Source organism: Chanos chanos, chromosome 11 (assembly GCF_902362185.1).
Source record: "Chanos chanos chromosome 11, fChaCha1.1, whole genome shotgun sequence".
NCBI lineage: Eukaryota > Metazoa > Chordata > Actinopteri > Gonorynchiformes > Chanidae > Chanos > Chanos chanos.
The window spans coordinates 18354300-18425071 of record NC_044505.1 but is presented as its reverse complement, the minus strand read 5'-3'; the positions used below and the strand labels follow the sequence as shown (position 1 = coordinate 18425071).

The following is a 70772-nucleotide window of genomic DNA, read 5'->3' as shown; positions in this document are numbered from 1 at the left end:
TTTTCTATAATGTAACGCTTTCTGATTACTTTTGTTTTAATTCTGCTGTGCAGGTATTTTGTTTAATGTAGCACTTTCTGATTACCTGTTTTAATTCTGCTGTGGTTAGCAGAGACGGTCATTTTAAAGAAAACACAGACGTGATCAGAAATGGTAACATAAGTTACCATGACCTCAGAAATGTATAGACCTTTGGAAATGATTAGATCTAAAGTGTTATGTCCCTTGTTATGTTATTGAATCTGTTGCATGCTGGGAAAGTCCAAAGTTGTCCAGAATGTATAAAGGTTCTTTAGTACTGCCATCTTTAGGATTATCAGTATTAATATTAAAATCACCCACTATAACCACACACTTAAAATCAATACACATGGCAGACAGTAGATTAACAAAGTCATCAAAAAGTGCACGCGATATTCTGGGGGCCTGTGGATGGTTACTAATACTGCTTCGCAGGAGGATCTCAACTGAAGCGCAACATATTCAAAAGAGCCAAACTTCCCATATGACAGCTGTTTGCGCTGGTGGACATTATTAAATAAAGTCGCAGGGATTTGGTTATGTGAAAACAGAAGGCAGGCTCATTATCACTTTTTCCTCATTTCTGAAACAGACAGATGAAAAGCGGAAACTAGCTCGGATTTTGGATGATCAACATGCAAATGGTGAAACGGGCGATAGAGTGGTAGAAAGACACATTGAGGAGCTAATACGATACAGGGGTAATTAAAGAGTAATTAAAACATTTCAATAAAAATACAGGTCCAAAAGTGGCAACGGGATCACTCATTTACCCAGTTCTCCTCCGGGTCTCTTGTAACTTATAGGTTCTTCATGCTTGAATTTACCGGACAGGTGTTTGTACAGTCTGACTAATAAAGGCTACAGTACGAGTGATGAAAATATGTTGCATCCTGTTTTCAGAGGTGTGAAATTTGGTCTAGAAAGAGGACCATCATGATGAACCAGAGGCTCAGAGACAGGGACATGGCTGGTCCCACTCCAGCCACCACAGAGAGATGCAGAACTGCATAATTGAAGTCTGAGGCACCAGGATCTGTAGCCACAATGGTCAGTGTGACATCAGTACCAGAGGGAGTGTCTGAGGGAGCGGTGAGGGTTACTGTACCATTGGCCCTGCCCCCGTTACCAATGACCAATGAGCTGGGGAAAGTCATATTGTACAAACGGTTATTCCTGACTGTGATGCTGAAGCTGCCTCCTGATTGGCTGGTTTCAACTGTGAAGGGCAGGCTGAAGGTCATTCCAGGTGTCCATATTCCATTTGCCACAGCCTGGAAACATTCAGAGAGAATTAAAAGACAGTAGAGTTCTGTCATTTAAGTGGAATACAGGGCTCATCAGTCATGCTTTGAAATTCTGGGGAAGAGCTGAGCATTCAAACCATCGTTGGTAAATTAAAGAACTCTGAAAAAGGTTCCTCTCTCTTTCTTTTCTCAAATGGAAACATTCAAATGTAAACTATGCCTCGAACATGGACTAGATGTATGTACAGTTGCTTTATTATTAAGGCAAACTATATGCGGTCTTTGATAAGATGAGTGACACAGTGAGCAAATTCTGTTTTAGAATACTGAGTATGAGGTGTAATCTTTCATTCACCACTAATAAATGCCCTTCAGGTATACTATAACAAAATCAGTGAAAATTCCAGATGGGACACTAATGTTTGTAACATGGCCTATATGCTTACCGTGACTGACACATTGGAGGTTCTGAGTTGGGCAGAGGAATATCTCTGGAAGCTAATTTGGGAGGATCCAGTGTTATCCTGGCCTGTCACATGAATACCAAAGGAGCCACGTGGAGCAGTGCCAAAGGTCACTAGGTATTCCCCATTACCCAGTTCTTCAAGGCTCCCAACTATGGTTTCTGTACCCATCGTCTCAACAGCAGCCGCCTCTGTCAGCTTTACAGAGTCACCTCCAGTTACTGACAACACCACTGATACATTCCCACCCGCAGCTGGAGGGAGGGAGAATAACAATTAGTTTAAGTTTCTATGAAGGGAGGGTGAGAAACAGAAAATAGCTAAAACCTTAATAAATGAGTAAAACAGTAATTCTATAAATCAATTAAAAATTCTGAATGAGGGATAAATGCCATCTTACTGGTTTGCGGCCTACTGGCTAACACTGTGTATCCTCGATGAGGCACCAGGAAAACCTCCACTACGTCAAAAAAGAAGTCAATCGTGCTCTGTCCTGGAAGCAAGTAATAAACAAGAATTCAAACACTGACAATAAGAATAAAGTTTTTACATGTGTATTTTATTTATTTATTTTGCTAGGGAAAAAACAGTCATAAATTTATATTTGTTTTACCAGTGACTTTCACGCTGTATGGTTGAGTGGAGTTGACACTGATTTGCCACAGTCCTGTTTGATTCTGGTTGTTTGGTCTCATTGTATGGAAATTCCCCACAGTCTGAATTGTTCCTAGACTTCCATTTGCCTCAGTACTAGACTGGGACAGTCCTGTAATAGTTAGATAGTAAGGTTTAACTTTGTGATTTATGATTCATCCAAATATGCAGACTCAAGTCTTATCAGACAGTTGTCATTGGTAACATAACTAATTACTACATAACTACTTTTACTTTGACACACAATGTTCTGGAGGGTTTATTTACATAATTTAAGTCTCCAGCATATCTACCTGAAGGGCTTGTGACAGTGAAAGTTGGTGAGATGCCCGTGATGTAGATGGTCAGGTTTGTAACTGATGAATCTACAAGAATGGAGAAATGTTCCGCCTTTGGCGGGCTCCGCACAACAAAAAACAGTGTGACCTGTTTGCACAGACAAATAATTGTACTAATAATTGATTGTGAGACACATAAATTTCTCAGCTAAGATACACAATTATGTGGTTTCCTCCTTACTTAAAGCAATTACCCATTTGGCAAAAAGCACACTTCTAAGTTTGTACTTCCTCCTAAAGCGCAAAAGGATTTCCAGTGATCATATACCGGGAATAATTTTCCCTCATGTTAGTAAAAGTATGAATCATTCCACAAGTGAGACCTGGCTGGTTACTACAGGCAGTGAACGGCTCACTCCGCTTCTCTGCAATAGGCTCCTGCTTTGTGGCGGTAATCTACAACATTTATGGGTAGTTAGATCCTTTTTTATGGACCTCCTCAGTGACGAAGAAAACAATAATTCATCTGCTTCCTGAAATCCTTTCCAATATACAACTTCCTATGAATCCATATCTAGTTAGATGTACTTAACACCCTTTTGGTTCCAAAGTATGTCCTTTTTTATGGATCTTCTCAGTGACGAAGAAAACAATAATTCATCTGCTTCCTGAAATCCTTTCCAATATACAACTTCCTATGAATCCATATCCATCAACTGAAAAGGACCTATTCAAAGGATGACTTTTGAAAACGAAATAACTGAGAGAAATGAAACCATGTCATTACCAGTGCTGAGCTGGAGGTGTCCTCAATAATGCTGGTGGCCTGAGACAGCGTATCCTTGGTAACCTCAATGGCCTGCCCACCTGAAGCTTCAGCGAGTTCCTGATAAATCTGATTCAAGGAGTTGGACAGACGTCGTCGTGTAGAGCGAGCGTTGGTTAGCAGAAAATTCACCTGCACGTTGAGAGGAAATACAGCAGCTGAATGTATCTCATTACAGAGTGTTTCTGAAACCCAGGCCTGGTTGTATGTATACTCTTCCTCTGTACTATGTGCTTGTACCATTGAGAGGAGATCACATTCAGACTGCAAATCACCACGGAGATGAATAAATATTTCATTTGACATTATTCCTTACTGTAAAACTCACTGCAAAATTGTGCAGCTCTCAGAAATTTTGAGCAAACAGGACTGATCTCTAACTCTGAGACCATACGTAATATATAACCTCTGAAGGAAGAGGAACAGGAGCAGGAGCCATCATGGAAGGATAAGCCCCTGAGCGGCATGTACCACCGTCAGATAGAGGAAGTGGCTGACATCGAGAAATCCTACCAGTGGCTGGACAAGGCTGGATTGAGGGACAGCGCAGAGGCACTGATCATGGCAACACAGGTACAGACCCTAAGTACAAAATCAGTAGAGGCTGAGGTCTACCACACCAGGCAGGACCCCAGGTGCAGGCTGTGCAAAGATACCCCTGAGACAATCCAGCTCACAACAGCAGGGTGTAAGAGACTAACAGGCAGGGCATACAAGGAACTCCATAACCAAGTAGGTGGCATAGTACACAGAAACATCTGTGTCGAATATGAACTGGAAGTCCCAAGGTCAAAATGGGACCCCCCCCCCCCCCCCCCGAAGGTTGTTGAGAATGACCGGGCTAAGATCCTGTAGGACTTCCAGAAACAGACTGACAAGCTGGTTATGGCTAATCAACCAGACATAGTAGTGGTGGACAAGCAGAGGAAGAAAGCTGTAGTGATAGACATAGCAGTCCCAAGCGACAGCAACATCAGGAAGAAGGAACACGAGAAGCTCAAGAAATACCAAGGGCTGAAAGAAGAGCTAGAAAAGATGTGGAAGGTGAAGGTAGCAGTGGTCCCCATGGTAACTGGAACACTCGGAGCTGTGACCCCAAAGCTGGGAGAGTGGCTCCAGCAGATCCCAGGAAGAACATCCGAGATCTCTGTCCAGAAGAGTGCAGTCCTAGGAACAGCTAAGCTACTGCGTAGGACCCTCAAGCTCCCAGGCCTCTGGTAGAGGACCCAAGCGTGGAGCAGAGAGAAGATTGCCCACCCAAAAAAAAAGTCGCCGTTTGGATTTTGGAGCTTCTGGAGGCAGTGTTATAATCTGGGGTTGCTTCAGTTGGTCAGGTCTAGGCTCAGTCACGTTATGTGACAATAAAATGAAGTCAGCTGAGTACCTGAATGCACTGAATGACCTGGTCACCCCATCAATGGATTTCTTCCTGATGTCAGGGGCATATTCCAGGACGACAATGCCAAGATTCATCAGGTTTAAACTGAAAGAGTGGATCAGGGAGCATGAAGAATCATTTTTACATATGAATTTGCCATGACAGAGTCCTGACCTTAACCCCAGTGAAAGTCTTTGGGATGTGTTGTCTTTACAGAGTGGTTAGATTCTCCCGTCGTCAACAAGATCTCAGTCAAAAATTAAGGCAACCCTGGGTGGAAATAAATGTTGTGCCGTTGTTTAAGGTTATTGAAACAATGTCACAGTGAATGCACGCCATAATTAAAGCTAAAGGCGGCTGAACAAAATATTAGAGTGTATGACTTTTTTTTGGCCAGGCAGTATATGTATGTGTGTATATATATATATATATTTGGATTTAGTATTTGAACGAGAAAAAGTGGTTAAATTTACTGTATATATATAAGTATATTTAACCACCTTTTATAGTTCAAATACCATATAAATGGCCCATGGCACTTTCTCCAAGGAAGGAGTGATCTCACTTCGAAACTCGCTTTTAGCGGAATTTCTAGAGAAAAACTCTAAGTCCCTTTATGAATACTGACCCAGGGCATTATGAATGGAAGTACACATGTGGTTTAAACAATATGTGGAAGGAGTTTGTAGTTGAACCTGTCTTATCTCCCAATGCTACTGAGAAAGACAAATGAGTAAGTCAGCCTGGGTCAGTTTCAGTTTTTAAATCTAAATTATATTACACCTGGAGGACAATCTAATGGGATTCTCATGAAAAGTAAACTCATGTGATGGATCTGTGATGCATCTAGGTTTAAAACATAAAAATTAACTGTTATCCTCTGATAGACTGTGTGGCTGTATTAGAGAGACACCATGTGAGACAGAGCACATAACATGACTACAGATCATTTTGAGCAAACTCTTTGTCAGGACTTTGTTGTTTGACAAACCATGGTTCAGGCAGTTACTCGGATACTCACTGTTGATTTTGTGCTTTCAATAAGTGCCAACACTGTGCTTTTCAGTTCAGCGTCTTTCGGTTCAGCATCGGTGAAAAGAAATATTTGAGATCTGAGTGGGGCTCCTGCCAGCGCCAGCTGAGAGGGACAAAGAGAGTTACGATAAGAGATTAAATATGTGCTGGTGGTGGAGGAACGAAGAGGAAATATGCTGACTGTCCTGAATCTGAAAGGTTTCTTATGAGTAGGTGGATTATCTCTAGTTGGACCATATTTTTGTGTCTCTGGAGAACACTTTTGAGTATGTGACATAAATCAGCTTTCCAACTGTGGTAAAATTTACAATTAACACAGTTTCACTGAAGCAAATTTACATTAAGTGCATACCTGCTTTTCATAGCATTCTAGTTACATGTACAGACTGATTAACACAGTAGTAACATTGTTACAAACAGGAGAGTGATCCATCAAATGACTGTTCTGTTTCGTGACGCTCAGTGCACTTACACAGACAATACACGCAGATAGTACACATTCATACAGCACTAACATTCAGATATTTGAATTTTTGGTAGTACTCCACAAACATTGTGGTAATGCAACATAAATTGTGAAAAGAAAGTGGCATCACTGCTAGCTGGAAATAAGTAATCATTGTTCTGTAATTTATCTGTTCTTCACGCTTATTTCTTAAGTCCACGCTTGTATATTCCTAAGCATCCAGGATGGTCACGTGGAAACTAATCTTATAGGATTCAACTTCATGCTCATGCGAATGGGAGAGTATGTTTTTTTCCATCGTTCGTCAATGCCTCTGAGGTTTCTAAATACTTTTTTTAATAGTGTAATGGTAAGTTGAATCTGTCTTGGAAGTTGCTCTGGTTCCATCTTGGATGCTGCTTTGGATGAAAGCCTCTGAAAACACATAAAAATATAAATTATACCCAAAGACCAGACAGGCTCATCTCAGCAGTATCTGTGCCTCCTCCAGCAGGGGAAATTGCATTTATCAGTCTTTTGAACTCTTCAGCATCTGTGGTCCTTGTCAATGGCCCAAATTCTAGAGTAGTAAGTAAGAGACAAACAAGGTGTTTCACAAAAGTGTGTTGTGAGTTTTTAGGTCAATCTCATTTATGTTTTTCTTTCTTTCTTTTTCTTTTTTCTTTTAAAGGTTCCACAGAACATTCTGGAAGATTTTATCAAGAAAAGTCCCAGAAAATAATACATTAATTGCTCTCGAGAATTTACTCATGAGATATGAGTGAATCCTAGTTTTCATACTTTATTATTTTACAGTTTTTATTTTATGCTGCTATGTTTGTCCAAAACCCTGAGCTCCCTCATCAACCATCAGCTTCTTTACTTCATTTAAATTATTTGCTTCAATTACTTTTAAAGAAGTGAAACCTATGATTTTTAATTGCTGTTAAATGTCTCACCAGGGTCATTGAACGGGACCAGGATGTAGTCAGAGGGTTCATCGGTGGTGCCTTTTGTGCTGTCAATTATGAATGAGGTGATACGTCTCACTTCCGCAATATCATCTGCCATACTCTCAGAGGTGTCAATCACGATACACAGAACGTTAAATGTCTGAGAGATACCCATCAATCTGAGACGGAAGAAAGAAAGAAACAAACAAACAACAATCAAACAAAGACAGAGCAAGAATGAACAACAAAACGGAAAATGCTTGGTAAACCTTGCCCTTTTGTTCCAAACCCCGACATGTCCTTACAGTATCCATCTCCTCTGCTTTCTCTTTTTCTATTACACACTGAGACGTCCTTGTCTATTACCTCAGGAAGTCATTGTTGCCGACTGAGGCCCTTAAGTCCTCTAACAGTTCACTGGTGGCGGATATGGCTGCATTTGCAGCCTGGAGGTGCAAGCTCCCGTGCTCAGAGCCAAAACCATCTTTGTTGATCCCTCCAGTGGGCTCAGTTCTACTCGTAAGATCGAATGTCCCTCCATGACTACACTTTCCTGCATTCATCAAGATAAACGAATGAATATGGTAGACTATTCTGGGTTTTCTTAAAACAGTGAAAGACTCAGTAATAAGGGTTCAGTCCAGCTCTAATATGGCCGATGGTAGAGGTATCATTGGTGCGCCAATAAAAGACATGTCATTTGCAGAAAAAACAACAAAGCATTGAAAATTGACATGAAAGGAAACATTATGATAGGCTAATATGATGTGTCGTGAAATCCTGTATTTCATCAGTCTAATCCTATCATGGTGTCATTAACGGAAGATATTTATGTGTGACTCCAATTTTGAATGAGGATTCAAAAGATTACTGTATACCACTGGGTTTGGAAAATGAAGTGAGGCTGAAGTATCCGGAGGTCAACTTCTTCTCAGCGATGATGGTATCTAGGATATTGTTGTCACAGTTATCACCAACACAGCTCCTACATGTTGGGGTGTTCCTGTCTGGATGAGAAATTATGGATTTCTCACATTTTCATGTGCACACACACACACACACACATACATATATGGACAATTTGTTGTGTTTTATACCTGCAATGTTGTTAATTGGGAGGTTTGGTCTGATAAGGGTAGTATATGGGGACTGGTTTCCCAACTCTATCCAGTTACTGTGACTGTAGAAGTCCTGTGAAGATATTGTACTGTAATGTTAATTACCAAAAGACTAAAGGAGTTGTATCACATGAATATCACAATGCTTTTCATTTGTATTCATTATTCAATGGGCTAGACAGACAAGCCCAAAGAGGACACTGGTCCTCAGAGGTCTCTGAATGAAATAATGATTTATCAGAAAGTTTTCCTTTAGCCTACTTCTTCGTTCATGTGTCTAGTATCACCTGTAAGGTATGCATCGTTTCTCCGAGTCTTTCTCTCGCGGTCTCAAAATTTTGCTGCTCAGTATTAGCTTTGACAGTGTCCACTCCACTCGTAATGACATCACGCCCTCGCAAAAAACTCTCATCGTCGAAGTGGTATTCTTCGTCGAAAACGTGTCGTCCGTCCACCCATGCGTTTCTGTTGGCGACGTCGTTGATGACGCTTCGAAAATTGTTAGCCGATTGTGGAGATGAGCAGGCCGCAGCTAGTGATTCTGCGGTCAGCAGATCTGGCTGTGAAAAGATAAAGCAGTTCATTCTCTTGATCCCAACACTCGTTCTTGTAGGCCTGTTTGTTAATGTAGTTGCATAGCCTACTCACACTCAAGACACAACTCGTTCGCAGCACCTGTATTTGTCACATAATTACACTTTTCTCAGCCGAAAGGGAAATATTACAGAACTAGCCTACTCAGTGGAGAAAACATTCTATAAAACAGAAGAATTAAGTTTAAGATTTATGCCTACCTTTAAATTTTTACTTTACTTATTACTGAAACACACTTATTATCTTTGCCACGAGATGCGTTTTATGCGGACAATTGTCAGATTATAACTAGGTCATTACTCAAGACCAGGAAATTGCCATCAGTGTGAGTGAGCAGACTTTACCATCACGAAGTTCTGTCCCTGTTGTTCAGCGCGTGCCTTGCACACCTCAGCAGTCGTTTGTAGAATAGCCGACTTCGTTATTTGTTGGTGAGTGAGTGATGTACGGGAGATTACCTGGAACGCCAGAGCTCCAGGTTGAACGAGGAGAAGGACAGCGGCGAAAATGAGCAGATTTGCGATCATCATTGCTTAGTGACAGGAAAGAAATATCGACAAATCGAGAAGAACGGTTTTGCCTTCTTTGGCTCTCCTGCAGAATGGATAACCAGATGATGCATGAAAACACTTTATAGTATAGGCTACACTCTTGAAGGCCAATTTACGGGAATAAAACTTGACTGAGTCTCGCATTGTTCAAATCGGAGGACTGATGACTGTTCCTTCATCAGAATTTTATAAAGAGTTTCTCTGACTGGAACTTCCTTTAACTGACTAACGTTCAACCATAACACTTTGAGACAGTTATTCACGTAAACCTATCTATGCAACTTTTTACTTTCGTAGTGCTATGGAATATCATACTCTTGCCGTATATATTTCCAGTCTTTGGGTGACTAAAATCTCACAACATCTCCAACTCGGCTGGAAATTTTCTTTGTCTTGGCATTACCGGACATCCTACCTTGTTTAAGTGTTCAACCAGGTGAAGTTTGCCCTCCTGTAACTAGAAGTCATAAAACTTCAATCATCCGCCCATCGTGTTGTTACTGGAGTTAAATGATAAAACTATTTATTAAAGAGCGCAGCTTATATTGGAAAGCGAACAACCTGCATGCACAGGTATATGACCTGCATATGACAGGTATGACAAGTTGACCCATTATATATGCTTGTGGGCAGTCAGTAATGAGTTTAACGGCTGCCCCTTGGAACTGTCAGAGTGCGCAACCACACCTCAAATTGTCGTGTAGCGGTGCTGAAAGACCCATTTTTCTTTTGAGACAACATTGTGACCTGTATATGACTCATCGCTATTGTTTTCCAGGACCGACAGGTTTATTTGTATGGAAAACCCAAATCATCTGTAATTTTTAAAATTTCAGAACGCTGAAATAAGTTCACGGCTTTTGCGTCTTGAACACGAACGCGTTTTATCTTTCATCGGATCAATGAATGGCCCAGTTGCGAATGTTTTAGTTGCCGCAATAGCTAAACCTTTTTGACATTGCGCTATGCGGTAGTTCCTTACTATACCGATGTTGGAAGCTAGCGGCCACTGTGTTTATCGGCTGTGGCAATCAGGATCTACAGAAAAAAAACAGGTCGGCAATCACTACTGGCCAGCATTATACTATATTTTTTGGACATGCTTGTAACAAAGTGTAGTCGATCAGTACTTTTTATAATGGGTCACAAAGTATTTCCGCCTAAAACAGACGTATTACAAGGCGAAAGCTAAACTGCGCAACTACGCATCCTGAATCCACTGTCGGATTATCAGATCCATTAGCTAAACAATCGAGAATATGCGGAATATTTTAGATGAATTTCCTGAGAGACAGCCTAATCCCCGTTCCAGCCGAATCTGGATGAACTAGCACGTGTTGGACTTTCATTTTAAGTGCTATATTATCGGTTCCCGGCGACATGTGCAATATCACGGAAGAATACTTCCCGTACAGATAACACCACAAACACGCAAGTGGTTTAAAATAAATGCGATTGGCAGAGAATACTTCGGCGATTCCACAAGAAATTTATTCGTGGTGAATCCCACAATATTACATTCCCGTTCTGTTTGAAATCTAAGGCGGGAACCTGTTGTGATTGTTGCAGTTCTCCCCGTCAGGAGTATTCAACATAACTGTCAGTAACAGATCTAAAAGCGTAAGAAATGTGTTATACAATGGCAAATGAATGAATGAGTGAATGCGTGACCGGGCGAGAAGGAGAAAGGTAGATGAAAAGGGCACCCCCTGGGACAACGTATGTACCGACAACGCCACTTTGGGAATTTCGCCCAAAGAAATAGTTTTATTCCTAACCCTTTGATACAATAAAGGACCTGTACAATACTTACTGTAAAGAAAGAGCGGAGATGTGGTTAAGTATCAGAGTCAGTTTATTTCAAATTGTTGTAACGGAAGAAAGAGCGGCAAGAGAGTTCATGCAAGGAGAAGCAACTTTATTCAAATAATTTAAATTTAGTTACTGTTTAATAAACCAATAAAAAGTTTCAAAGTGTTTGCCTACAACTAAGGTTACCAGAAGGTTATACAAGAGGGGCACCAAAAACAGGCTAAGCCAGCTGCTGAGGGGACTAATGGTGAGATTACCTGGTTGGAAAAGGATCTATTTACCACCGCCACACGTGATCGAGGACATGCACACTCATATACACGGTGCACACACCCCCACACTGCAAAGAGGGTGCAAGAAAAGCACATCAATTAAGCATGCAGAGGCAAGGGTTAATAGTGGGGGACCCAATGATAAACTTCCCCTCAGCACGACCGCCAGACACGGAACACTTGCATCAGTCGAAAAAAAAACAAAACGAACTAAGTACTAGAGAGCAGTTGGTTTACAAAATAATAATAATAAAAAAAACCCACACTCCACCAAGCAAACGGTAACTCATGTCTAACACAGTAGAGCAGGCAAAACAATGAATTAGTAAAACAAACAAAAGAAATAAATCCAAACAAGCAAAACAAGAAACCATAAAGCAAGCGAACAAAACAGTGAAGCCAGCGACACAAATACAAAAGACAAAACGGTAAATAAAGCAATAAGGCAAAATAAACCAATAAAGGCAAAACGGCAGTGGCTGTAAACCTTGGTGCCGCAGGGTAATGCTACGCCGTCGTGAGCAACCGCTCTATAAAACTAGGTCGGCTAAGATGAAAGCATGGTAAGTAACAAGTTGCCGAACGTGAGGAACTCAATTAACCTTAAAACGTACCTCGTCTAACGGGACTACCAGCGAGCCATGAGGTGAGCAGAATCAGGGATCCTGCAAAACATTGGTCGTTAGCTAACGCAATGAACCTCATTCAGATGATCAAATGGCTACACAGCATTTACCTATGATAAAACTTGCTCTACCAAAGCCGCGACGTTATGTAAAACTTCTGGCAACCCGACTGTTCATAAAAACAACCATCCGCAGCACCGGAAACGCAAGAAAATGTTTTCTCAACTGGATGAGGTGTGGCTATTTATAAAATGGAATTAAAATTGGGTAATTGAGTGGGCGTAATTGAGTGGGCGTTCCCAAGGTAAAAGTATGACACAGAGCTTGCCATTAGGGGGAAACCTTCTCCCCATTACAATCGCATTACCCCTTGCCCAAATTCGTTCCAGTTAAACGTGTGACACACAACCACGCCACATTTAATCAAACAAATGCAACTAGCCTAATGCTGAAATCGGATGGGGAGCCATAAGAAGCAACTGTGTGATACATTTGTCTACGTCTGACAAATGTCGGCTGTATGAATGTCTGCGTAAAGGGCTAATAGTGGTCGGCGTTTCAAGTCATATCTTGAAATGCTGAACAGTGTAAGGGAAAATGAAGCGACTAACTTCTGTGATCCCCGGTCAACCTCCTTATCGCTGAACATATAAGCACGTGAAAATAATATATATATATATATATATAAAACCGTCCTTGATCTACACAAGACGGGATGCCTAAACAATAACTGCCATCTCATTTGAAAACTGGGTCATACAAAGTGTGTCGTACTTAAAAGTTGATATTACGGTTATGAGGGATGGTGTTACAGTCAAGTGTGCAGTTTTATTGTCAGGGTTTTCTGCTGTCTCCTGAGGTGTTACTGAACGTCCAGAGTATAAATACTGACTTTGCACATTCAGTGTTAGAGCACTTCGGCGGTGAACAAGGAGCTTACACTTTACAAATTGCCCACAGTGTGCGGCAGTCCTCCTGGTAAGGTACGATGCCTGCGGTGGCAGTTTGTCTCACATGTGTCTCCGAAATTCAAATTTGCCAAAGACAACACGAAGACAGAGAGGTTCTGCCTAATTGATTTAAAGTGATTTAAAACTTCAGTTGCAGTCTTTAAACCTTCTATGCTACATGATCAATGGTATTGGGCTGCTCCCTCCCACTCATCAAGAACATTGTCTAAGAGCAAAGTTGAGTTTTGTTCTTGCATACTAAATATCATGTCATGTATGTCTGCTTGGTGACATAAAAATGTGAAAACAAATATATTCCCCACTCTGCATTTATGACTTTGTTGAGTGCTGTTTCTCAAAATAACGATCTCCATTATCCTTTCTAATCGATAACTGACACAGTATGTAGGCATCTTTGACACCTACAACTTAACTTACCTTCCTCATAACATCTCTATAGACAGAGTCAAGGAAGTCTGGACTGGATTGAATCAGAGTTTCTACTTATCAGCTTAATGCTATAATGCTCTTCCTGAACTGTGTACGTACAAACTGGCATGATGTTTCATATCTGCAATGCAAAACTTTCACCAGTAGAGAGCACATTAGAGCATATTTTTTCCCCTCCAAGCATGCCTGTGACTCAACTGTTTTGTTCTTTGCTCAAAATCTGTGCATCTGTTGCATTTGATAATAGCTCTCTATGATGTAAATCTGAAATAACACACTATTTCATTTTTTTTCAGACAATTGTATTTCCTTTTCGCACATTAATAAAAATAAAACAATGAAGTTGCATCCGTCAAATAAATTTAAAATTTAAAATGCAAAATAGTGTGAAATAGAGAAATAGAAAAGGCACAAAAATATTTACAATATACCGGATAAAGATGACCTGCAGCTGATCAAATAATGGGCAGTATTGGGATTCTTAGAGAACAGCTTCATGGGTTGGGTATAAAAAAAACACAGTGCTGGCTCATTGTTGCATTTGCCTGAGCTCTGATATTGTCACGCCTTGTGGAGTGGTGCAGGACCCAAGCGCAAGACGCGAAGATTGTAGTGACAAAAAAAGGAGGACTTTACTGACAAAATGAAGATAAACATACAGGTGCAAACAGGAACAAAAACTGGTAACCAAAGGTGCAGCAAAACAGTGTGTACAAACACAAACAACAATAGATCAAGGACAAGGCAAACACAAGAGCTTAAATACAGAGGGAGAACTAAACAGGGCAAAACAGGATTGGTCCACATTAACGAGGTTAATAAATGGGACAAACAGGGACAGGTGAGGGGCGGAGACAGACACAGAACAGGAGCACAAAGACAGAACAGAACAAGAGTCCAAAATGGAGGTGCAGGCTGTGACAGATATAAACAAAGGAAAAACCTTAAATCAGCTTGGACTTTGGATGATAAACATATAAACTGTGGATATGCTTTTGAGGGTGAACATACAGCACATGAAAGACAAGGGATAAAGTCTCTTAAACAACAACGATAAAAAAAGACCAGTTGCAATAAAGTGTTAATTAAAATATTTCAGTACAAATACAGTGCACATGGGCATCCATTTTTTAATTTTTAATTTATAGTTCTCCTCCAGGTCTCTTGTATAAGTTCTTAACGCTGGGCTTTTCCAGACAGGTGGCTACACTGTCTGACTTGTAAAAGTGATGTTACAGTATGGACAATGAAAGTGTTTGGCATCCTGTTTTTAGAGGTGTAAAATCTGGTTTAGAAAGGAGACAATCATGATGAACCAGAGGCTCAGAGACAGGGACATGGCTGGTCCCACTCCAGCCACCACAGAGAGACGCAGTACAGCATAGTTGAAGTCTGAGGCACCAGGATCTGTAGCCACAATTGTCATTGTGACATCAGTACACGAGGGAGTGTCTGAGGGAGCAGTGAGGGTTACTGTACCATTGGCCCTGCCCCCGTTACCAATGACCAATGAGCTGGGGAAAGTCATATTGTACAAACGGTTATTCCTGACTGTGATGCTGAAGCTGCCTCCTGATTGGCTGGTTTCAACAGTGAAGGGCACGTTGAAAGTCGATCCAGGTGTCCATGTTCCATTTGCCACAGCCTGGAAACATTCAGAGAGAATAAAAAGACAGTAGTATTGTGTCATTAAAGTGGAATAGTGTGGGTGAACTGTTGAAAACTCTGGGGAAGTGCTGAGCATTCAAAGCATGGTTATTACTGTAATGAACTCTGAAACTCTCTCCCTTTCTTTTCTCAGATGGAAACATTCCAATGTAAACAATGCCCTGAATATAGACAAGATGGATTTAAATGAGCTTACAGTCACTCTGTTAAGGCTATATACATGCCGTCACTGATAAGATGAGTGAAAATTCAGTATGGGACACAGTGAAGCAAAGTTATTTCAGAGTGCAGAACATGAACTGAAATCTTTAAATCGCCACTAACAAATGGACTTCAGGTATACTAATGCTTTTCACATGGTCTGTGCACTCACCGTTACTGACACATTGGAGGCTCTGATTTGAGTAGAGGAGTATCTCTGGAAACTAGTTTGGGAGGATCGAGTGGAGTTATCCTGGCCTGTCACACGAATACCAAAGGAGCCTCGTGGGGCAGTAGTAAAAGTAGCCAGGTATTCCCCATTACCCAGTTCTTCAAGGCTCCCATCTATGGTTTCTGTACCCATCGTCTCGACAGCAGCTACTTCTGTCAGTTTTACAGAGTCACCTCCAGTTACTGACAGCAGCAATGTTACATTCCCACCTATGAGTAAAGGGATGGAAAATGACATTCAGTAAAGCATCTGTGACCACAGAGTGAGAGAGAGAGAGTAAGTTAAATCTTAATAGATGAACACTCTTTTAATGGATAAATGCCGCCTTACTGGTTCGGGGCCTGCTGGCTAACACCATATATGCTGGATGAGGCACCTGGACAACCTCCACTACGTCAAAAGAGAAGTCAGTCAAACTCTGTCCTGGAGGCAAATAATAAAGAAAAGTTTAAACACTGAAAATAAGCATAAAGCAATAAGTAAAATGGACGATTATTCATTTGTTTTGATATGTATATTTTATGGGGGTTTTTTTGTACGCTGGGGGAGAGAAACAATCATAAATGTATTGTTTCTTTACCAGTGACTTTCACGCTGTATGGTTGAGTAGAACCAACAGTGATTTGCCACAGTCCTGTTGGATTCTGGTTGTTTGGTCTCATTGTCTGGAAATTCCCCACAGTCTGAATTGTTCCTACAGCTCCATTTGCCTCAGTACTAGACTGGGACAGTCCTGTAATGGTTAGATAGTAAGGTGTAACATTGTGATTTATGATTCATCCAAATATGCAGACTCAAGTCTTATCAGACAGTCGTCATTGGTAACATAACTAATTACTTCCTTTTAACTTGACACACAATGTTCTGGAGGGTTTATTTACATAATTTAGATCTCCAGCATATCTACCTGAAGGGCTTGTGATAGTGAAAGTTGGTGAGATGCCCGTGATGTAGATATTCAGTTTTGTAACCGACGAATCTACAATAATGGAGAAATGTTCTGCCTTTGGTGGGCTCCGCACAGCAAAAAACAGTGTGACCTGTTAGCACAGATAAATAATTTTACTAACAATTAGTTCTGAGACAGATTGACTTCTCAGAGAAGCACATTTACACAATTTCCTCCTTACTGAAAGCATTACCCATTTGGCAAAAAGCACACTTTTAAGATTGTACTTTCTCCTAAAGCCCCAAAGCAATTCCAGTGATTATTTACCAGAAATGATTTTCCTAAGTGTTAGTAATATGAAGCATTTCACAAGCGAAACCAGGTTGGTTACTATGGGCAGTGAATGGTTCATTTTGTCTTAATTCACTCCTCTGGAATGGGTCTCTATTTTCTGGCAGTAAGCTACAAAATTTATGGGTAGTTAAATGTATTTAACACTCTTTTGGTGCCAAAGTATGTCCTCTCTTCTGGCTGTAGATTCTTCATCTCCTCAGTGACAAAGAAACCAATAATTTGTCTGTTTTCTGAAATCCTCTTCAACTACAAATCCATATCTGTACACGGAAAAGGAATTGTTTGACAAATGAATGACAAAACTCTGGACAGCTAAGTGAAACAAAACCATAGTCACATGTCATTACCAGTGCTGGGTTGGAGGAGTCCTCAATAATGCTGGTGGCCTGAGGCAAAGTATCCTTGGTAACCTCAATGGTCTGCCCACCTGAAGCGTCAGCAAGGTCCTGATAAATCTGATTCAAGGGGTTGGACAGACGGCGTCGTTTAGAGCGAGCGTTGGTTAGCAGAAAATTCACCTGCACAATGAGATGAAATACAACAGATAAATGTCGTTTATGCGGCATTGAACAGTATTTCTGAAACCCAGGCCTGGTTATCTTGTATGTATACTCTTCCCCTGTACTACCTAATGTGCTTGTACCATTGAAAGGAGATCACATTCAGACTGCAAATCACCACGAACGCCTCAGAGTATAGATCAAGCTTCGTAGCGACTCCATGAAAACATGCTACAGGCGATTTTATGTCAAGTCGACACTTAACCTAACGATCTATATGTATATAGGATCTGTGAAGCAACCATACAGAAAAAAAAGAGTAGAAAAATGTTCTTAGAACATTGACTGCTCTTTGTCAACATACTGCCGGCTTAGACACACAGTAATACAAAACCTGGCATGAATCAGTTACTTTAGAATACCTGTAGAATGCTGTGCTCCAGGGTTGCTATTCAGAAAGCATCTTACAGTTGTAAACTGGGATACCTTGTGTTGTAAATGACACTGGGGGGCACGCTTGAAAGTAAATTTGACCACTTTTTATGGTAACAATACTATATGAGTTGCCACTGTATCTTTCTCTGAGGAAGGAGGGGTTTCACTACGATTTTAGTTTCACTATGAATATCGACCCACGGTGTTATGAATGGAAGCACACATGTGGTTTAAACAATATGTGGCAGTGTATGTAGTTGAACGTGTCTTATCTCTAAACACGACTGAGAAAGACATATGAATAAGTCGGCCTAGTTCAGTTTCAGTTCTGAAAGTAAATTATATTACACATCGAAGACAACCTAAAGGATTTCTTTTGAAAATTAAACTCATATGAAGGATCTGTGATGCATCTAGGTTTAAAATAGTAATAGAAATTCATTGCTATCCTCTGATATCGACTGTGTGGTTCATATTGTCAGAGACACCATGTGAGACAGAGCACATACATAACTGCAGATCACTTTGAGCAAACTCTTTGTCAGGACCCTGTTGTGAGACAAACCATGGTTCAGGCAGTTACTCGGATACTCACTGTTGATTTTGTGCTTTCGATAAGTGCCAACACTGTGCTTTTCAGCTCAGCGTCTTTCGGTTCAGCATCAGTGAAAACAAATATTCCAGATCTGAGTGGGGCTCCTGCCAGCGCCAGCTGAGAGGGACAAAGAGAGTTAAGATAAGAGATTAAATATTTGACTGTCCTGAATCTGAAATGTTTCCTATGAGCAGGTGCATAATCTCTAGTTGGACAAAATTTTTGTGCCTTTGGTGACTCATTCCCAAACACTTTCCCAAGCATTAACATTCCCAAGCATTAACTTTAAAAAGTTACAAACAGGAGAGTGAACTATCAAATGACTGTTCTGTTTCGTGGCTCTCAGTGCACTTACACAGACAGTGCACATTCATAAAGCAGTGCACATACAGTCAGCTGAGTTTTTCACTAATACTCCACGTGCTCATGCCAATAAGACAGTATGTTTTTGTGCATCATTTGTCACTGCCTCTGAGGTTTCTCAACACCTTTTAACAGTGTAGCAGTAAAATGAATCTGGCTTGGAAGCCGCTTTGGATCTGTCTTGGCATTTGCTTTGGATAAATGTATTGGATGTATAAATGTATAAATTATACCCAAAGCCCTGATAGGCTCATCTCAGCATTATCTGTGCCTCCTCCAGCAAGGGAAATTGCATTTATTAGTCTTTTGAACTCTTCAGCATCTGTGGTCCTTGTTAGTGGCCCAAAGTCTGTGAGAGGGAGTAAGAGAAAAAAAACAGTTTCACACCAGTGTGTTGAGAGTCTTTAAACAATTTCATGTTTCATTTTTTTTTACATAAGGTTCCAAAGAACATTCTGAAAAACTTTAAAAAGAAATTAAAATGGTAATCTCTTGTTGTGAATTCTTCATGTTTAGAGACCTTTTATTCGAAACTAGGACTGTTATTTTGAAATAGCGCTTTTCTGCCGCATCCTCTTTATTTCGTTCTGATATGTCTCAGTTGTCGCTACTGGTGCATGAGTCACTAATGATGTAGGTTGCAATATTACTGCTGTAAGTTTATGTAGCATAATTACTTGATTCCTTCACTGTATTTCAGGATGTTGCATCGTTTAGTTGATGTGAAATGTATTCATTGTGTTGCTGTCATGCTGGCAAAGACTCGTTTCAGTAATTAGCATGTTCCGAATTAGCCCTGTATCACTGTGAATATAGTGTACGTATTTTCAGTGTGTTATAATATTAATAGTGCTCACTGTAACAAATTCTGTTCAGTACTCATTCAGAGAAGATGCAGACTTCATTTACAGTCCTTAAATGCCTTAGTTAATATCGCATCAGTATCACTGTGAATATAGTGTACGTATTTTCAGTGTGTTATAATATTAATAGTGCTCACTGTAACAAATTCTGTTCAGTACTCATTCAGAGAAGATGCAGATTTCATTTACAGTCCTTAAATGCCTTAGTTAATATCGCATCAGTAACAAATGAGAGATGCATGTTTTGTTATATTTGTGTTTAATTTCAGAGAGTGTAATGCACCACGTAATACGACTCGGCCTGCAGTCCCTCTATCATTAAAAGGCTTAATGAAACGGATGACTCTATGCTCTCTGACCGGAGCCCTGTAGCGGTCAGTTATCCAAGAAACCAGTTCTAAGGGTCCAAACCCCAACAAAGGTCCTTCGAGCCGGACATATTGGCTGCTGCAGAAGATGTCATCGGAAGATAAATCAGCTTCTCTGCCTCATCCTGATGCTCAACAGTGCCATGCGAAGCGTCATCGCACCCCCAGTCATCTTGAAGACTACATCCTTGCCTACAATCCTCAGCAACCTGCCCTTTCCTCCCGCCCCACCAAGAGAGAGCCAGAGGAGCAGAGAGGAGCAGCGGGCGCAGCTGACGGTAGCCAAGCGGATGTAGCCTCCTATCTGGACAGATGCGTAGCTTCACACAGCCTAAGCTCAGGTGACCTGTTGAGCAAATCCGAAATCCGGCAGCGTCGCCGACAGGAGCTGTTGGAACACATCACATCCTTTCTAATGGAAGAAGACGGGGAAGGGAATCATCCCAGCTGGAAGAGTGCTACACCCCCACCAGCACGATCACCCTCAGTGCTTCGCCCACATACATCTCTCGTCTTCCCCAGCCATTCTCCTCCTTCACCAGTGAAGCAGACACACAACATGGAGCCCCAGGCTGGCGGACACACAACAGTGTGCGTATCTTTGAGACCAGAGAGTGGGATTAAGGTGAGAGACAACACTCCTGTATCGGGAAGCGAGAGAGCAAGCTCTGCATTCACACCAATACACCCAGCATCTTCGAAGTGCCCATGCTCCCCCTATTCTAACATCTCGTCTGGCATGGTAACACCAACACTGGGCCGGCAACACCCCACTAAGCCAGACCCTCTGCAACTGCAGGCCACCGGGATACCTCGCCACTATGATCATCCTGGACAAGACCTCCAGCTTCAGGTACAACAGCAGTTAGCTGCTGCAGCCTCTGCCTATGAGCCCATGGCTGCATCTTACAGCTATCCTGCCGCACCGCCCTATCATTTACCACAAGTAACGCCTCAGGCCACATCAAATTATGGCCCACCTTACTGTACTCCTGTGCCTTCATCAATGCCGCCGCCTCAGTATCCATTATCTGCTCCAGTAGGGAGTGATTTACCTCCAGCTGCTCAGTTACAGCCACCATCAAACCAGAAGGTGGCCCCATTCGGCTTTGGCCTGCCACATTGCTCGGTATACGGTTTGCCGAAACCCCAAATCCCAGACTTCTCCACCGATAGTGAAAGGGAGTTTGCTAACTTGAAGCTGGCTTTAGACAATCTGCTTGAGCCTCACCCGGAGCTGACCGAGAAATACAAATATCATGTGTTACTCGAACACCTCAAGCTGCCTGAAGCTCAGATGATTGGACAGTCCTGCCGCCACCACCCATACCCATACTCAGCAGCCATGCAAGCTCTGCAGTTCCAGTATGGTGCAAAGTGAAATCGCAGCCATCCTAACTACACCCGACGTGAAGCCTGGTGATGCCCGTACCTTCCAGAGCTTCGCCCTAGGGGTCCACCTCTTGGTGAGTATGCTGCTCTCCTTAGAGGGAGCCCGAGGTATGGAACTCAACTGCTGCTCCCATGTTGACCGTCTACTCAGTAAGATACCCAAGTATCACCAAGATGGGTTTATCGAATATCTGCAGTTGCAGGGCAAGCTGAACAGCACAAGCCTTAACCTTTACAATCTACAGGATTTTAATGGATGGCTTCAAGTTAAAGCCCAGCAGCAGCGCCTCTCCAACCTCCCAATAATGGGAAAGAGAAGACCCTGTCTAAAGGCAAAGGTCAGGGTGTAGCTGTATATCATGGTGCAGAGGCCACACCACCGAGTGCGTCCAGTAATCCCCCACCATCCAAGAGTAAGAAACCATTCAAAATAAATTGCCTCTTCTGCGACAGCAAAGAGCACTACATCAGCTGCTGCGGCAATATTAAGGAGCAGTCAGCAGCAGACCTGGAGAAGTGGATAGCAGAAAGAAGGCGCTGCTGGAAGTGTGCACGTGCGCACGCGCCTGAGTCATGCAACCTCAAGAAACCCTGCGACGACTGTGGTGGCATTCACCTCCAAGTCCTCCATGATGTAGCCCAACGTCACTCCATCGACCCACAGTCAAGGCCCTCAAGAAGTCGAGTGTACCTGACACCCAGCATTGCATCAAGCAAAGTGCTCCTGAAGGTGGTCCCAGTCCTGCTGCATAACAATTCTAAGTCAATGGAGACTTTCGCTGTTTTGGATGACGGAGCACAACGGACGATGATTCTACCAGCTGCTGCCCAGCAGCTCCAGCTGAATGGGGAGTGTGAGATTCTTGCTCTACGCACTGTGCGGAGAGACCTAACACACCTCCGGGAGTCAAAGGTCAGCTTTGAAATCTCTCCCAAAGGTAACCCACGGAAGCGCTACAAAGTGCAGAGAGCATTTATGGCTCCAGGTCTAGACCTGGTGGAGCAGACTTACCCAGTGCAGATGCTCCAAAGATGGCACACTCACTTACGAGGGGTCCCGCTGCAGCCATTCTTCAATGCACGTCCCCTTGTGTTGCTTGGGTCAGATCATGTACACCTTATCACTGCCACTAAGCCAATTCGCAGAGGTGCAAACGGTGGACCCATAGCAATCCACACTGCCCTTGGATGGGCTTTGCAAAGTGCCAAAGGGTGTTCTTCAGAACCAGCCTCAGTGCAGCAGTGTCTCTTCTCCTCAGTTGCTAGCCCTGACGACCTCCTGTGCTGAAATGTTGAAAGGTTATGGCAACTCGACGTCCTGCCCTTTCGAAATGAGAAAATGGTTGTTCGCCCTCAGGAAGCCATGAACATTCTGGAAACAAAAACCTGACGAGTCAACACTGAGGGAGTCCAGCATTACGTGACCCCCCTCTTGAGGAAGACAGGTGCACCTAAGCTCAGTAGTTCCACACAATCTGTCAAGGCTCACCTGAGGGCCACAGAGAAGCGGCTCAAGAAATCCGGACAAGGCAGCTATCTACTCAACTGAGATTGGTAAGCTCATCAAGGCAGGGTATGTCAAGAAACTTCTGAATGAGGAGGTGGAACAGTCTGCTGAGGCGTGGTATCTCCCCCATCACCTTGTGTACCACAACAATAAATCACGACTGGTCTTCAACTGTTCATTCAGGCACCAGAGGGTCTCAATGAATGACCAATTCATACCAAGTTGCTGTGAGTGGAGACATCCGCTCAATGTTTCATCAGGTCCGTCTTCTGCCTGAGGACAGACCGCTACTTCGGTTCATCTGGAGAGACCTGCGCTGTGATGACCCACCTGATGTGTATAAATGGCAAGTGCTGCCATTTGGCAAAACAAGTAGCCCATGCTGTGCTATCTATGCTTTGCAGCACCACGCTTGTAATCACCAAGACAGCCATCTGGATACGCTACAGTCAGTCCAGTGGAGCTTTTACGTGGACAACTACCTCGAGAGCTTTCCCACCATACCTGCAGCCACACAAAGAGTAAACCAACTGCGTACCTTGCTGGCTTAAGGAGGATTCGATCTCCGACAGTGGGCAAGTAATCAACCAACTGTGGTAGCCCATCTTCCCGCTGATGCAAGATCTTCAGCTACAGAGCAGTGGCTAAGTCAGAACCGGACTGATCCACTGGAGCCTGCCCTAGGCCTTAGATGGAACTGTGCTGCTGACACCCTTGGCTACCAGTACCAGCCCATCAAGCATGCAGCACTGACAATGAGAAGCATATCAAGTACTGGCAAGTCAGTACGACCCTTTGGGGTTCCTCATGCCATTCACAACACGCACCAAGGTGCTCATCCAGCAGCTCTGGTCCAAACAGAGGGGCTGGGATGATCCCAACCTACCTGCAGCCCTCCGACATGCCTGGGAAAGCTGAGAAAGTGAGCTTCAACACCTCAACAGAGTATCCATTCCCCGCTGCTACTTACCAATCTCTGTAGAAGGCACAGACTCAGAGTACGAACTCCATGTCTTTTGCGACGCCTCCAAACGGGCATATGGAGTGGTAGCCTACCTCACCATATCCTTAGGAGATGCCACTCATACCTCGTTTGTTATGGCTAGGTCAAGAGTTGCTCCCAAAAGACAACAATCTATGCCCCGCCTGGAGCTCTGCGCCGCATTGGCTGGAGCTCAACTTGCCAAGCTTGTAGAGACCGAGCTGACACTTACCATCCAGCAGACAACCCTGTGGTCTGACTCCACCACAGTACTGGAGTGGGTCCAGTCAGACTCTTGCAGATATAAAGTGTTTGTTGGAACCCGCGTGTCAGAAATACAGGAGCTGACTGACCGACAGGCTTGGCGGTACGTGGACACCCACAACAATTCAGCCGACGACATAACAAGGGGTAAGCCACTTCTGGCTCTTGCGGATCATAGCCGTTGGAGTCAAGGGCCCCCGTTCCTCCAGCAGAGTGCCGAACACTTGCCAACGAAGCCTGAGCATGCGGCAGCAGTGGGCTCATCAGAATTGAAAGGCATCACCTTTTGCTGCTTCACGGCAGTAGAGCTCAACATCAGTATCTCTGATGCCTCACAATTCAGTACGTGGAAAGAGTTGGTGGAAGTACGACAAGTACGTCAGGGTGCTCAAGGGGTGGCAGTAGACCTGGTACACAAGCCATTAGTCACCGAGATGCGGAGATCTTATTATTGAGGGGGTGTCAAGCCCATAGTTTCCCCGAAGAAGTTACTGCCCTCAAAGCGCAGAAACCTGTGCCAAACCACAGTCGCCTGGCCAGCCTTGCTCCAGAGTGGGACTGCTTTACTTGCTTGGTCCAAGTGGGAGAGAGGCCGCGAACACTGCAGAATCCAAACATGGGAGAGATCCATCCAATTGTGCTAGACCCAAGGCACCCAGCCACGAAGCTCCTCATCAAAGACATAGACGAACGCCTGCTGCACCCAGGCACAGAGCGGGTGTATGCAGAAATACGGAGGCAGTGTTGGATCTTGCGAGGATGGCAGGCCATCAGACATCACCAGCTCAACTGCCCATCATGCCAGCGATGGAGAGCTCAACCATAGGTCCTGCGGATGGTGGACCTGCCACTGTAGGGACTCAGCCTTCTCTGTCCACCCTTCTATTCAGCAGGTGTTGATTGCTTTGGACCTTACCTGGTCAAGATGGGCAGGAGGACAGAGAAGCGCTGGGGTGCTATCTTCAAGTGCCTCATGACCCATGCCGTTCACATCGAGCTCCTCAACTCTATGGATGTGGACCCCTTCCTCCTCGCTCTTCGTCGGTTCATCTCAAGATGAGGCCGACCAAAGGAGATATCGGACTGTAGTACCAACTTCCGTGGTGCTGAGCGGGGACTCCGCGAAGCTTTTGCAGCTATTGAACCACAACTGAAAGAGCAGGTGACGGAGTATCAAATACAGTTCAAGTTTAACCCACCGAATGCTCCTCACTTCGGTGGAGCATGGGAGAGGGAAGTTCGTTCTATTAAGGCTGGTCTTCAAGTCGCAGTGGGGAGCCAAGCAGTGTCTGAAGATGTCCTATACACAACCTTAGTAGAAGTAGAGGGGATTTTGAACTCGAAACCACTAGGGTATGTGTCAGCTGACATCGCCGACCCTGACCCCATCACGCCTAACATACTTCTCATGGGGCGGCGGGATGCGGTGCTGCCTCAATTGTCCTACGTCCCAGTGGGCATAGGGCGGCAGAGATGGCACCACTGTCAGACTCTTGTGGACCAGTTTTGGGCCCAGTTCACACGGAATTACTTGCCTGCTCTTCAAACATGGCATAAGTAGCAGAAGTCCTCAGGTAACATAGCTGTGGGGTCAGTCGTACTGATCATTGACTCATCGCTCCCGAGAGCTCAGTGGCCTGTCGGGAGGGTTGTTAAGACAATCAAGAGTCAGGACGGATGCGTCAGGACGGATGCATCAGGACCGCAGAAGTTCTGGAAAAAGGTAAAGTCTACATAAGACCAGTTGCTCGCCTGATCCGGCTCCCTGCCCTTGAGGACTTTACCAGAGACACCTGAAGAATTCCTGTTATTGCACATTTGCTGCTCAAATGTGGGGGCGGCTATTGTGAATTCTTCATGTTTAGAGACCTTTTATTCGAAACTAGGACTTTTATTTTGAAATAGTGCTTTTCTGCCGCATCCTCTTCATTTCGGTCTGATATGTCTCAGTTGTCGCTACTGATGCATGAGTCACTAATGATGTAGGTTGCAATATTACTGCTATAAGTTTATGTAGCATAATTACTTGATTCTTTCTCTGTATTTCAGGATGTTGCATCGTTTAGTTGATGTGAAATGTATTCATTGTGTTGCTGTCATGCTGGCAAAGACTCGTTTCAGTAATTAGCATGTTCCGAATTAGCCCTGTATCACTGTGAATATAGTGTACGTATTTTCAGTGTGTTATAATATTAATAGTGCTCACTGTAACAAATTCTGTTCAGTACTCAATCAGAGAAGATGCAGACTTCATTTACAGTCCTTAAATGCCTTAGTTAATATCGCATCAGTAACAAATGAGAGATGCATGTTTTGTTATATTTGTGTTTAATTTCAGAGAGTGTAATGCACCACGTAATACAACTCGACCTGCAGTCCCTCTATCATTAAAAGGCTTAATGAAACGGATGACTCTGTGCTCTCTGACCGGAGCCCTGTAGCGGTCAGTTATCCAAGAAAACAGTTCTAAGGGTCCAAACCCCAACATCTCTGTTGAGGATTCATTTATCAGATATGAATGAATCCTAGTTTTTCATACTGTTTTTTCTACATTTTTTTCTACCGTTATGCCTGTTCCCAACCTTCAGTTTAAAAGCTATTTAAATTACTTGAAGTATTGAGACATTTAAAGTAAAAAAAAAACTATGATTTTTAATTGCTGTTAAATGTCTCACCAGGGTCATTGAACGGGACCAGGATGTAGTCAGAGGGTTCATCGGTGGTGCCTTTCTTGCTGTCAATTATGAATGAGGTGATACGTCTCACTTCCGCAATATCGTCTGCCATACTCTCAGAGGTGTCAATCACGATACACAGAACGTTAAATATCTGAGAGATACCCATCAATCTGAGACAGAAGAAAGAAAGAAAGAAAGAAAGAAAGAAAGAAAGGCAGAGCAAGAAAGAACAACAAAAAAGAAAAATGCCTTATAGCCTTTGCCCCTTTTGTTCTGGACCCCACCCTGTCTGTACATACTGGGACGTCCTTGTCTATTACCTCAGGAAATCATTGTCGCCGGCTGAAGCTCTTATGTCTTCTAACAGTTCACTGGTGGCGGATATGGCTGCATTTGCAGCCTGGAGGTGCAAGCTCCCGTGCTCAGAGCCAAACCCATCTTTATTGATCCCTCCAGTGGGCTCAGTTCTACTCGTAAAATCTAACTTCCCTCCATGACTACACTTTCCTGTGGTCATTGAGATAGATGAATCAGCATGGCAAACTATTCTGGGCTTTCTCAAAAGAGAGAAAGAGTCAGTAATCAATGTTTCATCCAGCTGTTATGTAGCTGATGTTAGAGGTATCACGGGCACATCAATAAAAGACATCTCATTTGCAAAATACAACAAAGCAATGAAAATTGACATGAAAGGAAATATTATGACTGGCTATTATGGTGTGTCGTGAAATCCTATTTATCTATCTTATCCTGCCGTGAGGTCGTTAACGGAAGACATTTAAGTGCGACTGCATGTTTTTCCTCGTCTTGTGTATCTCAGGAACGAGGATTTAATAGACAGCTGTATACCATCAGGTTTGGAAAATGAGGTGAGGCTGAAGTATCCTGAGGTCAACTTCTTCTCAGCGATGATGTTATCTAGGATATTGTTGTCACAGTTATCACCAACACAGCTCCTACATGTTGGGGTGTTCCTGTCTGGATGAGAAATTATGAATTTCTTACATTTTCATATGTATGCACACACACACACACACACACACACACACACACACACACAGACAATGTGCTGTGTGTTGTACCTGCAATATTGTCAATTGGGAGGTTTGGTCTGATAAGGTTGGTGAATGGAGACCGGTTTCCCAGCTCTATCCAGTTGCTGTGACTGTAGAAGTCCTGTGAAGACATTGAGCTGTACTGTTAGAGTGTAGTGACCAAAAAGACTCAGCGACTTGTAACACGTGAATATTACAATGATTTTTTTTTTTATTAATATGTGTTCATTATCCATTAGTCTTGACAGAGAAGCCTGAAGGGTTGTACTGGTTCTCAGAGGTCTCTAAATGAAATTATGATTTATCAACATTTTTTTCTTTACTTTTCTGACTGGTCATATGTCCAGTGTCACCTGTAAGGTATGCATCGTTTCTCCGAGTCTTTCTCTCGCTGTCTCAAAATTCTGCTGTTGAATATTAGCTTTGACAGTGTCCACTCCGCTCGTAATGACATCACGCCCCCGCAAAAAACTCTCATCGTCGAAGTGGTATTCTTCGTCGAGAACGTGTCGTACGTCCACCTGTGCGTTTCTGGTGTTGACGTCATTGATGACGCTTCGAAAATTTCGAGCCGATTCTGGAGATGAGCAGGCCGCAGCCAGCAATTCCACGGTCAGTGGGTCCGGCTGTGAAACGGTTAAGCAATTGATTCTCTTTATTCCAACATTTGTTCTTACTTTTTTAGACTTTTTCATTAGACTACACTCACGACGCAGCTATATTCACAACAACTATATTTGTCACATATGCATAATTTCGTGGCTGGAAGGTGAAATGCTGCAGACGAACTCAGTGCACAAAATGTTGTATTAAACAGATGAATTAAGTATTTAAGTTTGAATTTTAAGTATTTACGTTCAATTAATCCAAGGTCAAAGGGTCGATGGTGGCCTAATATGTGACCTCACTTATTAAAGACATCATTATTTTTGAAATATATAAACATTATACGTGCGAGTCAAAAACTGGCACGAGCAGCGTTGTATGTGTAGCCTATATTAGTCAGCTCATAAGTCTTGAATTCCCAGACAAGGAAATTGTTTATCAATGCGGGACGCGCTCTCGTACGCAAATTTTTGCAGTCAGCAAACTTACCATCACGAAGTTCTGTCCCTGTTGTTCAGCGCGTGCCTTGCACACCTCAGCAGTCGTTTGTAGAATAGCTGACTTCGTTATTTGTTGGTGAGTGAGTGATGTGCGGGATATAACCTGGAACGCCAGAGCTCCAGGTTGAACGAGGAGAAGAACAGCGGCGACAATGACCAGATTTGCGATCATCATTGCTTAGTGATAGGAAAGAAATATCGACAAATCGAGAAGAACGGTTTTGCCTTCTTTGGCTCTCCTGCAGAATGGATAACCAGATGATGTATGAAAACACTTTATAGTATAGGCTACACTCTTGAAGGCCAATTTGCAGGAATAAAACTTGACTGAGTCTCGCATTGTTCAAATCGGAGGACTGATGACTGTTCCTTCATCAGAATTTTATAAAGAGTTTCTCTGACTGGAACTTCCTTTAACTGACTAACGTTCAACCGTAACACTTTGAGACAGTTATTCACGTAAACCTATCTATGCAACTTTTTACTTTCGTAGTGCTATGGAATATCATACCCTTGTCGTATGTACATTTCCATTCCTTTGGGTGACTAAAATCTCACAACAACCATATGCAAACTCTGTCCAACTCGGCTGGAAATTTTCTTTGCCTTGGCATTACCGGACATCCTACCTTGTTTAGGTGTTCAACCAGGTGAGGTTTGCCTTCCTGTAACTAAAGTCATAGAACTTCAGTCATCCGCCCATCGTGTCGTTACTGGAGTTAATTGATAAAACTGTTTATTAAAGAGCGCAGCTTATATTGGAAAGCGAACAACCTGCATGCACAGGCGTATAACATGCACATGACAGGTATGAGAAGTTGACCCATTATATATGCTTGTGGGCAGTCAGTAATGAGTTTAACGGCTGCCCCTTGGAACTGTCAGAGTGCGCATCCACACCTCAAATTGTCCTGCCGTGTAGCGGTGCTGAAAGACCCATTTTTCTTTTGAGACAACATTGTGACCTGTATATGACCCATCGCTATTCTTTTCCAGGACCGACAGGTTTATTTGTATGGAAAACCCAAATCATCTGTAATTTTTTAAAATTTCAGAACGCTGAAGTAAGTTCACGGTTTTTGTGTCATGAAGACACGAACGCGTTTTATCTTTCATCGGATCAATGAATGGCCCACTTGCGAATGTTTTAGTTACCGCAATAGCTAAACCTTTTTGACAGTGTTTTTGACAGTTCCTTACTATACCGATGTTGGAAGCTAGCGGCCACTGTGTTTATTGGCTGTGGCAATCAGGATCTACAGAAAAAAAACAGGTCATGCTTGTAACAAAGTGTAGTCGATCAGTACTTTTTAAAATGGATCACAAAGTATTTCCGCCTAAAACAGACGCATTACAAGGTGAAAGCTAATCTACGCAACTACGCATCCTGAATCCACTGTCAGATTATCAGATCCATTAGCTAAACAATCGGGAATATGCGGAATTTTTTAGATGAATTTCCTGAGAGATAGCCTAATCCTCGTTCCCGCCTAACCTGGATGAACTAGCACGTGTTGGACTTTCATTTTAAGTGCTATATTATCGGTTCCCGGCGACATGTGCAATATCACGGAAGAATACTTTCCGTACAAATAACACCATAAACACGCAAGTAGTTTAAAATAAATGCGATTGGCAGAGAAGACTTCCACTAGAAATTTATTCGTGGTGAATCCCACAATATTACATTCCCATTCTGTTTGAAATCTAGGGCGGAACCTGTTGCGATTGTTGCAGTTCTCCCCCTCAGGAGTATTCAACATAACTGTCAGTAACAGATCTAAAAGCGTAAGAAATGTGTTATAAAATGGCAAATGAATGAAACAAATGCAACTAGCCTAATGCTGAAATCGGATGGGGAGTCATAAGAAGCTACTGTGTGATACATTTGTCTACGTCTGACAAATGTCGGCTGTGTGAATGTCTGCGTAAAGGGCTAATTGTGGTCGGCGTTTCAAGTCATATCTTGAAATGCTGAACAGTGTAAGGGAAAATGAAGCGACTAACTTCTGTGATCCCCGGTCAACCTCCTTATCGCTGAACATATAAGCACGTGAAAATAATATTTTAAAAAAACGTCCTTGATCTACACAAGACGGGATGCTTAAACAATAACTGCCATCTCATTTGAAAACTGGGTCATACAAAGTGTGTCGTACTTAAAAGTTGATATTACGGTTATGAGGGATGGTGTTACAGTCAAGTGTGCAGTTTTATTGTCAGGGTTTTCTGCTGTCTCCTGAGGTGTTACTGAACGTCCAACTTTGCACATTCAGTGTTAGAGCACTTCGGCGGTGAACAGGGAGTTTACACTTAACAAATTGCCCACAGTGTGCGGCAATCCTCCTGGTAAGGTACGATGCCTGCGGTGGCAGTTTGTCTCACATGTGTCTCCGAAATTCAAATTTGCCAAAGACAACACGAAGACAGAGAGGTTCTGCCTAATTGATTTAAAGTGATTTAAAATTTCAGTTGCAGTCTTTAAATCTTCTATGCTACATGACCGATGGTATTGGGCTGCTCCTTCCCACTCATCAAGAACATTGTTTAAGAGCAAAGTTGAGTTTTGTTCTTGCATACTAAATATCATGTCATGTATGTCTGCTTGGTGACATAAAAATGTGAAAACAAATATATTCCCCACTCTGCATTTATGACTTTGTTGAGTGCTGTTTCTCAAAATAACGATCTCCATTATCCTTTCTAATCGATAACTGACACAGTATGTAGGCATCTTTGACACCCACAACTTACCTTCCTCATAACATCTCTACAGACAGTGTCAATGAAGTCTGGACTGGATTGAATCAGAGTTTCTACTTATCAGCATAATGCTATAATGCTCTTCCTGAACTGTGTACTTACAAACTGGCATGATGTTTCATATCTGCAATGCAAAACTTCCACCAGTAGAGAGCACATTAGAGCATATTTTTTCCCCTCCAATCATGCCAGTGACTCAACTCAACTGTTGTTCTTTGCTCAAAATCTGTACATCTGTTGCCTTTGAAAATAGCTCTCTATGATGTAAATCTGAAATAACACACTATTTCATTTTTTTTCAGACAAATGTATTTCCTTTTCGCACATTAATAAAAATAAAACAATAAAGTTGGATGTTTAGACAAAATACAGCATCCGTCAAACAAATTTAAAATTTAAAATGCAAAATAGTGTGAAATAGAGAAATAGAAAAGGCACAAAAATATTTACAATATACCTGATAAAGATGGCCTGCAGCTGATCAAATAATGGGCTCTGATATCGACAAAGGAAAAAACTTAAATCAGCTTGGACTTTGGATGAAACATATAAACAGTGGATATGCTTTTGAAGGTGAACATACAACACATGAAAGACAGGGAGATAAAGTCTCTTAAACAACAACGATAAAAAAAGACCAGTTGCAATAAAGTGTTAATTAAAATATTTCAGTACAAATACAGTGCATATGGGCACCCATTTTTTAATTTTTAATTTATAGTTCTCCTCCAGGTCTCTTGTATAAGTTCTTAACGCTGGGCTTTTCCAGACAGGTGGCTACACTGTCTGACTTGTAAAAGTGATGTTACAGTATGGACAATGAAAGTGTTTGGCATCCTGTTTTTAGAGGTGTAAAATTTGGTTTAGAAAGGAGACAATCATGATGAACCAGAGGCTCAGAGACAGGGACACGGCTGGTCCCACTCCAGCCACCACAGAGAGACGCAGTACTGCATAGTTGAAGTCTGAGGCACCAGGATCTGTAGCCACAATGGTCAGTGTGACATCAGTACAAGAGGGCGTGTCTGAGGGAGCAGTGAGGGTTACTGTACCATTGGCCCTGCCCCCGTTACCAATGACCAATGAGCTGGGGAAAGTCATATTGTACAAACGGTTATTCCTGACGGTGATGCTGAAGCTGCCCCCTGATTGGCTGGTTTCAACAGTGAAGGGCACGTTGAAAGTCGATCCAGGTGTCCATGTTCCATTTGCCACAGCCTGGAAATATTCAGAGAGAATAAAAAGACAGTAGTATTGTGTCATTAAAGTGGAATAGTGTGGGTGATCTGTTGAGAACTCTGGGGAAGTGCTGAGCATTCAAAGCATGGTTATTACTGTAATGAACTCTGAAACTCTCTCCCTTTCTTTTCTCAGATGGAAACATTCCAATGTAAACAATGCGCTGATTATAGACAAGATGGATTTAAATGAGCTCACAGTCACTCTGTTAAGGCTATATACATGCCGTCACTGATAAGATGAGTGAAAATGGGACACAGTGAAGCAAAGTTATTTCAGAGTGCAGAACATGAACTGCAATCTTTAAATCGCCACTAACAAATGGACTTCAGGTATACTAATGCTTTTCACATGGTCTGTGCACTCACCGTAACTGACACATTGGAGGCTCTGATTTGAGTAGAGGAGTATCTCTGGAAACTAGTTTGGGAGGATCGAGTGGAGTTATCCTGGCCTGTCACACGAATACCAAAGGAGCCTCGTGGGACAGTTGTAAAAGTAGCCAGGTATTCCCCATTACCCAGTTCTTCAAGGCTCCCATCTATGGTTTCTGTACCCATCGTCTCGACAGCAGCTACTTCTGTCAGTTTTACAGAGTCACCTCCAGTTACTGACAGCAGCAATGTTACATTCCCACCTATGAGTAAAGGGATGGAAAATGACATTCAGTAAAGCATCCGTGACCATAGAGTGAGAGAGAGAGAGTAAGTTAAACCTTAATAAATGAACACTCTTTTGATGGATAAATGCCGCCTTACTGGTTCGGGGCCTGCTGGCTAACACCATAAATGCTGGATGAGGCACCTGGACAACCTCCACTACATCAAAAGAGAAGTCAGTCAAACTCTGTCCTGGAAGCAAATAATAAAGAAAAGTTTAAACACTGAAAATAAGCATAAAGCAATAAGTAAAATGGACGATTATTCATTTGTTTTGATATGTATATTTTATGGGGGTTTTTTTGTACGCTGGGGGAGAGAAACAATCATAAATGTATTGTTTCTTTTACCAATGACTTTCACGCTGTATGGTTGAGAGGAATTGACACTGATTTTCCACAGTCCTGTTGGATTCTGGTTGTTTGGTCTCATTGTCTGGAAATTCCCCACAGTCTGAATTGTTCCTACAGCTCCATTTGCCTCAGTACTAGACTGGGACAGTCCTGTAATAGTTAGATAGTAAGGTGTAACATTGTGATTTATGATTCATCCAAATATGCAGACTCAAGTCTTATCAGACAGTCGTCATTGGTAACATAAGTAATTACTTCCTTTTAACTTGACACACAGTGCTCTGGAGGGTTTATTTACACAACTGAAGTCTCCAGCATCTACCTGAAGGGCTTGTGATAGTGAAAGTTGGTGAGATGCCCGTGATGTAGATAGTCAGGTTTGTAACCGACGAATCTACAAGAATGGAGAAGTTTTCTGCCTTTGGCGGGCTCCGCACAGCAAAAAACAGCGTGACCTGTTAGCACAGATAAATAATTTTACTAACAATTAGTTCTGAGACACATTGACTTCTCAGAGAAGCACATTTACACAATTTCCTCCTTACTTAAAGCAATTACCCATTTGGCAAAAAGCACACTTTTAAGATTGTACTTCCTCCTAAAGCCCCAAAGCAATTCCAGTGATCATTTACCAGAAATGATTTTCCTAAGTGTTAGTAATATGAGTCATTTCACAAGCGAAACCAGGTTGGTTACTACAGGCAGTGAATAGTTCATTTTGTCTTAATTCACTCCTCTGGAATGGATCTGGTAGTAAGCTACAACTTTTATGGGTAGTTAAATGTATTTAACACTCTTTTGGTGCCAAAGTATGTCCTCTCTTCTGGCTGTAGATTCCTCATCTCCTCAGTGACAAAGAAACCAATAATCTGTTTTCCAAAATCCTCTTCAACTACAGAAGTTCCTACGAATCCATATTTGTACACTGAAAAGGACCTGTTTAATAAATGAATGATAAAACTCTGGACAGCTAAGTGAAACGAAACCATAGTCACATGTCATTACCAGAGCTGGGCTGGAGGTGTCCTCAATAATGCTGGTGGCCTGAGGCAAAGTATCCTTGGTAACTTCAATGGCCTGCCCACCTGAAGCTTGAGCAAGGTCCTGATAAATCTGATTCAAGGGGTTGGACAGAGGACGTCGTGTAGAGCGAGCGTTGGTTAGCAGAAAATTCACCTGCACAATGAGATGAAATACAACAGATAAATGTCGTTTATGCGGCATTGAACAGTATTTCTGAAACCCAGGACCGGTTATCATGTATGTATACTCTTCCCCTGTACTACCTAATGTGCTTGTACCATTGAAAGGAGATCACATTCAGACTGCAAATCACCATGAACGCCTCAGAGTATAGATCAAGCTTCGTAGCTACTCCATGAAAACATGCTACAGGCGATTTTATGTCAAGTCGACACTTAACCTAACAATATATATGTATATAGGATCTGTGAAGCAACCATACCGAAAAAAAAAAAAGAGTAGAAAAAATGTTCTTAGAGCATTGACTGGTTTTTGTCAACATACTGCCGACTTAGACACACAGTAATACAAAACCTGGCATGAATCAGTTACTTTAGAATACCTGTAGAATGCTGTGCTCCAGGGTTGCTATTCAGAAAGCATCTTACAGTTGTAAACTGGGATACCTTGTGTTGTAAATGACACTGGGGGGCACGCTTGAAATTAAATTTGACTATTTTTTATGGTAACAATACTATATGAGTTGCCACTGTATCTTTCTCTGAGGTAGGAGGGGTTTCACTACGATTTTAGTTTCACTATGAATATCGACCCACGGTGTTATGAATGGAAGCACACATGTGGTTTAAACAATATGTGGAAGTGTATGTTGTTGAACCTGTCTTATCTCTCAACACGACTGAGAAAGACATATGAATAAGTCGGCCTAGTTCAGTTTCAGTTCTGAAAGTAAATTATATTACACATCGAAGACAACCTAAAGGATTTCTTTTGAAAATTAAACTCATATGAAGGATCTGTGATGCATCTAGGTTTAAAATAGTAATAGAAATTCATTGCTATCCTCTGATATCGACTGTGTGGTTCATATTGTCAGAGACACCATGTGAGACAGAGCACATACATAACTGCAGATCACTTTGAGCAAACTCTTTGTCAGGACCCTGTTGTGAGACAAACCATGGTTCAGGCAGTTACTCGGATACTCACTGTCGATTTTGTGCTTTCGATAAGTGCCAACACTGTGCTTCTCAGCTCAACGTCTTTCGGTTCAGCATCAGTGAAAACAAATATTCCAGATCTGAGTGGGGCTCCTGCCAGCGCCAGCTGAGAGGGACAAAGAGAGTTAAGATAAGAGATTAAATATTTGACTGTCCTGAATCTAAAACGTTTCCTATGAGCAGGTGCATAATCTCTAGTTTGACAACATTTTTGTGTCTTTGGTGACTCATTCCCAAACACTTTCGAGTATGTGACATAAATCTGCTTTAAAACTGTTGTTAGAACTTGAAAATTAGTACAGTTGCACAGAGGCAGATTTAGGCTAAGTGAATACTTGTTGTTACATATACAGACTGGCTAACACAGCATTAACTTTAAAAAGTTACAAACAGGAGAGTGAACTATCAAATGACTGTTCTGTTTCGTGGCTCTCAGTGCACTTACACAGACAGTGCACATTCATAAAGCAGTGCACATATAGTCAGCTGAGTTTTTCACTAATACTCCACGTGATCATGCCAATAAGAGAGTATGTTTTTGTGCATCATTTGTCACTGCCTCTGAGGTTTCTAAACACCTTTTAACAGTGAAGCAGTAAAATGAATCTGGCCTGGAAGCCGCTTTGGATCTGTCTTGGCATTTGCTTTGGATAAATGTATTGGATGTATAAATGTATAAATTATACCCAAAGCCCTGATAGGCTCATCTCAGCATTATCTGTGCCTCCTCCAGCAGGGGAAATTGCATTTATTAGTCTTTTGAACTCTTCAGCATCTGTGGTCCTTGTTAGTGGCCCAAAGTCTGTGAGAGCGAGTAAGAGAAAAAAACAGTTTCACAACAGTGTATTGAGAGTCTTTAAAATAAATTCAAGTTTCATTTTTTTTTTTTTTTTTACGTAAGGTTCCAAAGAACATTCTGGAAAACTTTATAAAGAAAATAAAATGGTAATCTCTGTTGAAGATTCATTTATCAGATATGAGTGAATCCTGGTTTTTCATTGTTTTTCTACATTTTTTTCTACTGTTACGCCTGTTCCCAACCCTCAGTTTAAAAGCTATTTAAATTACTTGAAGTATTGAGACATTTAAAAAAAAAAAAAAAAAAAAAAAATTTAATTGCTGTGATATGTCTCACCAGGGTCATTGAACGGGACCAGGATGTAGTCAGAGGGTTCATTGGCGGTGCCATTCGTGCTGTCAATTATGAATGAGGTGATACGTCTCACTTCCACAATATCATCTGCCATACTCTCAGAGGTGTCAATCACGATACTCAGGACATTAAATGTCTGAGAGATACCCATCAATCTGAGACGGAAGAAAGAAAGAAAGAAAGAAAGAAAGAAAGAAAGAAAGAAAGAAAGAAAGGCAAAGCGAGAAAGAACAACAAAAAAGAAAAATGCCTTATAGCCTTTGCCCCTTTTGTTCTGGACCCCACCCTGTCTGTACATACTGGGACGTCCTTGTCTATTACCTCAGGAAATCATTGTCGCCGGCTGAAGCTCTTATGTCTTCTAACAGTTCACTGGTGGCGGATATGGCTGCATTTGCAGCCTGGAGGTGCAAGCTCCCGTGCTCAGAGCCAAAACCATCTTTGTTGATCCCTCCAGTGGGCTCAGTTCTACTCGTAAGATCGAATGTCCCTCCATGACTACACTTTCCTGTGGTCATTGAGATAGATGAATCAGCATGGCAAACTATTCTGGGCTTTCTCAAAAGAGAGATAGAGTCAGTAATCAATGTTCCATCCAGCTGTTATGTAGCTGATGTTAGAGGCATCACGGGCACATTGATAAAAGACATCTCATTTGCAAAATACAACAAAGCAATGAAAATTGACATGAAAGGAAATATTATGACTGGCTATTATGGTTTGTCGTGAAATCCTATTTATCTATCTTATCCTGCCGTGAGGTCGTTAACGGAAGACATTTAAGTGTGACTGCATATTTTTCCTCCTCTTGTATATCTCGGGAACGAGGATTTAATAGACAGCTGTATACCATCAGGTTTGGAAAATGAGGTGAGGCTGAAGTATCCTGAGGTCAACTTCTTCTCAGCGATGATGTTGTCTAGGATATTGTTGTCACAGTTATCACCAACACAGCTCCTACATGTTGGGGTATTCCTGTCTGGATGAGAAATTATGAATTTCTTACATTTTCATATGCACACACACACACACACACACACACACAATCACACGTAGACAATCTGTTGTGTGTTGTACCTGCAATATTGTCAATTGGGAGGTTTGGTCTGATAAGGTTGGTGAATGGAGACCGGTTTCCCAGCTCTATCCAGTTGCTGTGACTGTAGAAGTCCTGTGAAGACATTGAGCTGTACTGTTAGAGTGTAGTGACCAAAAAGACTCAACGACTTGTAACACGTGAATATTACAATGATTTTTTTTTTATTAATATGTGTTCATTATCCATTAGTCTCGACAGAGAAGCCCAAAGGGTTGTACTGGTTCTCAGAGGTCTCTAAATGAAATTATGATTTATCAACATTTTTTTCTTTACTTCTCTGACTGGTCATATGTCCAGTGTCACCTGTAAGGTATGCATCGTTTCTCCGAGTCTTTCTCTCGCTGTCTCGAAATTCTGCTGTTGAATATTAGCTTTGACAGTGTCCACTCCGCTCGTAATGACATCACGCCCCCGCAAAAAACTCTCATCGTCGAAGTGGTATTCTTCGTCGAAAACGTGTTCTACGTCCACCTGTGCGTTTCTGTTGGCGACTTCATTGATGACACTTCGAAAATTTCGAGCCGATTCTGGAGATGAGCAGGCCGCAGCCAGCGATTCCACAGTCAGCGGGTCCGGCTGTGAAAAGCAATTGATTCTCTTTATTCCAACACTCGCTCATATTTTTTTTTTTAGGCTTTTTAGTTAGACTACACTCAAGACACAGCAATATTCACAACAACTATATTTGTCACACATGCATAATTTCGTAGCTGAAAGGTGAAATGCTGCAGACGAACTCAGTGCACAAAATGTTGTATAAAACAGTTGAATTAAGTATTTACATTCAATTAATCCAAGGTCAAAGGGTCGATGGTGGCCTAATATGTGACCTCACTTATTAAAGACTTATTTGTTCATTATTTTTGAAATATATAAACATACTCATTGAACGTGCACGTCATAAACTGGCACGAGAAGTGTTGTATGTGTAGCCTATATTAGTCAGTTCAAAACTCTTGAATTTCAAGACAAGGAAATTGTTTACCAATGCTCATAAGCAAATTTTTGCAGTCAGCAAACTTACCACCACGAAGTTCTGTCCCTGTTGTTCAGCGCGTGCCTTGCACACCTCAGCAGTCGTTTGTAGAATAGCTGACATCGTTATTTCTTGGTGAGTGAGTGATGTGCGGGATATAACCTGGAACGCCAGAGCTCCAGGTTGAACGAGGAGAAGGACAGCGGCGACAATGACCGAATTTGCGATCATCGCTCCTGTCCAAGTGGGAGGGAGAAATTCTCAACAAATCCACGAAGGGTTACATGCAAAATGAATAACTAGATGATTTATGAAAACATATTATAATGTACATTCTTGAGGGCCAGCGTACGAGAAGAAAACTTAATGAATCTCACATTGTTCAAGTCCGACGATTGATGTCTGTTGCTCCATCAGAGCTTGTTAAGAGTTTCTCTAATTACAATTTCCTTGATTTCGTTTTAACTGACCAGTGTAGAGCCAGAACACTTTGTCATAGTTATTGTGTCTAAACGTGTCTATGCATCTTTTCATATTATTTAATTCACCAAGAGATTTGTGATTTCAACAAGAAAATAATTGTATATCAAATGTGTTATGAGTAGGCATACTGTACGTAAGTTAATATAGGCTACTTTTTATTATAGCAGTTCTACGGAATGTCACATCCTTGTCGCAGTGCACTTTACTGGTGGACTCAGACCCAACAACAAGCAGACTCTGTCCAACTCAGTCGAAATTTAATTTGTTACAACTGAAATATCAGTTAATGTCTACAGATCTGTCTCAGCATCATTGGACATCCTACCTTGTTTAAGTGTTTTACCAGGTGAGGTTTGCCGTCCTGTAAATAGTCGTAGAACTTCAATCATCCGCCTATCGTGTTGTTACTGGAGTTACCTTAATAGATAAAACTGTTTATTAAAGAGCGCAGTTTATATAAGTGGGAACAACCCCATGCATCTGCATATGACATACACCTGACAGGTTTGACAGGTTGACATTTTATATGATTAGATTGGCATGTGGGCAGCCTGTAATGAACTGAAGCGCTGCCCCATCGGAACTGTCAGAGTGCACAGCCACGCCTAAAATGGTCTCGCCAGAGTAGCAATAGGCTATTTAAACTATTTTTCTGTTGAGACAGCACTGTCACCTATATGACTCGTTGTAATTTTTTTTTCCGGGACCAACAAGATTATTTGCATGGAAAACTTAATTGCAGATTTATTTGCACTGAACTTATCTGAAATTCTTAAAAGTGTGAAAGGTTCACAGCTTTTGCATCTTGGTCACGAACGCGCTGTACCACTAATGAGTGGACCAGTTGCTGATGTTTTATTTGCCGCATTAGCTGAGCCCTTTTCACAGGACGCTAAAAATGCGTTAGTACCTTACTATAGCCTGCTGGTGTCACTAGATCGCGGCTACTGTGCTTATCGGTTGTGGCAATCGAGATCTACAGGGAAAAAAGAAAACTTCTGCGATCACTAATGGTCAGCCATTACATTATATTGTTTGGACATGCTTATAACAAAGTGTAGTCTATCAGTTCTTTTCAGAATGGGTCACAAAAGTATTTCCGACTGAAACAGATGCATTATAAGGCGAAAGGCAAACTTGCATCGCAACTACGCACCCGGAATCCACTATCAGATAATCAGATCCATTGACAGAACATTCGAGAATTTTTTAGATGGATTTGTTGAAAGATTATTTTCGTTCGAGTCAAAATTGGTTGGACTGGCACATGTTGTACTCTCGCTTTAAGTGCTATGATATTGGTTCGTTCAAGGTTACATATAGGCTACAATATCATGGAAGTATACTGATACAAGTGACGTTACCGTGATTGACAGAGAAGACTTTGTGCAACTATGTGATAAATTTGCCTAAAACTGACAAATGTCGGCTGTGTGTCTGTCTATCTGTCTGCGTAAAGTGCAAATTGTGAGCGGCGTTTGAAGAAGTGATATCTTGAAATGCTGAACAATTTAAGGGAAAATGTAGTAATTAACAAATGTCATCCTTAGTCTACCTCCTTATAACTGAGCGTATTAGCACGTGAAAATAACAAAACGATTAACTCAAGATGCAGTGAAAACTGGGCCATACAAATTGTGTCATACTCCGCTTTAAAAGTTGATGTTATGGTAATGAGGAATGTTGTTACAGTCAAGTGTGCAATTTTGTTGTCAGGATTTTCAGCAGGGGGCGTGGAGGAAGTGCCCTGCATCAATTAAAAGGATATGCAACTAGGATAAGGTTGGTCTCAGCACATACAGCAAAGCATAAAATTAATGATATGATTTCAAGATAACACTTGGTTTTACCTTACGCACTGGTGAGGTATGGATGATACTGACGATATTTTAAAGTTATTGTTACCAACATTCTACAGTAACCCAAGATAGAAAGTTCAGTCAACAAAGTGGGTTTTTTTCACCAAGTGTTCTTATTGTGTTTAGGCATGGGTGACACGGGCAGTCGCCCAGGGCGGCATCTTGCCAGGGGCGGCACGGGGCGCCCACACACACACACACACACACACACACACACACACACACACAAAGCAAAATGGTGACATTTGCACGATCGGTATTCTACCGCTGACCATGTCGGTCAAGTAACCTTGTCGGAGTGGGCGCCCTGCTCATGAACGATGTCTATGAGCAAAGCTGAGATGTGTTTTTGCTTATTTTTTCTACACATTGCTGTCTGCTTATTTCAAAATTTCTTCAGCACTGCACGACCACTTTAGAATACCTGACCATCAGAGGTGAGGGTGGTGATGCATACTGTTGTCTAGTCAATGTGCATAGTGTCAATATCAAAATGAAAATCTGCTATTTTTCCTCTTTCTCTATTTTTTTATTTTACTTCTCCACCTCTTCAGAGTTCCTAATTTGAGGAGAGGTGGTGGGGTTCTGTCTACATATTTCACATCATGGTGTTTACATACATTACATCATAGTCCAACATAGAGATTTAGATTACCACTGTTCAGCTTTGTTATTTGAGATCGTTTTCAAGCCTTCTTAGCTTTACTAATAGGATATGACAGATATGATACATGACAACTATCATGTAAATCCAAGTTAAGCCAGTTCTCACTGCTTGGTGACATAAGAAACTGAAAATTAATTTGCTCTCTGCTCTGCATTTATTACTTTGTTGAGTGCTGTCTCTCACCATAGCCATCTCCATTATCCTTTCTAATTGATGACTGATATGTATGAATCTTAGACATTCACAACTTAACTTACGTTCCGCATAGCATCTCTATAGACAGTGTCAAGGAAGTTTGGACTGGATTGAACTGGAGTTGCTGCTTATAAACTGAACGCCACAATGCTCTTCCTGAACTTTGTATGTACAAACTGGTATGATGTCTCATATCTGCAGTGCAAAACTTCCACCAGTAGAGAATATATTAGACTTTTTTCCCCCACCCATAATGCCAGTGACTCAACTGTTTTGTTCTTTGCTCAAAATCTGTGCATCTCTTTCCTTTGAAAACAGCTCTCTATGATTGTGAAATAACACACTATTTCATTTTTTTCCCGACAAGTGTATTTCCTATTCACACCTGAATAAAAACAAAGCAATATAGATGTTTATTTACACAAATGCAGCATCAGTCAAATAAATTTTAAAACACAAAATAAAGCAAAGAAATAGAAAAGGCACAAAAATATTTACAATATACCGGATAAAAATTGCCTGCAGCTGATCAAATAATGGGCAGTATTGTGATTCTTAGAGAACAGGTTCATGGGTTGGGTATAAAAAACACAATGCAGGCTCATTGTTGCATTTGCCTGAGCTCTGATATCGACAAAGGAAAAAACATAAATCAGCTTGGACTTTGGATGATAAACATATAAACAGTGGACATGCTTTTCAGACAGCACATGAAAGACAAGTAGATTAAGTCTCTTAAACAACAACAAAAACAGCAAAAATACCAATTACAACATAGTGGTAATTAAAAACTTTCAGTAAAAATACAGTGCAAATGGGCATCCATTTTTTTTACCATTAATTTTCACAATTCTCCTCCAGGTCTCTTGAATAAATTCTTAATGCCTGGCTTTTCCAGAGGTTTGGTTACACTGTCTGACTTGTAAAAGTGATTTTACATTATGGACAATGAAATTATTTGACACCCTGTTTTTAGAGGTGTAAAATTTGGTTTAGAAAGGAGACAATCATGATGAACCAGAGGCTCAGAGACAGGGACATGGCTGGTCCCACTCCAGCCACCACAGAGAGACGCAGTACAGCATAGTTGAAGTCTGAGGCACCAGGATCTGTAGCCACAATGGTCAGTGTGACATCAGTACCAGAGGGAGTGTCTGAGGGAGCAGTGAGGGTTACTGTACCATTGGCCCTGCCCCTGTTACCAATGACCAATGAGCTGGGGAAAGTCATATTGTACAAACGGTTATTCCTGACTGTGATGCTGAAGCTGCCTCCTGATTGGCTGGTTTCAACAGTGAAAGGCAGGCTGAAAGTCGTTCCAGGTGTCCATGTTTCATTTGCCACAGCCTGGAAACATTCAGAGAGAATAAAAAGACAGTAGAGTTCTGTCATTTAAGTGGAAAAGTAGGGGTCACTTGTCATGCTTGGTAAGTTTAGGGAGGTGCTGAGCATTCAAAGCATTGTTATTACTACAAGGAGGTCAAAAACAGGTTCCTCTCCCTTTCTTTTCTCAAATGGAAACATTCAAATGTAAACAATGCCCTGAATATAGACAAGATGGATTTAAATGAGCTCACAGTTCCCCTATCAAGGTAATCCACACTAATGTAGTCTTTGAAAAGATCAGTCAAAATTCAGGGTGGGACACTAACGCCTCTCACAGGGTCTGTGCACTCACCGTGACCGACACGTTGGAGGTTCTGAGTTGTGTAGAGGAGTATCTCTGGAAGCTAATTTGGGAGGATCCAGTGGAGTTACTCTGACCTGTCACACGAATACCAAAGGAGCCACGTGGAGCAGTGCCAAAAGTCACCAGGTATTCCCCATTACCTAGTTCTTCAAGGCTCCCAACTATGGTTTCTGTACCCATCGTCTCAACAGCAGCCGCCTCTGTCAGCTTTACAGAGTCACCTCCAGTTACTGACAACACCACTGATATGTTCCCACCCGCAGCTGGAGGGAGGGAGAATAACAATTAGTTTAAGTGTCTATGAAGGAAGGGTGAGAAACAGAAAAAAGGTAAAACCTTAGCAAATGAACACTCAAACAATCTCTCTTTTGATGGATGAATGCCATCTTACTCGTTTGGGGCCTGCTGGCTAACACTGTATATCCTGGATGAGGTATGAGGAAAACCTCCACGACGTCAAAAGAGAAGTCAATCACACTCTGTCCTGGAAACAAATAATAAACAAGAGCTCAATGCCATATAAAACTGACAATAAGCATAAAGCAATGAGTGAAAAAGGATGATAAACCAATTAATCTGTTTCAATATGAATATTTTATGATCATTTTTGCTACGAAAAAAAAAAAACAATCAGAAATTTATACTTGTTTTACCAGTGACTTTCACGCTGTATGGTTGAGTGGAACTGACACTGATTTGCCACAGTCCTGTTGGATTCTGGTTGTTTGGTCTCACTGTCTGGAAATTCCCCACAGTCTGAATTGTTCCTAGGGTTCCATTTGCCTCAGTACTAGACTGGGACAGTCCTGTAATGGTTAGATAGTCAGATTTTCTATTCTAATTTGTGATTAATCAGAATATGTGGACTCAAGTCTTATTTGGCATTTGTTTGTTGTTGGGGTATAACCGGTTATTTCCTTCTAATGTAATCACACACAGTGCTCTGGAGGGTTTATTTACATAATTTAGATCTCCAGCATATCTACCTGAAGGGCTTGTGATAGTGAAAGCTGGTGAGATGCCCGTGATGTAGATAGTCAGGTTTGTAACCGACGAATCTACAAGAATGGAGAAGTTTTCTGCCTTTGCTGGGCTCCGTACAGCAAAAAATAGCTTGACCTGTTAGCACAGAGGAAAATCATTTTAACAGTTAGATTTGACACATGTAGATTTCTCAGAGAACACTCATTCTGACACTCTTTTCCTCCTTACTGAAAACTGTAACCAGTTTGGCATATACACACCCTTAAATGTTATTTGTCCTAAAGCACAACAGAATTTTGCATAATAATTAACCAGAGAACGACTTTCCTTCCTGTCAGTGAAAGTAGGAGTCATTTCACAAACAAAATCAGGTTGGTTAATATTAGGCAATGAGTGGTTTCAAGTGTTTCACTCCACTTCTCTGCAACAGGCCTCTATTGTCTCGTGGCAATCTATCATATTCATAGGCAAATAAATCTAGTTCACGCCCCTGTTGGTGCCAAAGTACTTCCTTCCTTCATGACTGTACATTGTATGTGTGCATCGTGACAAAAACACAACAATTAATCTGCTCTCTGTAATTGTTTTCAGTAGAGAACTTCCTAGAAGACCACATCTGTACACTGAAAAGGGCCTCTTTAACAGATTAATGAGGAAACTCGGAACAACTTCGATCCTTCCTAAGTGAAACCATGGTCACATGTCATTACCAGTGCTGAGCTGGAGGTGTCCTCAACGATGCTGGTGGCCTGAGACAACGTATCCTTGGTAACCTCAATGGCCTGCCCCCCTGAAGCGTCAGCAAGGTCCTGATAAATCTGGTTCAAGGGGTTGGACAGACGTCGTCGTGTAGAGCGAGCGTTGGTTAGCAGAAAATTCACCTGCACAGTGAGATGAAATACAACAGAAGAATGGAACTTGTGCAACCTTCAACAGTGTCTTCAAAACCCAGTCTTAATCATTTTACTTGCTCCTTTGTGAAAATGGCTACCATGCTTTAGTCTTGAAAGTAAGTTACATTGAGGCCACAAATGCCATGTGTGTCACAAAGAGCGAACTGGGTACAAATAAGGTTTCACAGCTACTCCGAGGAATCAGGCAAAGATGAGTTTGTGTTATATCATCACTCAAGTTCAAGATGATGCATTCTCAAAACATTTTATTCATTCTTTAAGCACAGAATAAAATCCACTCTTAGGAGTGTTTGTTGTTGTATGTGGATTATGAAATTTGACCACGACCAAATGCCAAGGAATTACAACATGATGTTGACCCTCCGAATGTGTTTGAATCGCCCTTCACAAATTGTACAGGTGTGAACAGGTACACGTATCAATTTTACACTTTTACAGTAATGCTCTACTGTTACCTAAGTTCTTTTGTTTTTTTAAGGAAAAATGTCACTTGATGACGCCTTCTTCCTACTGAAGATTTCGACATTGCGTAACTGTTCTTATGACTAAATAAATTTCAGGCTAGACACTGTTAAGCTGTCAGAAGTGTAAAACAAACTTATGTAACTTGCAGAGATGAAATTAACATGGTTTAAAGTAATACTAGATATTGTCTTCTGATAGATTATGTGGCTGGATTTGAGAGATTCCAGGTACTCGGATACTCACTGTTGATTTTGTGCTTTCAATTAGTGCCAAGACTGTGCTTCTCAGTTCAACATCTTTCGGTTCAGCATCGGTGAAAACAAATATTTCAGACCTGGGTGGGGCTCCTGCCAGCGCCAGCTGAGAGGTGCAAAGAGAGTTAAGATAAGAGATTAAATATTTGCTGGTGTTTAACAAATCAAAAGTAAATGCTAAAGGTCTGCTATGAGGAAGTGCATCCTCTCTGGTTTGACATCATTTTTGAATATCTGAAAACTTGTAGACTTAGTAGGGTAGCAGTCAATGAACACTACCCAAAGACCGGACAGGCTCATCTCAGCATTATCTGTTCCTCCTCCAGCAGGCGAAATTGCATTTATCTGTCTTTTAAACTCTTCAGCATCTGTGGTCCTTGTCAGCGGCCCAAAGTCTGAGACAGTGAGTGAGACAAAAAAGAAAGCATTTCACAACGGTATGCTGTAGATCTTTAGATTAATATGTACGTTTTTTCTTTTTTTGCATAATGTTCCAGGGATTATTTTGCATAATGTTCCAGGGATTATTCTGGAAATTTCTCACAAAAAATAAATGCTAATCTCTGTACTGACAACACTGATAAGGGAATCCTTGTTTTTTCCTTCTTTCTTTTTTTTTTTTTTTACACCCTCTCCCCCCCACCCCACCCCACCCCCCGCCCCAACTCTCAGTTTAAAGCTTCTTCATTTAAATGATTTGCTGCACAACTACTTTTAGAGAAATTTTAACAAGAAAATAAAGTGGTAATCTCTGTTGGGGAGTCACTTATCTGAGAATCCAAGTTTTTCATACTGTTTTTCTACAGTTTTTTTTTTTTTTTTTTTTTACGGTTATGCTCAGTTTATTATTTGAGTTATTGAAGCATTTAAACAAATGAACCCTTTAATTATTAGTCACTGTTAAATATCTCACCAGGGTCATTGAACGGGACCAGGATGTAGTCGGAGGGTTCATCGGTGGTGCCTTTTTTGCTGTCAATTATGAATGAGGTGATACGTCTCACTTCCACAATATCGTCTGCCATGCTCTCAGAGGTGTCAATCACGATACACAGGACGTTAAATGTCTGAGAGATACCCATCAGTCTGAGACAGAAGAAAGAAAGAAAGAAAGAAAGAAAGAAAGAAAGAAAGAAAGAAAGAAAGAAAGACACAAACAACAAACAAAGACAAAGCAACAATGAACAAGAAAATAGAAAAAAAAACCGCCTTATAAGCCTTCCCACTTTTGTTCCAAACCTCACCATCTATTTACAGTTTACATCTCCTCTGCTTTTCCGCTTGTCTATGACACACTGAGACATGTTGGTCTATTACCTCAGGAAGTCATTGTCGCCAGCTGAGACCCTTATGTCTTCTAGCAGGTCACTGGTGGCCGACACGGCCACACCTGCAGCCTGTCTGTGTAGGTCCCCATGTTCAGAGCTGATACCATCCTTATTGATACCTCCGGTGGGCTCAAATCTGCTGGTAAGGTCGAATGCTCCTCCATGGCTACACTTTCCTGTAGTCATCAACAGAAAGGAGTTAACATGGTAAACGATTTTGGGTTTCTTGCAAGACCAACGAAACAGTAATAATCTGTCAATACTGCTGTTATATGAACAATATAAGTAATATCACAGGCATATCAAAAAATAATATTTTACGTGTGAAACACAACAAAGCAGCAAAAATTAACATAAAAGGAAATATAATGATGGGATGTTAAGATAGACCATGACATCTTTTCTTTTTAGCTGTATAAGCTTATCACGTTGTTAATGGAAGACAAGTGTATACCATTAGGTTTGAATGGATTGAACTGGCTGGTGTATCCTGTGGTCAGCTTCCTCTCAGTGATGATACTTTCCAGGATATTTCCTGTGCAGTTATCATCAACACAGCTCCTACATGTCGGTGTATTCCTGTCTGGGGGGAGAGATTTTGGTTGTATTACACTTTCATGTGAACACACACACACACACGCACACACAGACAATGTGTGTCATACCGGCAATGTTATCAATTGGCACGTCTGGTCTGATAAGGCTGGTGAATGGAGACCGGTTTCCCAACTCTATCCAGTTACTGTGACTGTAGAAGTCCTGTGAAGACATTGTGCACTAATGTTAGTTACTAAAATAATCTGAACTATAAAACATTAAACATTAGAGTGATTTTTGATAATAAGTGTTCATTATTTGTTAGTCTTGTCAGCCAAGCCCCCAAAGTGTAACTCAGAGGTCTCTACAAAGATTCATCAGAAAGTTTTTCTTAGATGGTCTGATAGTTTGTGTGTTCCGTGTCACCTGTAAAGTATGCATCGTTTCTCCGAGTCTTTCTCTAGCTGTCTCAAAATTCTGTTGCTGAATATTAGCTTTGACAACGTCCACTCCCCTGGTGATAACATCGCGCCCCTCCAAAATACTCTCGTCGTCGACGTGGAATTCACTGACCCCGAAGCGTCGTGCATCAACCCATGCGTTTCTGTTGGCGACTTCACTGATGGCGCTTCGAAAGTTTCGCGCCGATTGTGGAGATGAGCACGCTGCTGCTAGGGACTCAGCAGTCAGTGGATTTGGCTGCAAAAAGTGAAACTGTGCACTCACTCGATCTATGAACACTTGTATTTGTCACATACTTCCGTGTACCACACTGAAATACTGCAGACCTGTTCAGTGCAGAATACACTGTATGAAACTTAGTGTTATTTGTTAATTATAGATTAATTGGACTAGAATGAATTATTATTCATAAACTGATCCAAGATCAAGGGTCTGTCTTGGTCAAACAAGTAACTTTATTAAATTAATTATTTAATTGTATTTATTTAATTTCCATTTATACTGAACGTCTTTGCAATAACATAAAACAGTAGAAGAAGTCAGTTTTTAAGCGCAGTTTATCAGATTATTAATTGTATCGTTTCTCATGAGTTGGTATACGAGGATATTGTCTGACTGTGACTGTGCGCAGGCGCAAATCTGCTACTGGTAAATTTACCGTCACGAAGTTCTGTCCCTGTTGTTCAGCGCGTGCCTTGCACACCTCAGCTGTCTTTTGTAGAATAGCTGACGCCGTGATTTCTTGGTGAGTCATTGAATTACGGGAGAGTATAAGGAAAGCGAGAGCTCCAGGTTGAACGAGGAGGAGGACAGCAGTGATGATGACCGGATTTGCGATCATCGTCACTTTCTTAGTGAAGTAAAAGAAATACTGACAAATCGAAAAGAACTTGCAAACCCTATCCTGCAAAATGAAAAACCAGTTGATTTATTAAAATGCGTTGTTGTGTAGCGTACGTTTTCGCTGGTCTATTTGAGAGAATGAAGCATAGTTAATGAACGCCACACTGGTTAAGTCCATCGGAGTTTGCAACAGCTTTTGTAATATGTACTTCATAGATTGAATTAACCAACATAGAGCGAGAACACTTTGTGAAAGTTATTTTTACTACAGACTCTGAGGTTGCGGTTATTTATGCAACTATTTTATGATATAATTTTACTTCTAAAAAGACTTTTTACAACATAATTTCATATGATAGACATATAGATGTCCTTGTGTTTACTATCATAGTTCTATGATACTTGATTACCCCCCCCCCCAAAAAAACCCCAAAACAACAAACAAAAAGATAAACAGGAACAATAACAACAAAAAACATTCTAACTCACAGTTAAAATTACATGTGTAACAATCAAAACATCAGAATCTACAGATCAGTCAGCATTAAAAAAAAAAAATCCTACCTTGTTTGTGATTTATAAGGTTTGCAGACCTTTAAGTGCTCTTAAATGTCCCATCTGTGTTACTGCTGCTTTTATAGAAGGGAAAAACAACCTCCATCTCCTCGGTAATTCATGAAATGCATGCACATGACAAGTTTGGCAGGTTGGCATATCGTAGGAACCGCAGTGGTAATGGAAATTTACATGTGGGCAACCTGTGATGAAGTTAGGCGCTTCACATTTTGAACTGATAGATTACTTCACTGCACCTCAGGTTGACCGCACCTCGGAAGTGATGATGAAAGACCAGTTTTTCTTTACAGACAAGATTGTGACCTATGACTCACCTCATTTTTTTTCCCGTGACCAACAGCATCATTTATATTGGAAACCCATTCATTTTTTTAACCAGTGGCGATGACTAGTTTAGTATTCGAGATATTAGCTTTAAAATATGTTGACAGCCCTTCTCTATTGCTCACAAGCACAATATGTATTTCATAGGAACGATAATTGGACCAACCACTGACGTTTTACTTGCTACAGTAGCTGAGCCCTCTTTAGGGTGTGTTAAGACTGCAAAAGTTTATCACTATAATGTTGTGACTAGCTTGTGGCCATCTTATCCATTAGGTGGGGCAATCAGGGTCTGCAGAAAAACCGTTACAAGCACTCGTGACCAGACATTAACAAAAAAAAATTGATAAATTGATAAATTCTTTGATAAATTCTTTTCTGAATGGATCGAAGAATATTTCTGCCAAAACAGACGCATTAGAAGAAATATGAATTTGCTTTTCAGCTATGCTCCTTAACTCTAATATTGGCCAATCAGATCCACTATCAGAACAATCTAGCATACGCGGAATGTTTAGATGGAGTCAAAGACAGCTTCATTGCGATTACAATCAAAGATTGTTAAGAATTTACCTTGGTTAGCCCATGACACAGGGAACACATAAATAACACAAGTAACCCAGAGTACAACACAAACTCAAAATAAAATAATAAAGGGCAGAAGTACTGTCCCTCTAAACGTAGAAACATTCAGCAGTCAGAGAGTGCAATATACACAGAGACATTAGAATGCCATAAAGGAACAAAATGCACAAAGTACATTCCTTATAAAGTGCACATCCCTGTCTGTTTTTATCCCCAGGGTGCTGCCTTAACTGTTCAGAGACCAGATAGCTTTAGGAAACATTCTCCTCCTGAATTATTTGGTCTTAATTCAGAATTGCCCAAACTTCGAGGTGTGACCTTTTATTGAGGACACAAAAGCTCTGAATTGAGTAGGGGAGTTGCTTGAGAAATTAGTTTGGGAGGGTTGAGCTGAGATACCCTGGCTTGTCACACAAATACCAAAAGAGCCACTTGGGACAGTGATAAAAGTCAACAGTGTAATGAATGCGACAGAAGACTTGGCCAAGCACAGAGCTCTTGGTACTTTAATAAATCAGTTCAAGAAATCCAAATCAGAGTCCTCAGCAATAATCAAAACACAAGCCAGGGTCAACATCGAATGGAGAGCAAACAGGAATCCATACAAACAATCCAAAATCACAAGACAAAGAGCCGGGTCAAAAAGACAGGCAAAGAGGTCAGAACACTGGAACAGAATAACAGATACAGTCATCAAAGAACCGTTCAGTAGAGCAAACTCAAGCTCATACCTCACAAGGAGATGCCTGTAACTGCAGTCCTTAAATGCCTCAGTGGTTATCAGGTGAATTTGCTGCAGGTGCGTTAAAACTCAGGAGACTCAGATCGTGGGCGTGGCTGAACAGAGGATTGGCTGGAAGCAGGTGTGACAGACAGGTATTTCCCATTACCCAGATCTTCCAGGCTCCGGTTAATGGCTTCTGTACCCATTGTTGTTATATCAACAATGCATCTATTCTGTGCTCTATTCCAAAAAATTAGGAACTGGAGATCGGGGTAATACGGCATGTGTTCTTTTACTGGTAGTCTGTCACTCATTTACAAAAAAACAGGGAGAAGTCACTTGTATCCCATGTTCCAGTGCGTCTGTGAATGGACAGAATAACTAATGCATTTCATAGTACGTTGCATTTTCCTCCCCATGAAATGAAATGTCCCCTTTTCTTTGTTTTGCTTTACATTAGGTTATGTACACTTTTCAAAGAACATCTCAGAAAAAAACCATGACAGTAATAAACTTCAACAGAATGACTTTCAGGAAAAAAAAAAAATCTAACAACAGGAGAGGTAACGGCTCATTCCCTTCCTTAACCATGGGAATTATTCTGCTCCACCTTATAGGTTAATTGCCAACCAGTTGTGACGGCTGTGTGTGATGGCTGCCCATATAGGCCACTGCATCAGTTTAGTTTCCACCTCATTTATCACATACACACAAATCTGCAATAGATAACATAAACTATCATTTGTCCACAACCTTTTATTTTCTTTCAGTTTCCCGGTTAAGTGCACAAACTTGGTTGCTGAAAGATTCTGTTACCCACCATTATTCATTGTTACCTGCCTAGTCATCTCTCCAGATTGGTCCGTCGTGGAAAGGGGTACGTGCGGAAACACGAGTTCTTTATTGGGTTCCCAGATGCAAGGAGGATCGTACCATCATTAACTATCTGAGGGGACCAGACATCCACCCGTGTTTCCTGAATGTTCTTAATATGTTGGTTTTGTTTTCTTTAATAAGATTATTGGTTAAATAACCGGTGTATGATTATGTAAATTTCATTTGAATGTATTAGTTTGATTATAACCTTAGATATTTGTTTATTGGCCATGCTCTGTTGTTAGTCACCCCCTCTGTCTGTTGTTTGGTGCGGGTCACCAAACTATATATATGTGTGGGAGCTCCCTGTGTTTAGCTGTCTTTGTCCCTGTCTCTTGGGCCTGTCTTTTGTCCCAATGTACCTGAGCATGGCTTATTCATTTTTTTCCCTTTGAGGCTTTCCTTTCTGCTGTTTGTAGACCTCCATCACTGGAGGCCAGAGCAGACTTTTTTTTTTGTTATGTAAGAATCATTTTGTTTTGACTTTTTGGTTTCACTTTCAATTTGCAAAGTTTAATTTCTTTTTTTCCCACAATGAACGGACGCATTGTGCAATAAACTGTAAAGATTCTGCGCTGCCACTCCTGTCTCTGTGCCCTTCTCTTGGCCCGCCCTTTACACCAGTAAGTCAGCAAAGGTGAGCATTGTTCTCTTGCAAAGGTAACAGCACTCCCTACTCGGAGCTGACACAGGAACAAGAGCAGTAGCTTGCTGTGCTTATCTACCGCAACCTGGAATGTTTTCTACTCTGCTGGGCCAGCAAAGTCAACATGTACAGTATGAGCTACTAAGAAGCCTTTGGCCAAGTGCAAGGCTGTTAGGGTGTGAGGGGGGATTTGTTTCTGACTGTCTTGCATCAGATACATTCTTTTGGCGTATAGCAACTAAGCAAGTGCAGACCCCTATCGGATTAATACTTCATCATGACGACTGTCTTGAGGCGCTTTTTCTAAAAAATTACAGCTATAAGCAAAGTGATTAAGTGATATTTTTTCCACATTCTACCCACCTCCTCTTTAAACGCTTTGGCATGTCTTATTAGAACAGCAGAGAGGCTTGAATCATCTTTTGAAGTCATTCACACGCCGGGCCAGTCTAACATCTCCAGGCATGTATGACTTGGCAACAATCCAGATGGTGTGTTTATTCAGCATGTCAAGCTGAAGTGAAAGTGAAAGTGAGTGAAATGCCTATGATGTGTGTTTCAAAGTGGCTGGCGCCGCTGCTCAACAAGAGCTCCGTTGTCTGGTGACAAATGATAATTTTCATGGTTAAATAGATCTATTTGACATCATATTGGCGCTAATTATTCTGCTTCCTGAAATATAAGAAACACCACAAATGCCACAGAGAGCATACAGAGTGCAAATCATGTTTCATTGCTTTTCCACGAAACCATGCCAAAGGCAAGTGTGTCCAATCAGCATTTCAGTACAACTTGTTTTGACCAACTGCCACGATGAGACATTCTAAAATTGGAAATAGAACTAGTACTATCTATTCGTAACCCTTTTGTTAGGAATCATAACATCATGGTGACTTTCTGAACACAGCTGAGCTACAGTTTTGCATAATTTACCCTTTCATAACTTTTTTTTTTTTTTTTTTTTTTTTACAAATTTTATCAGATGACTGAAGGACCTTGTTCTTTTGAGGAAAAAAGGGTTCTGACCTTTGTTGACCTCTACCTGATATAAATTAATTTCCAATATATTTGCATAACCACTGTTATTCCTAAGTGCATTTTGGGCTAGTCTGAAGGACTGATAAGCTGAATGGATATTTTATATTCCTAAGTGTAAAACTGGAAGCAAGGTTGTGTAAACTGCGGAAAATTGTGACCAATTAGGATTGATTTCCAACTCTGGGACCATGTATAGATAGTGTCTGATTTTGAAAACTACCATACAGAAAAAAAAAAAAAAAATTTGAAAAAACTAACCTCATTGCCTGATCTCTGTGACGGTATCATACCCTTAACCACACAGTTGTATAACAGTTGGCACAGTGTTATTAGTTTAGAATATTTTTTTATGCTGTGAACCAGGGTCAACATTCAGAGGGCATCTTACAGTGGGACATTAAAATACCTCAGGTCGCAAATAACACCGACACACAAACCTGAAAGTAAATTTCCCCATTCTTCCTTTGATGTAGGGACAATCTCACCACAAAACTAGCTTTCAGCACGGTCATCAGGGATAACCTCTAAAGTGTTTTGTAAATACTGACTCAGTGAGTCATAAAAGGAAGCACATATGTGGTTTAACTTTTTTTTTGGCAGGAATATGTAGTTCTATGACAAATGAATAAGTCAGCCTAGTTGAGTTTCAGTTCTGAAAGATAATTATCATGCTACACTGTCACGCCCTGCTCCTCTCATTTCCCTGTTCCTTTCGTTTTCCCCCTCTTAACTTTGGCTCCTTGTTTTTCTTTTTTTTTCTTTTTACAAATTACCTCCTCAGCCTTGGAAAAAAAATCAATCACATGGAACACTTGTTTCTGGCATGCATTTTTTTTTTCATTACAGAAAGGTGCAAATATACAGTACATCGCTCCTGCCAGTAAACCAGAGGATCATGTGTCCTAAGAACAGAAGCATACATTAATATATATATATATATATGTCACTACACTACTGACTGTATATCTAGCCTAACTGTCTGTCTCTCACTAGCCTGTCAATCAATATGTGTCAGTAGCCTTATATCTAGCCCAACTATCACTCACAAAATCACACTTTCAATTGCTATATGTCGCTATGTCTCTATCTCTCAGAATCTCTCTCCTTTCACAAAAGCCCTCAAAGTTGTATGGAAGCCCTAAGATGCCATCAGTTTACATTTGAACTCTTATTCTCTTGATAACGTGTTATGTGATTATCACGATATAACGAAACTTTATTTACTTGTGATAATGACATAATTAATTCGATATCTCAGGAAAATGATATATAATGATCAAGTCTGTGAGGTGGCCTGTCCAGTGCAGGATGGTGAGGTTGTCCTTGGGTATCTCTCTCTCCCTCAATGCAGCATAGCATGGTTCATCCATTTCCAAAAGTTTGAGGGAGAGAGCGCACCGACATGCACTTGCTCCTTCTCAAGGGACGGGCCACTTGACTATTATTGTGTTATCGTGGGAAAACAGTTGTTTTCTTGAGATCTTGAATGAATTAATTGTTATCTCAAGAAAAGTTCTGTTATTTCGTGATAAGGACATAAATAAGTCGAGATCTCGAGAAAACAAAGAAAAATAACACGTTATCATGGGAAAATGGAATCTAAATTAAATGTAGATTCATGGCATCTTAGGGCTTTCATAAGTTGGGATGTGTTTGCTTGACTTTTACAGATGTGTGATTAGGTTTGTTCCAGACACTGCCAATCAAACATAGGAGCAGCAGGTATGCCATCTGTCAAAACAGGGCTTCGAAACAGGGCTGAAATGCACCGAAGCTTCACTTAGCCATGGTCACATGACACAGGCGTTTTCAACCACATTTCAGAGCAGTGTTTCAAAATTTCTGGGCAGGGCTGGCCCAAGCCTTTATGGGGCCCTGAGCAGAATTTGATTTAGGGTCCCCCACCGCCTCGGTGCTGCCAATACTAGTGACTATTGTCAGTGCTTGATCTTTTGCACACCTACTGTAAATCTAACACACCCATTATCCGTTTTATTAGTTGTGTTGCTGTGTTGCCAATGCCAGCCTGGCATGTTTTTACCGTTCTATGCTTTTTAATTTTAAAAGGTAGCAAGCTCACAAGAGTGATCTGGTGTTAATTTGCACTTTAATATTCAAAGTGATACAGCACTAAGTGGCATAGGCCTACTGAACGTGGTGTACTGAACAGTAACAAAATAAATCAGTTGACATTGCATTTACTGTAAACAAGTTAACCTGTTTAATTGGTTTTGGTTGAAAGAATTTGCTGCATGCCAAACTGCAGAACATATGACGGAGTATTAGGGCCCCATAGAGGAAATAAAGTCATAACTGAGAAAAAAGTCATACTATTACGAGAATAAAGTCATAATATTTCGAGAAACGAGTTGTAATATTATGGGAATAAAGTCGTAATTTGACTAGAAAAATCATAATATTATGAGAATAAAATGGTGCAATTTTGAGAAAAAAACCCCAACATAATTTGTAGGAAAATATATTACAACCAACAAAATCGGTGACAGGACAGTCAATGGCAGCCTGACCCTGCTTCAGGCAACGGCTGTTTGTCTCAGGTGTCGTGCCATGCCACACAAAACAGGTCAACAGTCAGCAGGTAACTTTACTTAATAGTCTTACGATTAAACATTTTATGAATGCGGTTTTGCTTGTTGAGCAAACAGAGGTTTACAGTTTCTTTCCTCACATTAACGCAGGTGGCAGACTGCTCTTCTGACATTTCCACTCTAAAATAACATGCAGCCTAAAATTACAACTTTATTCTTGTAATATTATTAATCTTCTCGTAAATTTATGACTTTATTTGCGTAATATATTAAAACCTTATTCTCAAAATCTGATTTTTTTCCCCTCAATGTGGCCATAATACTCCGTCATAGGAACAACAATCAACAGCAATTAAAATCAAATAACTTAGATAAACAGAAGGATATGTCCTTTTTGCGACATTAGACCTACTTTCTTGTTGCTGAGGACTGTAACCTAACGTTAGTCTGACTGTGCTTGCTTCAAATGCAGTTAACATCCGTTACAGTGCACATGAGCATGAATGTGACACCAGCTCTGACAGAGGCAGGGAATCAATTAAACCAGTAGTACAAGCTCGCCAGGCCGTTAGCATAATATAGCGTTTTTGTATGATTACCTTTGATATAATATATCACAAAAAAAGAAAGAAAGAAAAAAAATATTCAAGCTCTCTTGTGGGACATTTCAACCGCGCTTAGGGGCCCTCTAGTGGCCATGGGGGCCCTAAGCAGCCGCTTAGTTTGCTTATGCATTGGGCTGGCTCTGCATCTGCGCTTCGGCAGCTCGACACAGCGTCGAAACATCAGTATAGAGGGTCCCATCCCTATCTTATAAACAACGTGACATACACATGGCTGACATTCATGGACTGCCTCTAAAAATTAAACTTATGTAATGTACATGTGAAGAATCTGTGTTTAAAATAGTAAAAGTTCTTCCTTGTCCTCTGACTGTTGGCTATATCTGCTGTATGTGAAACAGAGAACAACAACACGTCTTGAGATCATTTTGAATGATCTCTTTGTCAGGAGCCTGTTGCAAGACAAATTATATTTGCGGCAGTTACTGGAATACTCGCAATTAATTTTGCACTTTCAGCTGTCAATTATGTGCTTTGTAGCTCTTGTCTTTCGATTCATCATCAGCGAAAACAAACATTTCAGACCTGGGTTGGGCTCCTTCCAGTGCCAGGTGAGAAATGCAAAAAGAGTTGAGAGATTAAATATTTGTTGGTGTGAAATGAATCGAAAGTGAAGGCTGTCTCACATGAAACAATGTTCTGCTATGAGCAAGGATATCCTCTTTGGTGTGACAACCTGTTTGCATCTCTAATAACTCATTCACAAATACTTTCCAGTCTCTGAATGAAGTTAGCTTTCACAGGATTGTTAAAATGTTTCTATGAATGCAATTCAACAGATGCAGATTTAGGCTGCATTTGTGAATTTCCTTGATAAACCCTTAAACGCGAATACCTTCTTTTTGTATGTGTTCTAGTTACAAGTATTGACTGGCTAAAAGAGAGCTTTAAAGATTCCACTGTGGACACCCTGTCAGTGGCAACAGCAGCCTCAGTTCTCCCTTTACTGGACCTGTCCTCTGTCTTTGACATCATGAGTCATCAAATCCGCTTGTCCACTATCTCTCATGATGGCATCATGGGGCACTAAGATGGACTGAATCCTGTCTCTCGGTTAGATCCTACAGGGTGTTATGGAGAGGTGTGGTATCTAAATCACATCGGGCAACAAGTGAAGTGCTGCAAGGATTGGTTCTTGGACCACTCCTTTTCCCACTATACACTGCCTCATTAGGCTTAGTCATCCAGGTACGTGGCTTCTCCTACCATTTATATGCTAATTATACCCTGCTATACCTGTCCTCCCCTCCAGAAGACAGACACTACAGTTTCAGCATGAATTTCTGCATGCCTCACTGACATCGCAGCCTGGATGAAGGAATGCCACCTCCAGCTTGACCTATCGAAGACAGAATATCTTGTCAACCCGGCCAGCCCTTTGGTTCAACATAGCATCGCTGTTCAGCTTGGCTCATCATTCAGCTGGAATCATCATCATCATCATCATCATCATCATCATCCAGCTGGAAACTTAAGGATAATGATACTCAACTAGTTAGCCTTCAGTGATCAAATTATGGCAACTTCTAGGTCATGCAGATTCACTCTGCAAAACATCAAGAAAATCAAACCATTACCTTTCAGAAAATGCAGCCCAACTCCTTGTGCAGGAGCGGACCTGTCTGCACCTGTCTTATGGCAGACCCACCAGCATGCGCTGTTAAACCACTGCAGATGATCCAAATGCTTCAGTATGTCTGGCCTGAAGTCAAAGTCCCCTGTTAATTTCCCTCCTCCAGCTCTCAGTATCTGCCCACATCAAGTTTATGTCCCTGATACTTCCATTCAGAGTTGCCAGTGGAACTGTGCCTACCTATATCAGCCTAGCCATTAGGACTTATGTTTAATCCTGCTCACTACAGTCCATAAGGAAATGGCATGCGGTGATTCCACTGTCATGTGGCAGAAAGTCACAAGGTGGTCTCTTTTCATGTGTTGTTCCTCAAAGGAGTAATGGATATGAATACACTTTCACAGCTGAAAATGTGTCACTAACCCTCTGCAGAAGAAAGAGCATTATTTCAGAGAGTAGAAATATTCCTCGTTGTCTGTGGCATGTAAAAAATGTTAAACTAATATAATATCCACTCCATAATTATGACTTTGTGTGCTGTTTTTAACCCTTGTAATAACCATTGTGTTTTGTAATTGATGACATATGTAGTCTGAACCCTAGACGCTCCATACTCACCTTACCTTCCTCATAACCCCTCCACAGACAGCACTGAGGATTATTAATTAGTAACAGCAGTATACCCACTGTGTATGTTCAGATTGATATGGTGTTCCATATCTGCAATACAGGACTTTTACCAGTAGAGGGCATGTTAGGATTTTTTTTAGCAATTATTCCTATGACTCATTTTTTTTTTACTTGTTCTTGGCTCACAATCTACAAATCTCAAACAGTTGTCTATGATGTAACTGTGAAATAGGATCTGGTTTCTGACCTTTGATACCATCCCTTGTTGGTCCAACCTATCAGCGCTTATCTTTGCTAGACTTCAAATTATTGCATCACTGGACTCATTACCAGTCCATCAGTTACACCTGTTCCTTGTTTGCTGTCTGTGCCATGAAAACAACAGCTCTTAGTGTGAAGTCGCTATACCACCGTCGGCCGGTTTACGACACTTCGGCGTTCCTACTGGTGGTGCGAATGCAAACAGAAAAAAAGCCCTTGAAAGTATGTGGTTCTAGGGGGAGCTCACCAGTGGGGAGGTCCTCTCACTGAGTCCCCAGAACTGTTCAGTCCGAAAACGCCTTATATATGCCCTTGCGTTTCAATGAGTTCTTTGTGAAGTCTCATATTTCCTTGTGTTATTGAGCTGTTCTGGTTAGTGTACAGTGTCTCCCAATCCATTCACTCATATGTATACCATGGGATATGTATGCTGTGACTTTATGTGGCTATGATGGCATTCTGAGGTGACTGATTAATTGGGATGACTACAGTACGTTGAGGTTTTTGTATATTGGTGGAATGTTTGTTCACCTTTTTTGTTTGCTTTCATTGCTCCTGTTGCGTTAGGTCTGGGCATTCCTGTAAAATAAGCCTTTCCTACATTTGACATTTTTAAGGTGAAATTTTAAATCGATGTGTTATTGTTTCTTTGAATTTTTTTTATCACCCTGCATATGTTTGGAATTTTGGCATTGATATTAAAAAAAAATCTGAAATTGTCATACTCTAATAATAAAATGTTGCAGACTGTACTACTTTCTGAGTGCTTTGTGGCCACTGATGTACCAGACCTAGGTAATTGTTGTATTGGGGTTCCAATTTCATAACTGAGCGTGGTGCATTACTTACTAAATCTGCTACAGAATATTTAGACAAAATGCAGCATCAATTAAATACATCTAAAGCTGATCAACTGCGATGGACTGGCAAGCTGTCCAGGGTGTTTCCCCGCCTTTCGCCCCAATGACCGCTGGGATAGGCTCCAGCACCTCCTGTGACCCTAATTAGGATAAGTGACTCAAACAATGAATGAGTGAATGAATGAATGAATTAACGAAGTTCATCAAGTAATAGAGTGTTGTGCTTTTTGAAGAAGGTCTCAGGGTTTGGATATATAGAAACACAAGGCAGTCTCATATTTGCTTTTGCTTCAGCTCTAATATGGAGGAATGAAATGCTGAAGCCAGCTTGGATTTTCGCTCAGCAAGCAAACAGTTAATATGCCCATGTGGTTTCTGAAACAACAAAAAAGGACGATTGCAACTTGGCAGTGATTACATTTACGTTTATTCATTTAGCAGATACTTCTATACAAATTGACATACAAATTGAGACAATATACAACCCCAAGCATGTAGTTGTTAAGGAGCTGGCTGTGGTGTAAGTGCCATGGCTAAGTTCAGTAACTGATGAGATACAAATACTACAACAGTTGAAGGTAGAAAGAGTGAATTACACAGACAGCATGTGGGCCATACATTTAAACATTTCAGAAAAATACAGCGAAAGTGATCATTTAAAAAAAAAATTACTTTGGTAAATACCAAAAGTGGCATTAGAGCCACTCATTTAAACAGTTCCCCTCCAGGTCTCTTGTATATGTTCTGAATGCTGGGCTTTTCCAAACAGTTGGTTACACTGTCTGACTTGTAAAAGTAACGCTACAGTATGGATGATGAAAATGCTCTGCATTCCCCTTTTAAAATGATAAAAACTGGTTTAGAGAGAGGATCATCATGACAAACCAGAGGCTCAGAGACAGGGACATGGCTGGTCCCACTCCAGCCACCACAGAGAGACGCAACACAACATAGTTGGAGTCTGAGTCACCGGGAGCTGCAGCCTCAATGGTCAGTGTGACGTCGGTGCCAGAGGGAGTGTCTGAGGGAGCAGTGAGGGTTACTGTACCATTGGCCCTGCCCCCGTTACCAATGACCAACGAACTGGGGAAAGTCATATTGTACAATCGGTCATTCCTGACTGTGATGCTGAAGCTGCCCCCTGATTGGCTGGTTTCAACCGTGAAGGGCAGGCTGAAAGTCGTTCCAGGTGTCCATGTTCCATTTGCCACAGCCTGGAAACATTCAGAGCGAATAAAAAGACAGCACTGTTGTGTCAGTAAAGTGGAAAAGTAGGGGTCATCAGTCATGCTTTGAAACTCTGGGGAAGTGCTGAGCATTCAAAGCATTGTTACTAACATTAAGCACTCTAAAAAAGGCTCATCTCCCTTTCTTTTCTCAAATGTAAACAATGACCTTTATTTGGACTGGAGGGGCATAAACAAGCTTACAGTTCCTCTCTCAAGGCAATTCATACTGATACCGCCTTTGAAACAATCAGTGAAAATTCAGGATGGAATGCTAATGTTTGTCACATGGTCCGTGCACTCACCGAGACTGACACGCCGGAGGTTCTTAGTTGGGTAGAGGAGTATCTCTGGAAGCTAATTTGGGAGGATTGAATGGAGCTATACTGCCCAGTCACATGAATACCAAAAGAGCCACGTGGTACAGTGTTAAAGGTCGCCAGGTATTGTCCATTGCCCTGATCTTCCAGGCTTCCGTTAACTGTTTCTGTGCCCATTGTCTCAACAACAGCTACTTCTGTCAACTTCAAGGAGTCACCTCCTGTTACTGACAGCAGCAATGTTACATTCCCACCTATGAGTAAAGGGATGGAAAATGACATTCATTAAAGCATCTGTGACTGGAGGGTGAGAGAGAGACTAAGTAAAATTTTAAGAAATGATCACTCAAAAGAATCACTCTTTTGATGGATAAATGCTGTCTTACTGGTTTGGGGCCTGCTGTCTAACGCTGTGTATCCTGGAACAGGGTCCTGGACGACCTCCACAATGTCAAAAAGGAAGTCAGTCACGCTCTGTCCTGGGAGCAAATGATAAACAAGAGTTCAAACACTGACAACAAGTATACAACAATAAGTAAAAACAATGATAAAGCATTCATCTATTTTAAAAATATGTTTTATGACTCTTTTGTTTTGCTAGTAAAAAACAAACTGTAGATTTATATTTCTTTTACCGGTGACTTTCACCGTGAATGGTTGAGTGGAATTAACACTGATTTGCCACAGTCCTGTTCCATTCTTGCTGTGTGGTCTTATTGTATGGAAATTCCCTGAAGTCTGAATCATTCCCAGAGTTCCGTTTGACTCAGTACTATACTGGGACATTCCTGTAGGGGTTAGATGATAAAGTACAACCTCGTCATTTAAGATTCATCAGAATATGTGGACCCAAGACTTTCAGCATATTCAGCATTTTTACCTGAAGGGCTTGTAATAGTGAAATTTGATGAAAAGCCAGTGATGTAGATAGTAAGATTTGTAACAGAGGAGTCTACGAGGAAGGAGAAATCTTCTGCAGCTGATTGGTTCCGCACCGCAAAAAACAGCATGACCTGGTACCACAGAGAAAAATTATTCCAACAATTAGATCTGACACAAATAGATTTCTCAGTACCTTTCTCCCTGCTATAACTAGTTTGGCAAATACAATCTTTTAAATGCCATTTCTCCTAAAGCCAGAAGGAATTTAACATAATTATGATTTTGCCTCCAGTTAGCGTAACTATGAGTCATATCTCCAACCAAAGTAGTTTGGTTACAATTAACAAATGTGTGCTTCACACAGTTTCACTCCACCCCTCAGTGATAGGCCTGCATTTTCTGGTGGCAAACAATCGTATTTATGGGTAAATAGATTTATTTTAGGCTGTTTTGGTACTGAAGTATGTCCTTTTTTGGCCTGTATCCCTCTCCTCAGCAACAAAGAAATGAATAATAAGTTTGTTTCTTGAAATCCCTCCTAGTACATAATGTTCAGTAAAACCATACTCATGTACTGAGGGGCCTCAATGCACCTGTTTGAAAAATGAATGACAAAACTCTGAACAACTGATACCCTCCTAAAGAGAAACTATGGTCTCATGTCATTACCAGTTCTGAACTGACGGTGTCCTCAATGATGCTGGAGGCCTGAGGTAGCATACCCTTGGAAACCTCAATGGCCTGCCCGCCTGAAGCTTCAGCAAGTTCCTGATAAAGCTGATTTGATGGGTTGGACACATGGCTTTGTGCAGAGAGAGCATTAGTTAGAAGAAAATTCACCTACATGATGAGAGATGAAGATGAATGTAATTCATGAACATTGAACAGTGTATCTGACATGCAGTCCAAATCATTTTGAATACTTACTTTTTTCTGTACTACCGAATATGCTTATACTATTGAAAACAAGCTATACCCGGGCCACAACCCACCACGAATACCACTGAGGGAGAAGAAGCCTCACCCTCTTCCTGCTGTTGTTATGAAAGTTCGTTGTTTTATGAATATCCACGCAGTAGGTTCGGAAACAGATTGATGTGGTTAAGACATGGTTTAAATTTTTTGTGGGAGGAATATGTAGTTTAACCTGTCTTGTATCTTAACACTATGATAAATTAATAAGCCAGCCAAGTGTAGTTTCAAATCAGAAAGAAAATTATTATATTTCATTATATTATATGATTATAATATGTATAAAATGTATACGATTATATACATTATATCTGTAGAGGCAGCTGTCGTGGGTTGCTTTTGAACAAGCTCATGCAATGTATCTTCAATGCATCTGAATTTAAATATTACTAGTTTGCTGTTATGGTCTGACTGTGTGGTTGTATTTGAGAGACACCATGGGAAATGGAGCACATAACACACATATAACACAACTGCAGATCATTTTGAATGAACTATTTGTAAGGACCCTGTTGTGAGACAAACCATGGTTCAGGCAGTTACTTAGATACTCACTGTTGATTTTGTGCTTTCAATTAGTGCCAACACTGTGCTTTTCAGCTCAACATCCTCTGGTTCAGCATCAGTGAAAACAAACATTTCAGATCTGTGTGGGGCTCCTGTCAGTGCCAGCTGAGAGGTTCAAAGAGAGTAAAGATAAGAGATTTAATATTTGTGAGAAGAATCAAAACTAAATGCAGAGCTGGAAAGTTCTGCTTTGAGGAAGGGCATCCTCTTTGGTTTGACATATTTATGTCTCTGAGTAATCATACACTTAATTGTTTAGTTGTAAAAGAATTATACCCAAAGACCCGACAGGCATTTCTTAGCAGTAGCTGTTGCTTCTCCGGAAGCAGAAATCGCATTTAGAAGTCTTTTGAATTCTTCAGCGTCTGTGGTCTTTGTCAGTGGCCCAAAGTCTGAGATAATCAATAGGAAATAAACAAAGTGTTTCACCAAATTGTGTAGTCGGTCTTTAGATTAATTTCATGTGTTTTCTTTTTTTTTTTTTTTTGCATAAGTTTCCAAAAAACCCTCTGGAATATTTTTACACGAAAAGTCCTAGAAAATAGAATGACAATCTTTATTGATGATTCACTTACATGCAAGTTCAAACAAATAGTTCATACATTTTTGTGCAGGTTTTTCTTCTGCTATGTTCCTCCCTCACTTTCATTTTAAAACTTCTTTACTTCATTTAAATTATACACTGCTGCTATTAGAGAACTGAAAGTTGTAATTTTTAATCACAGTGACAATGTCTCACCAAGGTCATTAAATGTAACCAGGATGTATTCAGAGGGTTCATCTGCGGTGCCTTTCTTGCCGTCAATGATCAATGAGATGATGCGTTTCACCTCAGCAATATCATCGGCCATACTCTTGGAGGTGTCAATCACGACACACAGGACACTAAATGTCTGAGAGATACCCATCAATCTGAGACAGCGGAGAGAAAGAAAGAAAGAAAGAAAGAAAGAAAGAAAGAAAGAAAGAAAGAAAGAAAGAAAGAAAAGACGCAAAGAAAAATAGAAAACTTATTCTGAAGCAACAGTGTATCGATATCTCGCTTCTGGCACCCCTTTTATTTCTCGCTGTGTCCTTCACAGTCTACATGTCCTCTGCTTTCTGTTTTCTCTTTTACACATTTGTCTATTACCTGAGGAAGTTGTTGATCCCGACTGAGGCCCCAATGTCTTCTAACAGTTCTTTGGTGGCGGCAATGGCCATGTTTGCAGCCTGGAGGTGTAGGTGGCCATGGTCAGAGCCGAAGCTGTCTTTATTGATCCCTCCAACGGGCTCAGTTTCTTTGGTCTTATCAAGTGATCCTCCGTGGCTACACTTTCCTGTAGTCATCAAAATGAATCAACCTGGTAAAATATTTGGGGTTTCTTGAAAGAAGCTAAAATGTCTTTAACCAGGGCTGATATATGGCTGATGGAAGAAGTATAAAAGGCTAATCACAAAAGTTATTTTCTGAAATAAAACACAGTATTTAAAATTAACATTGAAGGAAATATAACAACTGGATATTGTGACTGGCCAATACATTTTTCTTTATCTGTATCTCTTCATGTTGTCCTTAATGGAGGATGTTAATAAACAACTACATGTTTTTCTTTCTGGTCTTGGCTACCTCCAGTGTGAGGATTCAGTAAGCAATTGTATACCATAAGGTTTGATTGTATCGGTGGCGCTGAAGTATCCTGACGTTAGCTTCTTCTCAGTAATGATGCTTTCCAGTATATTTCCGGTACAGTTATCATCAACACAGCTCCTACAAGTTGGGGTACTCTTGTCTGGGGGAGAAATTATAAATGCATTACATTTCAATATGTACAAATACCCCCCCCCCCCCCCCCCCTTACATTTTGTACTGCACAACACAGACCATACAACCTGTAGTGTGTCGTACCGGCAATGTTGTTAATTGGGAGGTCTGGTTTGATCAAGTTTCTGTATGGAGACTGGTTTCCCAGCTCTATCCAGTTACTGTGACTGTAGAAGTCCTGTGAAGTCAGTGTGCCGTAATGTTATTTAATGTAAAGGCTAAAAAAGACTAACTATAACACTGAAATATTACAGTGATCTCTAGTTTAGATAACTGAGCCCAAGGTTTTATGTGTTTCCTAAGAAATCTTTGAATGAAATGATATTTTGTAAGTACGTATTTCTTCACTTTTTTTGGTCAGTTTCACCTGTAAAGGATGTAGTATCTCTCCAAGTGTTTCCCTGGCTGTCTCAAAATTCTTTTGCTGAATATTCGCTTTGACAGTGCTCACTCCCTGCGTGATGATATCGCGTCCCTGCAAAAAACTCTCGTCGTCGAAGTGATATTCTGTGTTAAAAAAGTGTCGAATATCAACATCTCTGTTTTCGTCTTTGATATCATCGATGACGCTTTGGAATTTTCTTGCTGCTTGTGGATATGAGCATGCCGCTGCTAGCGATTTAACGGTCAGTGGATTTGGCTGTTAAAAAAAGAAAAAAAAAAGTTCTCTCTGAATCTTTGACCACCTGTATTTATTACATATTCATACTGTTGTGTACGAAAAGAAAAACGCCGAAAAGCAATCCATTGTGCAGAACCGCTGGATGAAGTGTTTTAAATTAAATTCTTCCAAGAACAAAGGGTCAGTTTCGGTGAAACATTAAGTGATCTCACTTGTCGAAAGCTAATTTGCTTATTTCTTACTTTATTTATTTTTAGATGCAAAGTACCTAATGCACTTCACTTGCAACTCACTCACTCAATAATTCATTTATGACTCACCAAGTGTAACTGGCTAACTCTTGAATTTTTTTGGAATTCCAACACAAAATACATAAATTTAGGATGAACCTGCACTCACAGATATTGGTGGTCAGCCAACCTACCAGCACGAAGTTCTGTCCCAGTTGCTCAGCACGTGCCTTACACACCTCTGCAGTCGCTTGGAGAATAGCTGACTTTGTGATTTCCTGATGTGACATTGAACTGAAGTCAAGGACAATCTTGAAAGCCAGGGCTCCAGATTGAACAAGGAGAAGTACAGCAGTGATGATCAAAGGATTGGCGGTCATTGTTACTTCCTGTGACAGGTAGAATATTGGCAAATTGAAAACGACCTTTTCTTTAAAAATCGAGTAACCGGATGATTTATAGAAGTAGGCTGATTTGTGTGCATTATTGCAGTGCAGTTTACGAAAGTTATTGAACGTCATACTGTTTTAGGCCATTACTGACTGCTGTTTTGTGATGAAGAGGGAAATTGAATTTCATGTTTCATTTGCTGTAATATCTTTTTGAGTTACTGAACTATCTCGAGATAGTGTCCTCATCAATGTCAACAATGCACCAATACAACAGTGAAGTGCATAGCGTCTTCCGACCAACGCACTCTTCGCCCTCTGCATCTGTATATTGTGACTTTTCGTGGCTATATCTTTATTCTGAGATGCTTATTTAGTATCGATGACTAAAATATGTTGATGTTGATGTTTTTGTATAATGATCATATCTTTGCTCTCAACTTTTTAGTGACGTCCTGTAAAATGCACACTTCCCACGTTTAAAATGTTTGAGGTGATATTTTGAATCAATATTGTATGCTGTCTTTTTTTATTTTTATCCGAATAGCATGTGTGAAACTGTGATATTTACAGTTGAAGATTTATTCTGAAATTGTGATGCTCGTATTTAGACATTTTGAGTTTTTATTAATGAATCTGTCACTGTAGTTGGGGGCGGTTCTTTCCTCGAGGAGTTAACACTACACAGTAGAGCATTGCAACGCTGTTTGTATTTCATTGAATGATGTGGTTAATTGTATAACATTCTATTTGTGATTGAGGCCACTGATATATCATCTGTAGATAAATTTTGTATGGTTTCATTGGCTTTCCCACCAATGGTGGCATAGTACTTACCAAACTTGCTACAGTTTTGTCAGTTTCTCTTATTAGCACTTCCCCCAGATAAACATTTTGTCACAGAGTCATTTTGAATTAAAAACAAACAAACAAACAAACAAACAAACAAACATCGAGTGCAACTTTTTTGTTACTATTGTAATTCAGCTAGAGATTTTATAATATAGCTTCATATGCACTCATGAGTTATGCTTTAATTACAGATGCTTGTTTGTACAAATGTATATATGTGTTTGCTATCATAGTTGTATGGTATTTATCACTCTTGTACTTATACTGTCCCGATATGGAAAACTTTAAAAAAAAAGTTTTTTTTTGTTTTTTTTTTCAACTCATTCAAAATTACATTTACAAAATAACAATTTACAAAGTCAGTGAATATCTACAGATCAGTCATAAGGTGAAGTCATACCTTGTTTAAATCTTCGTTAGATTCACGGTCGTTCAAGTGCTCTCAGAACTTAAATCATCTGCCTGTCTTGTTACTGCTTATATAGAAAGGGGAACAACCCCCACTGCATGCAAAAAGCATACGATACATGCACATGACAAGTTTGACAGGTTGACATTACATATAAGCATCAAAGTAGTGTCTAAACAAATTCATATATGGGCAACCTGAGAGCTGTCTCTTTGGAATTTATAGACCAGCAGCCGCGCCTCTGATTGTTTCATGCTGAAGTGGCGCTGAAAGACAACTCTTTTAAGACAACTATGTGGCCTATGGCTCACATAATTGTTTTTTTGTTTTTTTTTCCTGGAACCAAATTATGAGTTACATGGAAGACCCATTCATTTTTTTTAATATGTGCTCAATATGAGATTAGAGTTAAAAACATGGACGTTAAAATATGTTCACAGCCTTTCTGTATTGCTTACAAACAAGATGTGTCTTTCATAGAGGAATGAACCAGTTGCTGGTGATTTACTGGCTGCAGAAGCTGAGCACTTTGGGCAGTGTGCTATTAATGTGGAAGATTGAGGCTATACCTCTGTCTCTGGCTTGCGGCCGATGTGCCTGTCAGGTGGGGGCAATCAGTATGCACAAAGCCACTTTGGTGATTGCTGATGGTCAGCCACTACATGACATTGTTCAGGTACACTTGTACCTGAGCCTAGTTGGTTAGTTCCACTGAGTATGGGTCACACAAAAAAAGATTCATGCTCCTGAGACAGATCCAACACAAGACATGTAAAACTGCTTTGTAACTATGTGTCCTTATTTTAATATCAGCTTATTGGATCTATTCTCAGAATAATCGAGAATAAACTGAATTTTTAGATGGATTTGTCAAAGTCAAACCTGAAGTCAACTTTATTGCCATTACAATAAGAGGCTGTTAGGGATTTTCTTTGGCAGGCTTGGGACAAGAGTAACACATAAATAATTGCAGTAGTATTC

General features: G+C 40.9%; 5 protein-coding genes across 5 annotated transcripts; all 5 read right to left on the bottom strand.

Annotated features, from left to right (window-relative positions):
• Positions 1 to 920: 920 nt before the first annotated feature.
• On the bottom strand, positions 921 to 9543 carry LOC115823769 (von Willebrand factor A domain-containing protein 7-like). The gene is made up of 14 exons (XM_030787797.1): positions 9358 to 9543; positions 8707 to 8979; positions 8399 to 8492; positions 8180 to 8308; positions 7668 to 7854; positions 7308 to 7480; positions 6813 to 6928; positions 5890 to 6006; positions 3452 to 3622; positions 2680 to 2812; positions 2346 to 2498; positions 2133 to 2225; positions 1715 to 1986; positions 921 to 1295 (listed from the first exon to the last, which is right to left on the bottom strand). Exons 1-14 carry the CDS (start codon positions 9541 to 9543, stop codon positions 921 to 923), a joined length of 2472 nt encoding a protein of 823 aa, XP_030643657.1.
• A 5401-nt stretch (positions 9544 to 14944) lies between these two features.
• Positions 14945 to 29301, bottom strand: LOC115823768 (von Willebrand factor A domain-containing protein 7-like). Its single transcript, XM_030787796.1, has 14 exons — positions 29116 to 29301; positions 28374 to 28646; positions 28048 to 28141; positions 27815 to 27943; positions 27286 to 27472; positions 26963 to 27135; positions 19145 to 19260; positions 18549 to 18665; positions 17366 to 17536; positions 16683 to 16815; positions 16356 to 16508; positions 16106 to 16198; positions 15716 to 15984; positions 14945 to 15319 (listed from the first exon to the last, which is right to left on the bottom strand). Exons 1-14 carry the CDS (start codon positions 29299 to 29301, stop codon positions 14945 to 14947), a joined length of 2469 nt encoding a protein of 822 aa, XP_030643656.1.
• A 3431-nt stretch (positions 29302 to 32732) lies between these two features.
• Positions 32733 to 39803, bottom strand: LOC115823767 (von Willebrand factor A domain-containing protein 7-like). The gene is made up of 14 exons (XM_030787795.1): positions 39621 to 39803; positions 38900 to 39172; positions 38575 to 38668; positions 38348 to 38476; positions 37819 to 38005; positions 37480 to 37652; positions 37031 to 37146; positions 36334 to 36450; positions 35146 to 35316; positions 34463 to 34595; positions 34138 to 34290; positions 33887 to 33979; positions 33497 to 33765; positions 32733 to 33107 (listed from the first exon to the last, which is right to left on the bottom strand). The coding sequence occupies exons 1-14, from the start codon at positions 39801 to 39803 to the stop codon at positions 32733 to 32735; spliced, it is 2466 nt and encodes an 821-aa protein (XP_030643655.1).
• Positions 39804 to 43748: 3945 nt separating this feature from the next.
• LOC115823766 (von Willebrand factor A domain-containing protein 7-like) lies at positions 43749 to 50251 on the bottom strand. The gene is made up of 14 exons (XM_030787794.1): positions 50069 to 50251; positions 49375 to 49647; positions 49077 to 49170; positions 48866 to 48994; positions 48401 to 48587; positions 47997 to 48169; positions 47363 to 47478; positions 47073 to 47189; positions 46161 to 46331; positions 45453 to 45585; positions 45120 to 45272; positions 44858 to 44950; positions 44455 to 44729; positions 43749 to 44123 (listed from the first exon to the last, which is right to left on the bottom strand). The coding sequence occupies exons 1-14, from the start codon at positions 50249 to 50251 to the stop codon at positions 43749 to 43751; spliced, it is 2472 nt and encodes an 823-aa protein (XP_030643654.1).
• A 4389-nt stretch (positions 50252 to 54640) lies between these two features.
• LOC115823765 (von Willebrand factor A domain-containing protein 7-like) lies at positions 54641 to 68521 on the bottom strand. Its single transcript, XM_030787793.1, has 15 exons — positions 68336 to 68521; positions 67657 to 67929; positions 67374 to 67467; positions 67129 to 67257; positions 66618 to 66804; positions 66225 to 66397; positions 65762 to 65877; positions 65474 to 65590; positions 64616 to 64786; positions 63945 to 64077; positions 63700 to 63852; positions 63451 to 63543; positions 63050 to 63318; positions 62404 to 62732; positions 54641 to 54656 (listed from the first exon to the last, which is right to left on the bottom strand). Exons 1-15 carry the CDS (start codon positions 68519 to 68521, stop codon positions 54641 to 54643), a joined length of 2439 nt encoding a protein of 812 aa, XP_030643653.1.
• Between the last annotated feature and the right edge of the window lie 2251 nt (positions 68522 to 70772).

Coding starts and splice junctions, on each gene's coding strand:
- LOC115823769 (XM_030787797.1), bottom strand. CDS start 9,543: ATGATGATCGCAAATCTGCTCATTTTCGCCGCTGTCCTTCTCCTCGTT. Junction 8,980..9,357: donor AGGGACAGAACTTCGTGATG/GTAAAGTCTGCT, acceptor ATCTTTTCACAG/CCAGATCTGCTGACCGCAGA. Junction 8,309..8,398: donor CCCAATTAACAACATTGCAG/GTATAAAACACA, acceptor TTTCTCATCCAG/ACAGGAACACCCCAACATGT.
- LOC115823768 (XM_030787796.1), bottom strand. CDS start 29,301: ATGATGATCGCAAATCTGGTCATTGTCGCCGCTGTTCTTCTCCTCGTT. Junction 27,136..27,285: donor GGCGACAATGATTTCCTGAG/GTAATAGACAAG, acceptor CTTCTGTCTCAG/ATTGATGGGTATCTCTCAGA. Junction 16,509..16,682: donor CACTATCACAAGCCCTTCAG/GTAGATATGCTG, acceptor TAACCATTACAG/GACTGTCCCAGTCTAGTACT.
- LOC115823767 (XM_030787795.1), bottom strand. CDS start 39,803: ATGATCGCAAATTCGGTCATTGTCGCCGCTGTCCTTCTCCTCGTTCAA. Junction 36,451..37,030: donor TGAGCCTATCAGGGCTTTGG/GTATAATTTATA, acceptor TGTCCCTCTCAG/CTGGCGCTGGCAGGAGCCCC. Junction 34,596..35,145: donor ACACCTCCAGCCCAGCTCTG/GTAATGACATGT, acceptor CTGTGCTAACAG/GTCACGCTGTTTTTTGCTGT.
- LOC115823766 (XM_030787794.1), bottom strand. CDS start 50,251: ATGATCGCAAATCCGGTCATCATCACTGCTGTCCTCCTCCTCGTTCAA. Junction 48,995..49,076: donor GCCAATTGATAACATTGCCG/GTATGACACACA, acceptor CTCTCCCCCCAG/ACAGGAATACACCGACATGT. Junction 47,479..47,996: donor GGTCCCGTTCAATGACCCTG/GTGAGATATTTA, acceptor TCACTGTCTCAG/ACTTTGGGCCGCTGACAAGG.
- LOC115823765 (XM_030787793.1), bottom strand. CDS start 68,521: ATGACCGCCAATCCTTTGATCATCACTGCTGTACTTCTCCTTGTTCAA. Junction 63,319..63,450: donor AGACAGCAGGCCCCAAACCA/GTAAGACAGCAT, acceptor CTTTACTCATAG/GTGGGAATGTAACATTGCTG. Junction 62,733..63,049: donor CCTCCGGCGTGTCAGTCTCG/GTGAGTGCACGG, acceptor GAATGTTTCCAG/GCTGTGGCAAATGGAACATG.